The sequence below is a fragment of the Cyphomyrmex costatus genome, unplaced genomic scaffold, assembly GCF_001594065.2.
Source record: "Cyphomyrmex costatus isolate MS0001 unplaced genomic scaffold, Ccosl1.0 scaffold175, whole genome shotgun sequence".
In the NCBI taxonomy this organism is placed as follows: domain Eukaryota; kingdom Metazoa; phylum Arthropoda; class Insecta; order Hymenoptera; family Formicidae; genus Cyphomyrmex; species Cyphomyrmex costatus.
In genome coordinates this window covers 221,394-293,482 of record NW_017275769.1, presented here as the reverse complement: position 1 = coordinate 293,482, position 72,089 = coordinate 221,394, and the positions used below count along the sequence as shown (strand labels likewise).

At 32.7% G+C, this 72,089-nt stretch overlaps 5 protein-coding genes and 1 non-coding gene across 7 annotated transcripts; 1 reads left to right on the top strand and 5 right to left on the bottom strand.

The window, feature by feature from the left end:
- Positions 1 to 8,489: 8,489 nt before the first annotated feature.
- TRNAT-UGU (transfer RNA threonine (anticodon UGU)) lies at positions 8,490 to 8,562 on the bottom strand. Its single transcript has one exon. It is a non-coding gene; the product is annotated as a tRNA-Thr (tRNA).
- A 5,323-nt stretch (positions 8,563 to 13,885) lies between these two features.
- Dnaaf6 (Dynein axonemal assembly factor 6) lies at positions 13,886 to 16,954 on the bottom strand. Its single transcript, XM_018537497.1, has 4 exons — positions 16,840 to 16,954; positions 15,196 to 15,410; positions 14,203 to 14,330; positions 13,886 to 14,015 (listed from the first exon to the last, which is right to left on the bottom strand). The coding sequence occupies exons 1-4, from the start codon at positions 16,952 to 16,954 to the stop codon at positions 13,886 to 13,888; spliced, it is 588 nt and encodes a 195-aa protein (XP_018392999.1).
- A 2,567-nt stretch (positions 16,955 to 19,521) lies between these two features.
- On the top strand, positions 19,522 to 22,810 carry LysRS (Lysyl-tRNA synthetase). The gene is made up of 8 exons (XM_018537490.1): positions 19,522 to 19,701; positions 19,773 to 19,908; positions 20,397 to 20,846; positions 21,016 to 21,261; positions 21,354 to 21,776; positions 22,098 to 22,291; positions 22,395 to 22,557; positions 22,712 to 22,810. The coding sequence occupies exons 1-8, from the start codon at positions 19,580 to 19,582 to the stop codon at positions 22,808 to 22,810; spliced, it is 1,833 nt and encodes a 610-aa protein (XP_018392992.1). The 5' UTR covers positions 19,522 to 19,579.
- Positions 22,811 to 25,004: 2,194 nt separating this feature from the next.
- LOC108772036 (OTU domain-containing protein 6B) lies at positions 25,005 to 26,470 on the bottom strand. Its single transcript, XM_018537482.1, has 4 exons — positions 26,340 to 26,470; positions 25,801 to 26,209; positions 25,334 to 25,553; positions 25,005 to 25,190 (listed from the first exon to the last, which is right to left on the bottom strand). Exons 1-4 carry the CDS (start codon positions 26,410 to 26,412, stop codon positions 25,005 to 25,007), a joined length of 888 nt encoding a protein of 295 aa, XP_018392984.1. The 5' UTR covers positions 26,413 to 26,470.
- Positions 26,471 to 37,787: 11,317 nt separating this feature from the next.
- Positions 37,788 to 48,967, bottom strand: rdgB (retinal degeneration B). The gene is made up of 19 exons (XM_018537515.1): positions 48,771 to 48,967; positions 47,445 to 47,781; positions 46,637 to 46,776; positions 46,414 to 46,531; positions 44,928 to 45,360; positions 43,854 to 44,017; positions 43,620 to 43,628; positions 42,411 to 42,503; positions 42,030 to 42,215; positions 41,610 to 41,772; positions 41,138 to 41,536; positions 40,672 to 40,946; positions 40,403 to 40,555; positions 40,012 to 40,274; positions 39,815 to 39,923; positions 39,468 to 39,624; positions 39,055 to 39,204; positions 38,516 to 38,696; positions 37,788 to 38,066 (listed from the first exon to the last, which is right to left on the bottom strand). Exons 1-19 carry the CDS (start codon positions 48,846 to 48,848, stop codon positions 37,788 to 37,790), a joined length of 3,687 nt encoding a protein of 1,228 aa, XP_018393017.1. The 5' UTR covers positions 48,849 to 48,967.
- A 5,110-nt stretch (positions 48,968 to 54,077) lies between these two features.
- On the bottom strand, positions 54,078 to 60,231 carry LOC108772059 (cytochrome c oxidase subunit 6A1, mitochondrial). 2 transcript variants are annotated; one of them, XM_018537513.1, is made up of 4 exons: positions 60,209 to 60,231; positions 57,520 to 57,883; positions 56,485 to 56,648; positions 54,078 to 54,342 (listed from the first exon to the last, which is right to left on the bottom strand). In XM_018537513.1, the coding sequence occupies exons 2-4, from the start codon at positions 57,767 to 57,769 to the stop codon at positions 54,223 to 54,225; spliced, it is 534 nt and encodes a 177-aa protein (XP_018393015.1). In that variant the 5' UTR covers positions 57,770 to 57,883; positions 60,209 to 60,231; the 3' UTR covers positions 54,078 to 54,222. The 2 variants fall into 2 exon arrangements, with proteins under 2 accessions (XP_018393015.1, XP_018393016.1); XM_018537514.1 differs by having other exon boundaries at positions 56,491 to 56,648.
- Positions 60,232 to 72,089: the final 11,858 nt, after the last annotated feature.

The following is a 72,089-nucleotide window of genomic DNA, read 5'->3' as shown; positions in this document are numbered from 1 at the left end:
ATGACAAATTTATTTTATCAACCCGAATGACATAATTAAATGATGCAAAATGCATCAATCTTTTAAGTAAATGTACAGCATGCTCGCGTTTCTCCAAGCTCCTAGAAGAAACTCGTTTGTGTCGTTATTTACATTTTCGAAACGATTATCGGCCCAACCTCCCTTTTTCAGGATACCACAATTATCCTTTTCCTTCTTTACCGCCGCGAGACAGAGTCCGGCGGACATTAGGACTTCACCCAACTCCCATCATTTCTGCTGAAACTGCACAAGTTCTACTTCCTCTCCGACCTCGGCAAGGAAAATTTCACATCCAGAACATCTGCCGCTGCTTTGCCTGACCGCCGCCGCCGTTGCAATTAACTTTTAAGACTGGCACCGCCTGCCCAACATGGAACCACAAGGCGATTCGTTCGCTACTCCTCCTCGCATTCTTTATTAACAATTCAATAAACAACATAAAAAGATTCAGATATATTAGTAGTTAGTTTCTAAAGGGTTGAATAAATTTCGGGAGTAAATCTCTCAAGCCAAAATAAGAGGAAAAACGTTATTGAAACGAGAATTCAGAAAGGAAAGAAGCTCAAAAAATTATCGTGCGTTAGAATAATGCGGATCGATACTACGAAGCAATCAATACCGTGGCTATTACGAAGCTTCTGTGCTTCCGAACAAAAGTTTTGAAAAGACGGTAGCGTCAACGTGCGAGTATTGGATTACAAAGAGCGGATGCAAAAAGACTGAAAAAAGGACCGCAAAAAAAAAGCTAAGGAGAAAACTCACTGTGTAACTCCACGTTGGAAGATAAAAGTTAACCGGTATCCACCGCGCGTAGTTGTTATTCTATCCCTAGAAATAAAAAAAAAAAAAGAATATCTCGCCGTCCCGGTGTGCTTGTTTCTAAAAGCGAGGGATACTTCACAATGGCCCATTGAGACCGGTAGTTCTTCAAGGATTCTCCTTCGTGAGTTTTACGCGCCATTTAATCGAGAGGGTTAGAAATAAATTGGATACAGGGTAAGGGCACGTTTTCATCATTGAGAAAATCTGAACCACAATGATCGCGCAGTGATCAATTATATTATATGAACAACGTCTTCCCTGTCATTATTGATACTATGACTTTTTTTTATCAATTAACAGTAATGATAAATATTTTTTAATAGACGTACTTGCAATTACAATAATTAAAATTATTATAGATCCTATAATTTTCTAATTAAAATACATTTGGCACATCAAAGAAAAAATCAAAAATAAATTATAAGGAACGAGAAAAGAAGTAACTAAAGGAAAAAATAAATTATTTTACTATTAATATTTTTATACTTTCGAAAAATAACATATGAGAGAGATTTCTAAATCTCAACGAAAAATTTTTACTCTACAATTTCTTCGATAAACACTTGGTCCGTGGGGCATTCTATGGAAGCGCAATCTCATAAAAGAAAAAAATATCACAAATGAATCCATAGCTCAAGGGTTAAAGCGTTGGTCTCGTAAACCGGGGGTCGCAGACCGCAAATCTCTCTGGGGGGCAAAACTTTTTCAACTCCCTCCTCTTTCTCGTGCTTTTTTCGCGCCCTTCGCAATGCCGTCGACGTTAATTCCACGAGTTACTTAACCCTTGAAGGAACGTTTGCCTTATTGACAAAAATTTCAAGAAAGTCGTGAGTTGAGTACTATTTCGCGAGTTTCACGAACTTCCTGTTCGAACTGCTCGAGTCCATTTCGTCGCTCAACTGATGACAATTTTTTTTTTTCGAAACCGCAAATGTACGAAGTAAAGCAAAATAGATCAGCTTCATGTTATTACAACATTTAAAATAACATATAAAAAGAATAATAAATATTATGTTGTATGAGAGAAAAATTTTTATTTGTTAAATTTTTATAAAAATATATGTGGACGTAAAATTATGTAGGGCATGCATAAACCACCAATTATAGAAATGCTAGTCCATACAAGTTACATGAGAAAAACAATGGTCTAAATCATCTGAATATTTGGAGATTACAGCGAGAGGAAAATTTACATTTAGCATAGATGATAAATATAATAAATCATTCTTCCAAACTAATATATACAATAATCCTTTTAAAGTACTATCGAATCATATTTAATCAGAGATGACAAAGCTATTATTTCTGCAATCTTTATTGTATAAATATTGGAAAACTGAAAATCTGGTAATAGATGGTATGTACATATAATAAAAGTTTTCTCTCTCTCTCTCTCTCTCTCTCTCTCTCTCTCTCTCTCTCTCTCTCTTTCTGTAGGACTGCCGAAATAAAAATAAATATAAGTAAATAATATTCTTCCTTTTTATTTTGTACATTTTGAATGCGACACATCACAGATCTCTTTCAATAATTAAAATTATTATTTTATAAACATAAAAAAGTATTAATCTAAAGTGTTTTTATACGTTAATATCCTTTTTCAATCGTTTCACGAGAGAGAGAGAGAGAGAGAGAGAGATCCTGTTTTTCGAATTAATGAAGGCAGATTTGCTCTACCTTCGAGTTCAGCAATGTAATTAGAATGTAATTTAGCCTAACGTCTCGTTTTCGCACGTTACATTTCCAAATCCGACAAATTGAAGCGCGGAAATTAAGTACGCCCAGCCTCGGTCGTTAAACTGTGTCGCGACGAGTTAACTGTTGGTTGAACAAGATGCCGTTCTACGCTTATTCCTCGTTTATAAACGATATCGCATATATCGAAACTGGCTGCAATTTCCTGTCGCGTATCAGTAACAACGCGCAAGAGCCTTTATATTCCCCAGCAAACTAGGTCAAGAAGGCAAACGCATCTTCGCACTACCACATTACGTTTCGTGTCAAAGTAACCTATAGAATAGAACTTTGTCCCCCCTAGTCGGTATTCGCATCCTTCAGTACAGAGTGTCTCGAGGGATGTAAACTAGAAATAAGTAAAATTTATTGTGAAGAAAAACTGAAAGTTAAATTTTCTACAGAGAAAAATGTAATTATCTCCTTTTTTTTTAACCGAACATTATTAATTGTATTAATTGCTTGAAATGATTAAAAATATTACTATAATATACATATTTGGACAATAGCATTTTTGCTTCGTGTATTTGTTTTTTAAAACGAAAAGTAAAATTATTATTTTCTTTTTTATTATCGTTTCAAATTTTTATAAAATACGTTACATAAATGATATATTATATTACATATAATATAATTTTAACAATATGTTAAAATATTATCAAAAATATAAAAAAGATCTATTTAAAATAAAATTCTCGTCATAAAATTGTTAAAAAATGGACAGCCAAAAAAATTAAATTTCCATTTCTATTTTTTGCTGTTTAATCATTATTATTGTACATATATCTGCCAAAATATTTTATATATATAAATTTTTCCTATTAACCCAACATTTGTTAAACAGTTTAAATTGCAATTTCCGTAATAAAATAGAGAGTTAAACATGATAAATTACTATTATATTTCATATATTTCGTCTGAAGAAGAGTAGAAAAAAATTGTTTAGTGTGAAAATCCAACTTTTACATTCATTTTTCGTATATTTATTGCACGCACGCGCATACATCCTAAATATATTGTTAGTAGAATTATTTAACGACCGTTTTTGAGGAACGTAGTAGCGAGAGTAGGACGATGTCGATGGAAGAGGAAAAATGTGGTCGGATATGTAGGGCCGTGCCTCAGGAAACCAAATGTTTGCGGACAAATCGTCGTCGTTTTCGACGAAGAAAATCAACAAACGTCACTCGTTCAGCCCTAATGCATCGTCCGGAATAAAAATCGTTTCGCACGCGCGGACTCTCGACCCTGATCCATATAGGATTTTGGATTCTCTGTTCCTCGTTATTGAATGGCAAGTCGGGAAAACTGTATGCTGTACAGAAAAACTTGGTCGTTTTCATCGAATCGTGGAATTTTGCCAAGTTTTATGTTTCGAGATTCAAACCGCGAGATTTAGTAACACGAATCTGTCTTGCAAAATACAAAGCTATCGAGAGAACATCTTTTCCATTACGAACTCTCGTGTGAATTTAGGATCGATTCTTCAAATAATATAGATAGAAAAAGAAAAGAGTTGGCTAAACTTGATATAGAAAAAGTTAAATCTTTTTTTCTCTTTTGCTTACATCAGATCTTTATATGTCACCTTCAGATCTGTTATATAAAGATTAAACATTAATTACGAAAGAAATAAAGAAGAATAAAAGTGAAGTGTGAGTTAAACGGCGAAGTCTAAATTTTCCACGCGACATTAAATAAAACACTTAATTTTGATCTAAAATGTGATAAGAAAATTGAAGAACAAGGCCAATACGAAGATTATAAGAACGAAAATTAGCGAACTAATTGCCAGTAGTTAGCAAAGTTTTGTAAGATTACACGAAGTGTTGTAAAACGCAATATGCGTACAAAATTGTAAAAACATATTTTAAAATAAGTTGTGTGAACACATAAATTTTGAAAGACACATTTCAACATGAATTCTGAAGTTTTACTTTAAAAGATTTTTGTTTGTAAAAAAGAGATATATACAGATCTAATTTGAGAAAAAAAATGAAAATATTTTATCAAATAAACTAAAAATGTTTTAACATTTTATAATTTTTTATATAAAAAAAATTGTATATTAACCTTTTCTCTCTTTTTCTATTTCCTCTTTTTTCTATTTTTTTGTTCTCATTTATTTGATGTTTTGTTTTAAAATTATATTATTTCGTACTTTTTTTTCTCATTTAAAAAGTGTAATTGGATAATTATGATTGTAAATATAATTGTATAACAAAAATGTAATATAATTTCAAATATTTCGTTGGAAGAGAGTTAAAATATTAATATTTTTATGCGCGACAAATCTGACAGCACTCAGAGATATCATGCGGTTTATTCAGATTATTCAATCTACTCCGGAACAGAGAAAAGGATCGAGAACTGTTACTGCAGTTACCTTTGTCTAGGATTTCTTCTCTTTATCCTTGATTTGCATTCTGCGACTGCTTATTTACATTTTACGTTAAGATATTCTGTAACTTCGTATTTAAAATTAAAGTGGAACACCAACGATCTGTTTGCTCCACGCTAATTAAATGTTAACAAAACACTAACATATCTTAAATGCTACAAACTTTTTTTATAAATCAAGCAAAATATCGTCGAGTTTAAGTTCGTACTACTTTTATACTGTTACATTAGCAATAACAAGTTTTCATTATTTTATTATTAGATCAAACGCGTCCTTCCCTTCTCTTTAGATCAATAAAACGTAATTTTCTGAAAAATTTTAACTACATTCGGTACTTAAAATATTAATTTATCACTGCAGCACATCAACTCAGAAATATAACGTGATTTCTTTTCTTGCAGTATATCGAAATAAATAACTTTTTCACATGCCACGCTCGTATTCGACTTGTGCACTTTCTCTTTTCGGTCCATGTGAATATTAGATAGCTATAAATCTTAATCATCTGTCATGAGATCCGTTTTCGTATGGAACACGTGTAGATTAAATTATACGGTTATTTTTATTACTGAAAGAGAATCATAGACGGAGACTTCGGTACATTTTATTCGATCGAGCACGAATAGCTGCAGCGCGTGCGAAATAAGATAATTTATTTCAACATGTGATGTAATATAGGAAAAAGACTCATGTAATTTCCCGATTCTGACGTTCAATATGCATATATAGCTGTAGTAAAGAGAGCCGGGAAATACATTTCGATGTATGTTTAAAAATGAATGTTCATGTACTCATTTCGAGCTTATGCTCAAAGCATAAAATCTTTAAAAAAATTATAAGGTAACCACAGATTCTATATATGGCTTAATATCCAACAAGTATACTCTATTCGCTGTTTGTAGATAATTACCTGTGTTAGTAAGCAGGCTGTCTATCTGACTCGGCAAAAAAATTAGAAAAAATCGTAAAGCTTTAGGCTATATAGAATTCGATTGTACCTTACATAATATTATTAAATCTAACGAATTTGAAAGATATTGGAAAAAGGACGGTTTTGCTAAAGTAGTTAAAAATTTAATTAGACACATGCCTAAAAATAATTTGATTCCATTAAAATAATTATGTAAGACGCTCAAACTATAAAGGTTGCTAGAACGTCGAAACTTTCTGCAGCGTTGTTCGTCATGATTATTTCGATTCAATCAAATTATTATTTTTCGATCTGTATCCTAATTGTTTAAATACTTTATCAAAAAAAATCATTTTTTCCGTGCATATTTTTCAGAATTTATACATATCTCTCTCTCTCTCTCTTTTTAAGATAAAAATATACGGTTAGAATAAAAGAATTCCAAATCCTTATGCCGCATATTTTCTCATAAAAAAAAGCAGGACATAGTCTATCACGGAACGTTTCCATTTCGTCTTACTGCGAATAAAGTCTGTCGTCGATACCGGCGCGGATATCCGTATTGCATCGGTATCACCCGGTACACACTTGGCAGGCTTATGGGCTTTTCAATTTCGTTCCTCGCCGAGTGGGTTCCATACGGCGACGCGCGATAGCTATTGCGGGAGCTCTACGTGCACGCCCGTTGAAATTTTTCCGAGACGGCGTTTCGGAGGCCATTATGGCATTCCCATCTCTTGAATGATATCCCGGACGAAAGCGCAATGGCGCGAGAGGATGGCTAACGCTATCCGTGAGAAATGGAAAAATAATTGGCCGGATGCATACGCGAGTCCGGTCGCATTTCGTGAATATATCACGAGCGAGAGAGAACCATACCGTACACCTCGCGCAGTTTATTCGGCCTTTAGTTTATTCGCGGTCAGCTCTCTTCGCTGTAGGTATACAAAAATGCCTGAGTTACTCGAAAAACAAAATCTTTTAATCAAGTTACTATTATTTTACCCTCAGATTGTTATTATAATTTAACAATTACTATAAAAATAGCTTAGCTTCATTTTACAGTATTTTATTCTATGGCATAAAAACTGATTAATAAAGAAGATTGATTCTCTGTCAGATCTCTCGAATGGGAAAAGAATTTCATTTACGAATGAAAAAAATTTTCGTGCAAACCTGCCACAAACGATCTCACGTAAATTTCAGATCCAAAACAATATCATGTTGTACTACCGTTTATTGAGTCTTGACCGGAAGGCACTCAAGGCACTCGGTAGCCACAATGGCTCAATGCTAAATTGAGAAAGTTCCGGAAAGTTTAATATCCCATGTACTCCGCAGAGCCAGTCAACAATAATTCTCGTTACATCTACAGGATGTATCAAAACTCGCGTATTTTCTCTAAATCATAAATGTATCGGTGAACTCGTAGTCGCGGTTTTTCTCAGCAGTTTTAATTAATTGTAACTTTCTGACGTGAAATATCGTGATGTTTATGGCTCTCTCGATTCAAAATAATTTTAATTTTAAATAATAACGTTCCCTGATTTATTATATGTATCTAAAATTTAACTAGCTTATTAATTTTTATTGTTAACTAATTGCAAAAATAAAAATTCTTTAATATTTTCATCAAAGAATAATAAACTGTCCAAATTGATCAAAGGACACACACTTGCATAAAAGAATTTATAGTTGAATATTGGATACAACAATCTCTGGTACACTCTGTATATTATGTATACTAAAACAGTAGGATAGAAATGATGTAACCAGGAGAAGGGTACGGGGGCAAAGTTTCTTAATAAACGTTGACGTCGACACCGCGTGGCAATTCCTTAAGTCGATACGGAAACCCGCTTTTATGAACTGACTAACGGATTAGAAACGAATCCCCGCTTTAATTAAGCCCTGCAGAAATACGTTAATCGTATTAAAAATAGATTCTATTTATGTTGAAAAAAAAAACTTTGAATTTTACATTATTAGTAATTTAATATTAAAAGAAGGAACGTCATTCACTCTTTTTTATGAAAGCCGTTTTTATAAAAATAGAAAGCTTTATTAAAATTACATTTCTGACGTCAATCAATGTATTGACGAATGCGATATAAAAAGAAATACATTATTAATATAAAGTAATTAAAGGAAAGATTTTTATTAATTTATTATTACTTCTATATATATATATTCTAACTTTCAATTATTATTTTGAAGTTCTAATATAACTATAAAACAAAATTTTTCCTTTGACGCACACAAAAGCGAATAATCGAATGAGTCATTCTATCGTGATATCAACTTAGTGCATTGTCATTAACGGTTTAATTTAACGTCATATTATTACTTTTTTAAGTAAACATTTCACACATGCTTGTACAATCTTTTCTTACGTTTCTTTTAAATGGAATAATATTGCACATACTGTAGAATTATATTTATACATAATATTATACATATGTGTGAATGTATGCATATGTACATATAATAAAATAAATATATATTTCCATGTATTTAACTTATACGTCATATAAAAATACATACTATTGCAAATAGCTTATCAACTAATATATTATGTATAAATATTATGAAAAAAAAAATTGCCCCCAGAGAGATTTGAACTCTCGACCCCTGGTTTACAAGACCAGTGCTCTAACCCCTGAGCTATGGAGGCTTTAGATTGACACGTCTTTCAACACGCTTAAAAGTAAAATAACGTAAGTCATATTTAATACATTAAATAAAAATATTATTTTAATTATAGCAGAACTCTCCCTTTTTTATTTAACAAAATAATATTGTTAATTTTAAAAAATATGACAGATTCTTGTGCAGAACAAAGAAAAATATTAAAAAAGTATCCTCAAATACGTTAATTATTTATTACGTTTATTAATATATATAAAAATATAAAAATACTTCCATATATAATATTATTAAACTTATTTTTTTTCGTTTTTTTAATTCTTTGTTAATAAACAAAGACGTCCAAGATATTGTATTAAAATAACATTATTTCATTTTTTTCACGTTATTTATGATAGAAAATATTAAAAGCTTGTTCCAAAAGGATTCCAAGAATTTGAATAAAAGAGAATTTGTTCAAGTAAAACACCAGATTGCTGCGTTGCAAGTTGCAACGAATAAAATTGTTCATTTAGGGAAATTATGTCACAGGATTTCTACTTTATAATGCAGTAGCGCTACTCCAGCTTTTCTTAGTTAAAAAAGAATTCACTTATATATTTCTCAGTACCTTTGACTTTTTTCTTTCAGGTTACGATTAAATATTAAATATTTATTTGCATATTTATGAGAAAATGTTCGCATATGCCGCCACCATGAGTTTGCGTGTTGACGCTCCGCATTTATTTTTATTTCACGTCTGCCATCAGAAACTTGGAAATTTCGGCGAAATCTCGAATCTGTTGAGCCGTCACGTTTCGTTAAAACCACACATTTACTTACGCTCTCTCTGAATTTTTCAATTTAATAAATATTTAATCTTTTATTTGATTTATAATTAAATTTCTCAACATACACACACAAACAATATAATAAAGTTCAAAAATTCTAAGCAGAGAATGATGTTTAGATGTCATAATATATATACGTATAATCGAAATAAATATATTAAATATAAAAACACTATTCTGTTTATAAACCTAATATAGAATAAAGTAGTTTTACTGAAGTGTATAAAAATTTAATGAGATACAGATCTGAAAATAACTTTATTAGACTATCAAAATAATTATGTGGAACACTCAAACTAGTTGCTGGAATATCAAAACTTTTCATAGCATTGCTCATCGTGCTTAAGTTTCTTACGTAATTATTTTGATCATACAACAAAATTATTTTCAGATCTGTATCTCATTAAATTTTTAAAGACTTAAACAAAATCGTTCTATCTATACATAGACTGTGTACTTCAGTGAAGTTGTCACTATTGATTTAGTAAAAAGGTAATTTTATGCGTAGTTTCTTATCTCTTCATTTATTCTTAACGCATTTACACAACAATAATGCTACTAAAAAAAAAAAACCAAAATTTTCAGAAAATGAGTTTAAATGTTTTAAATTATTACAATTTTATAATATTAATTTTGAAAATGTAAATTGGTGCAATAACTGATTGTAGAAAAATAAAGTTATGTCTCTTAAAATATATTCTCTTTTTTGTTTTCGTTTATTTTTTATAAGCAATTCCAAAATGACTATTTTTTAGTTATGTTGCAGCGAATGAGCAACATGTATATTTCTTCTAAGTCTTTATTGCGCCCCTCATCTGAGTAAGTTAAAAAGAGATATTAATATACTTCAACGCATTGTATTTCTTTTCTAACGAAGCATAGATGTGTGCGTGAGTGCCAAGATTTAATCAATTAAAATAGCAAAACGCGCATTAATACCTAGTACGTTTTTGATTCTGTTAATAAAGAAGGAATAAGCGTTTTACTTATACAAATTATATAAATCGTATATGATGACAAATAACGATGAAAAAGGCTCATGAAAAATGCCTTCCATCACTCGTTTTCCGCCAAATAAGCTACGAAATGCGGCGAAGGAAGTCGATGAAGGACAGCCCGTCGTAATGCAGCCGGTTCTATGTGCACAGTCACTGTACCTTTCGCATACCTTAGAGAGTGCATCCTTGAGTGCGTTCGTCGGGCGACAAAGTCCGCTTGCGCATCGTAAAATCACTACACCGCGCCGCTCGCCTATCTTAAGCTACCGACTTTGCAGTGTCCGTGTAAACTTTAAGGGTGAAAGGAGAATAGAATAAAATTTTATGCCAGCATCGTTTGGCTAAAGTTCAGCTCGCACAAAAGCAGTCCTTACAGTTGCTGCTGTTATTACTGAATGTATTATCACGCATTAAACATGATTTCCGCAAATTAAAATTTAATTTTTACAAATCTTTATAAAAATCTACGGTACATCCTTATGTCAATCGTCCTTCAGTTTCTTCTGTGAAAAGGAGTCTTTAAAAAAGAAAAAAAGGAAGAAATCGCGCACAGTTTCGCAACGTAATTTTTTACGACGCTGTAACTTTTTATACGCTTGAACGATCGTCCAGGGCATCTTCACTGTAAAAATACGAAATAGAAAATTATTCGATAATAACGGGTAAGTTCGGAATTAAAAACTTTAGCAGCCGGAAATTAAGGTAGAGGCAAGAAACTAACGAACTATGTTCAAGGACTGATTAAGTTCTGACAGGGCTAATTAGGTTCGTGCCATTCGTCGACTCGTGAAAATGTGCTGATTTGATTAAACGGCGTATATATACGATGTTAAAACGGAGAGCACGTATAAAAAAGCGCGATCATTTTGAGTTTATGCATCTACGTTCCACGAAGGAAAATAAATAAAGGCGAAACGAATGCTTTTAGCCGAAGGTGGAAGCGGAAGCATTTGTTTGTTTCGCGTTATAAAGCACGTCGTACATTTCCGTTTGAGTAATCCTCTGTTTTTACTACAAAAGCAATTGCTTTGCTTTTCCATGCTCAAGTCTGCAAGCGTCTTTTGTCATTGCTATCACGTCGGCTAACGTAATTTGATTATCGTTACGTAAGACGAGTTTTTAAATTCATCGATTGATCAATCGCATTATGGCAAATGCAATTTTACTCTGTAAAAGTTGCATTTGCACATAATGCGATTGATCAGTCGATGAATTAAAAAAACTTGCCTATATTTATCTCAACGATTGATCTTTCGAACTCGTAATATATAATTATGACATCCAGACGCGTGCATATATTAGTGGAAGATAATTAGAAAGGGAGGTATATATTTCAAGTATATACTTAAGAAATCAACTACTTAATATAATGTCGCGGTATTTACTTTCACATATATCGAATATGCTATTTGAATGTTACTTATCTCTAACATTATTACAACTTCTTACCGACAGAGACATATATAATCTTGAATATAAGCACGTTTTTGTTATTGATATAATATTTTATAATTTTTGTTATTAATATTTATTAGATAAACGTTAAAGAAATATACGAATATTTTATATATTCTAATTTTTATTTGTTTGAATAGTACCAACTAAAATTTACTAAATACGAAGATATATATATCTTATATATAGTATAAGAACCATTAATTTGAGATAATTTTTTATTCATTAAATATTTATTTACTGTAAATAAACGTTTAGTTGGCACTAGTCAAATATTTATTAAAATTTAGTACATTTTTCCTAATATACAAATATTTTGCATTTGTTTTTAATTGTTCAATTAATTAATTGTAATCTACACTGAGCGTGTCACATTCCATGCTAACTTGAATAACATTCTTTATTTACAAGTGTAGTTTAGAATCAAATGAAAATGAAGAGTCAACTTGAGATTCAAGTTCTACTCTCTTGAACGAGGATGCAAGTGCATTTCCTAGCACGACCTCTTGGAGTGCCTGCTATCAAAATTCAGGAAGTCCTCGTCAAGTACGAACGATTGTCTCACAGCACGATCGCGCTTATTCCGCTCTGATAATAGCCTATTATCATCGATATTACTTTAATCGTCTCTATATGTGGATGAATGTTCGATTATAAACATTGGCATAATTGATGCGTTACAATCACGAGACGAACGATCCGCGTCGTTACAAGACGCAATTTTCTACTTATAGGGAAATTAGCATCGCGTAACGGGCGCAATCAAGGACGTGGCATTACACAAAATGCAAATACGATTTTGTTGTCGATATGTTATACACTCGCCACCGAGCGACACGCGAGGTCGACGAAAGAAAAATCTATCAGGATGTAACGGGGTATATAATGATGAACGTCTTTGATAATGAACGGAGGTCTCGTCCTCGTACATCCGTTATGAAACGTGTTTGTGCGAGGGGGATTGTATATGTATCTCGAAAATCATTTGGTTCATTCAAGCAGATGTATCGCTCGTTTGCAATATAACAATAATATAACTAAAAAATTGTGATTTTCTTAATTGCTTGCAAAAAGAGCGAATTAACATAAACGAAGAAAAAAAAATATACTTTAAAAGTATATACTTTTATTTCTCTCTATAATCTCGTTTGTTATGTCAGTTATATTACATAAAAGTTGCATTTCAAAATTAAAATTACAGAGAATTTCAATAATTTATAATATTTAAACTTATTTTCTGAAGAACTTCGTTTTTACTTGTGACGTCATCATGGTGACAAATAAATGATATGCTGGCGCTTTAAATAGTGTATTCATCATAAATCGGAGCAATTGCGATCAATGCGCGCGGTTTCATATATACATATATGTATATAGATGTCGTGATGAATACAAGACTGCATACAAGGTGTTTCATTTTATTAATGCATTTTAATAATAGATCCTCTTTTGTATAAATATTCTTTCTCCTCGGATAGATATGCCGAGACATGAATAACTTCTTAAATAAAAAAAATAAAAAAATAAAAATCTTTTCATGAAATTAAGAGCTGCAGCAAATAGAAATGAATAGTAGAAGTGATTCTTCCTCAAAAATTCATCGTCAGTTTAATTGAAATATTTAATAAATTTATATTAAGATAGATTATATATAAAACTCTGAAAGACTATAAATAAAAAATTACCTATCAATGCACATTGAGAGAAAGATATTTAAAAATTTATTTGTGAGAAGTATATTCATTTCACTAAAATACATCTTCATTCAAATACAGTGAAATACAATTTTATTCTTAACAAATGAACCATATATTTTATTCTCTCACAATCAATGAGATATATTTCACAGAAATCAATAAGTAACATTTGCTTCGCAACATTTCGATTCATTTGTCTCTCAGTGCACATAATTAAGAAGATATCTGTATCGAGCTCGTTAAACAAAACTCATCATTAGGATCGTACAGAAGTGGAATAGTTAACCACTCGGACAGTATCGAGAACAATAAAACACTTACCACGAGTTGCTTCGATAGGCGATCCAGAATAACGAAGTATCGATCCGAAATCAAAAGTTTACGTTGTCCAGTTCACGTGTAAGTTTCAGAGTGACTTCCAGGGTGGAAGTGTCGCTGTGCCACTTGGCGGAGGACGCGTTGGGATCCACCGAATGTGGTGTCGGTAGGTGCAGCCGATATCTAGCGGAATCACGACTGGTTTTATGCGTCGGGCAAATTTACAGCCTCGTAAAATTGTCAAAGAAGGGTGGACGCTCGCCTCCATCGGAATCAAACGCGACTCCGATGGCGCGCGCGCGGGGGCGAGCTTCGCTCTCCTTCTGTCACGCGGGTCACACTAATAAATTCCTGGTCGTGGTCATCTCACCTTGGACTGCGCACGTCGATCGCCTCGGATTCCACGGAGAGCTCCACTTTTTCCCGCGTTTCCTGGGGCAATTTCACCAGCACCGACAGCCACTCGCAGGACGCCGTGCTCGGCGTTTTAAAGCCCATCTAAATAACAATTCGTCCGTCTTCAAGACCGCGATTCACACGTAACGTGTCGAGTGAAATGAATTCTCTTTCGACGTTCCGCAAAGTCACCGGTTTTGAGAGAAAATAATCGAAAGATTCTCTTCTCTTTCCCTCTCTTTTTAGACACGTGTTGTCTTGGCTCTGTTACTTTATTTTATTGCGCCACATTTCTTTAGTTATTTCTTTTACTATTAGTAATTCTATTTTTCCAGGAAAATTGCATATATTTTAATTTTTAAAACGCAATCCGAAAATGGTATATATTTTCATTTTATAAATTAAATTAACATCTTATTATTTTGTTTCATTACGTTCTTCTTCATTAGTTTTTATATTGACTTTGAAGCATGGAAATTTTATTGACTTGCAGCATGGAATGGTTATATAGGTTTCAATTTTTGAAGAAAATATAGATTTATTATTTATTCCATTTCATTTATTCTTATACATAAAATATTCTCGAATTTAAAAAAAAATGCAGATATAGATAACTTAAAATCGGATGATCCATCATTTATCATTAGATCTACGATAAGAATAAACTGCGATATATATAAACGTAAAAATATATAAACTATTTACAATATATCATATTTTATTCTTATCGTGGATCTTATGATAAATAATGGATCATCATTTTAAATTCTATACCTGTATTATATTTTTTTGAAAATTTGAAAATATTTTATGTATAATATAAACGTAAATTAAATAAAATAGAGAGATGAGATAAATCTGTACTTTTTTCCAAGATGAAAATTTTTGTATTTACAATTCTGAGCATTTCATGGCTCAATATTATATCAAAGCTCTAATACTTAATTGTTAACAAAAAGAAACTTACTCCCAAATAAACATCTTCAGCTGTCACTGCCTGTTTAAACTTTATCTCGTATTCGGGCGTCTTCCTGGGGTCGTAATCCTGCAATCTTTGAGTGTCGACCGCCTCCGAGGGATGCCAAATATCGTCACCCTTGCCTTGCAGGAGTGCATGAGGTCCCGAACGATTTTGGGAAAGACCCTGGGAAGGGTTACTCGGCGCGCCGATATCACTAGGTCCTTATAAGCAAATATTTCATTAGTCATCTTGTCAATCGTCTTGTTTTTGTCTCGCACAACTAATGACTAATACTAATAACATTACATTGTCCCGAGAATAACACATGATAACATCACCCGGAGATGGCGCGTAAGCTGCTTAACGGTAATTTAAAAACGGATGTGTAACGATGATTTATAATTAAACGTAACTGCGAATTGAGAATCGCACGAGTCCTATTAGAATTCATGATTGACAGCGCAAATATAACTTGCGCTGCATTGGCTGCTGCGTCGGATCATTTATAAAGCGTTACGTCGATAACATTATACCGGTTTACGAAGAAGAAATCGAAATATGCATATAAAACTCGCGGTACAAGTTTAATTCTCGGTACAATTACGCATTACCTATACGATCCTAATAAAAGGGAGAACGCAATTCTGCTATGGACGTATTCAGAAGCTCCTCGCTAAATTGTGTTATTTTTCGTTTTTAATTTAAAGAAAATATATACAATATTTACTTTTAATTTTAAATAAATGTTTGATTTTGTCACACAAGATATTTTTTTCTCCCCGTTACGACCATGTATAAATAATTTCTGAAACTTTTACTAATTAGAACTTTAACAACGTGTCATAATTCTAATAATATTTTTTTAAATAACTATTAAAGTTTCTTACTAGGAGGCCATTCTTTTCTAAATTTTTTAGATTTCTTTTTTCAGGATTTTTTATGAATATTTTGTATGTAATAATAATAAGTGTAATGTTAAAGAACACATTTCGTTTTTTATATAAATGTATTTTACTTACATTGTTGTTCGAAAAGAATATATAAAAGTTATGATTTACGATCCTTAATATTTTTCCTATTCAAAAGCAACGAAAGAATAAAAATACTTTGAGTTATAAAATATTTAAAAAAGCAATTCATTAATCATGTAGAAAAAATACTATTTATATAATAATAGAAATCATAACTGAAATTCTCGATCTCCTTCGAAAAAAATCCTAGATACATTTATAAACTTTATACATATATCATCTACACAAAATACGACACTTAAAACAAAAACATTTACAAAAGCTTCTCTTATCATCTCGCGAGCTTCAAGTTCGCGAATGCGAATTAAAAAAATGCAAATTGTTATTATTAAATTCAAAATACGTGAATGAATAAACGCGCGCGCATGCGAGTGCATTATATGAAACTGTTGTGCTTGCCAATTAATTACGTTTTTCGCCCGGCTAAATAATATCCCGAACAATACATCGAATTAAACGTAACGATACAACGAGATTTTCAGTTTGGGAGCATATCGGGCTTCATCCGGCTTGAAATTGCACAGGGGAAATTAGCCGTCGCGCGGCGCCGATTGTTTTAACAGCAACAATTTTGCCGGGTGTATCTCCATAATTAATCAGTCGTAAAACGTAAACTCACTCAACTTCGTCGCACCCGCCTGCGGTAGATCGTCCTCGATGTCGGAATCGTCCTTCGATGGACAAATTAAATTTTGGAGAGCCTGTAAATCCGCCGAACTGAAACAGCCGTCCATAGCGAATATTATTATAGGAAAATACCTGAAGCTCACACTTTCTTCGCTGTAACGTACGGCCCACAACAACAAATTGACGTCGCTATGGCAACGAACTCGCGGTTACCCGATAAGGTGGCCTGATTCGAAATTGACTCGGCCGAAAAATTCCACGCTTGACATCGCGCAGCGTCGAAACTATTTATCTATTAAATTGAATATGCAACAGCCGTTCTCTCGATCGGAGAACAATTTCAATCGCGTGTTATGGAGACGAAAATAAAAATGGTCGAACGTGCCATATGGCTATGGTACATTTAATGATTTCTTTTTATTTAATTTAACTTCAACAATTTTTACTGCGTAATCAAAAAATATACCCATGTATACGTTACTTACAATGTAAAAATAAATAAGATATAAGTAAAACGTGATAAATAGATAGATATGTAAAAGATTAAAGGCAACATTTATATTCTGAGTTTAAGATTGTTTCAAGTTTGATCTCAAGATTTTATCTAATGAAATGATCATACAGCATTTCGAAATTTTAAGTAATGTGAAGATTATTTATATAATTTTCTTTTATGGCGTTACAAACAATGTTTCAAAAATCATATGAGATTCATGTGTTTACTTATAAAAATGTTTATAATGGAATAGCTGTGGTCAAATTTTGTTTTAAATTTTCAAACCTGGAATTGACCAACCTCAGATTCGTATTTTAAAACAAATTTTGTTTTAAAATATATTTATACCTAGTGTTAATTTTTAAGAGAAGCAAAATTGATCAAAGTAAAAGCGACACACAAAATCCAAAAATCAAGATGTCGGTCGCTTTCTTTGATGCAGATGGCTTTGATCCCCGAAATGAAAAATTCAAATAAAGAGACCGCGTTTTGATGATATTTTGGACATCTAGGCGAATTGACTTCGAAATAGCCTTCAATGTGACGAGCGCATTGAAAACTATTTCGTAAGGTGACTACTGTACAAAAGCTTTCAACGCGCAACGGTTGAAAGACATTCTGAGCATTGAAATCAGGAGGAACTATATAATGTTAATATAGTTTTCATTAATATAAAATTTATACATATATTAAAATATTTTAATTTCTTGATTTTTTCTCAATCCATTGGAACTTATTAGACAAACTGTATTAATACGGAAATTAATAACTTTATTGTTTCACTTGTGGAAAGGAAAATTAGATTACGGTAAAATATATACATATATACTATATATACGAGTACAGATATACAAATTTTATCGTATTATAGTTTTGCCGATTGAATTAATCGCGAATTAATCCTCCGAAATTGAAGTCAAAATCTGTAACAATTACTGATGCTGACTTTGTATGACCTATTTAATTTTATATTAATTAAAAGGCACGAATTAATTTCAAGGAACCAAAATGACATATGTAATTCATACAAAAGTGAATATAAATACTTATCGTAACAAGAATAATCTAAATCTATAAATCATTAATATGTAAAGAAAATTAAATTAACATATTTTAACATTAAAAATTTAACATTAAAAAATTAAAAACGTTTTTATAAGATTTATAATTGAGTGGGTCTAATAGATCCACTGTCAGTTTCGGAGGATTAAATTGATTCTGAATTTAAGTGAAGTCACCCTCGAAGTTAGCTTCTCCCGATTAAATTTTATAGTGAGCCTAAAAAAGAAAGCTTTTTAAAAATCTTCAATGTAAGAAAACGTGTGAAATAAAAAAATAATAAAATTTAAGAAATTTTTAATTTGAATTATACGATGTAAAAATGGAGAACGCTTGTGATCTTTAAATAAATTTTAAGAGACCGAATGAGAATAATCCATCTAAAAAAGAAATCTGTTTTCCATGTAAAAATTATGAATACATATTCGATCTTATTTATTCAAGACTGCCTACATAAATAAGCATCTGAGATGTTATACGATTATTTTATAGGAATAGTCTCAGAATAGTTTAATTCTTTAATTCGTTAAAACAATTTTACATACCAAAAATCAGTCTATAAATATATAAATATCAATCGGTTTTTAATCACATTTAAAGATTTATCGTACATGTGACAATTCAAAACGCTCGCCGCTTTTTATGAAAATTCCATTCCGATCCATCGCTGGCAGCGAGAACGGGACGCACCTCACGCACCTTAAATTGCGAAAGAAGAACCTGAAATCTCTCTTCCTCTCTCTTCTTTCTCCGAAAACCGTGCAAAACGTCATATATCCCGCATGTGCAGTCACGTGCAGTCCGACCAACGCAACGGTGTCAGAGCCGGTGAGGAGGAGACGGTCCTTTCTGCGACAGCTTGCCAACATGGTGGACGTAATGAGCGAGAAGCTGTCGAAAAAGTAAGTAGAGTGCACGAAATTGGACGAGATTATCGTATCTGTAGAATAACCGTTGGGTGCCGTGACGCTTTTCGCTCGATCGCCCTGGCCGCTCGCAACACGCGACTTTTCCCCTCACGGGCGACATAACCTAAAAAGGAGAAAAGTCCGGAACATGTGGCTCGTTGCCACGCGGTCATAACACGTTGCTCATTACATGGTTCGCATCTTGTCGCAGATAGCGATATCTTGTAGAAAAATCTAAACGTCAGACGGGTAAAGTCTAATCCCAACACATGATCATGCTTGGTACGTTAACCAATACTTGTGTTATGATTACGCGGCCAATAGCGCGAACCTGGTTAACGAGCCACGCGACGAAGTTGCGTCAGACTCCTCCGCGTCGATATGCTACGAAGTGCGTAATAAATCATTCGATACATCATTCGATCCTGAGAGAAGTGACTTGAGACGATATTCTAATTGCAGCGAACTGAAAAGGCGTCTCAAGGCCGAACAAAAGGCCAAGGAGAAGGCCGAGAAGGAAGAGGCCAGGACGCTTGCAACGGCAGCTCAACCAAAGTCTGAGAAAAAGGAAATCAATGAAGAAGAAATTAGTCCAAATGTAAATTTCAGAATCTTGTAGACATTCTTTTATAAAGGATAAAAAAGATCTTTTATGTCAAGAGACAGCAATTAATTACATTTTCTTGGATTTAATAAAATTCAGCAGCATAATTTTCAATATTAAGTACACTTTAATATTTTTAACCAAAGTCTGTTGTACAGTGCATTAATCTTTTTAGTAATCCTAGCTGTTTACATTTATTTTTTATCTACATGATTGCTACACAGATCAGAAAGATCCTACCAGTTGAGAAAATTGTGTATTATGATTTATTTTTTAGTCAATCTTAAATAAATCAAAAAAATAGTCTAAAATCATAATAAATATTCAAAACTTTGTCCTAACATTTATTAATTTTATTAATAAATGTTAATAAATAATAGAAATTTTACACTGGTGTCTCAGAGATCTCGAAATGTATAGCTAAGGTTAAATCTTAAGAGCTGATTCTAAAAAGATTTATTATAAAATTGATATGTTTGCAGGAATATTTTAAGCTCCGGTCGAACTTGGTCAGTCAATTCAAAGCTATTAATGATAATCCTTACCCGCATAAATTTCACGTATCTATCTCCCTGGAGGAGTTCATTGAGAAATTCAAGGATATCGTGAAAGATGGTGAAGTACTCGATGAGGAGGTACATAGCGTTGCTGGACGTATCCACTCCATTCGGGGATCCGGTGCCAAATTAATCTTTTACGATCTTCGAGGAGAAGGTGTTAAGGTGCAAGTGATGGCTAATGCGAGATTATATGAAAGCGAGGAAAAATTTGTAGCAGACACTGCAAAGATTAAGAGAGGCGACATCATAGGCGTCATCGGCAAACCTGCGAAAAGCAAAAAAGGCGAATTCTCAATTATACCACGGTCTATTACCCTTCTAAGTCCATGTTTACATATGTTGCCACATCTTTATTTTGGCCTGAAAGACAAAGTAAGCAGTAAATTTGCAAATATACATAATTCTTAACACATATATTTTAAATTTGTGTTAAAATCGTTATAATAATTCTTTAACTCATGCACAACATACACTGATCTAATATATATTACGTGAATATATATAATTCGTAATTAGATTAAACGTTTTTGTATACAACCAGGAAACAAGATTTCGGCAGCGATACCTGGATCTCATATTAAATGATAAGGTTCGACAAATCTTTCACATACGTGCGAAGATAATCGCTTATATACGCAAGTTTCTTGATAATATGGGCTTCTTGGAAGTCGAGACTCCCATGATGAATATGATTGCTGGAGGTGCGACTGCCAAACCCTTCGTTACACATCATAACGAACTCAATATGGATTTGTTCATGAGAATCGCTCCAGAGTTGTATCACAAGGTATGCACTTTTTTTCTCCATATAGTTTAAAATAAGCGTTATTCTATATAGAATAAAAGAAAAAATAAGGCGCAACAGTAAACATTTAATAGATGTTAGTCGTCGGTGGGATCGACAGAGTATATGAGATCGGTAGGCAATTCAGGAACGAGGGTATCGACATGACTCATAATCCAGAATTTACCACCTGTGAGTTCTACATGGCATATGCTGATTACAATGACCTAATGGAGATCACGGAGAATATGGTGTCTGGCATGGTAAAGTCTATACATGGAACTTACAAGATAGAATACCATCCGGACGGACCAGAGGGTAAAGCACACGAGATCGACTTCACGCCACCTTTCAAGCGCATCTCAATGATGACGCAATTGGAAGAGATTCTGCAGGTCAAACTGCCCAAAGCCGATCAGCTTAACACACCAACGGCAATCAAGTTCCTTAGTGATCTTTGTGAAAAGCACGAAATCGAATGTCCCCCTCCTAAGACATCGGCAAGATTACTAGACAAGGTAAGACATAAGTAAAACTTAATAAAATATCTAACTTCTTTAAAGATACTTCAAAGATCTTTAAAAACAAAGAAAAAAAAGTTTGACATTAGCAATGAATAAAGACACGGCGATAACCCGCAAAACTCCTGGTATCTTTGAAAAAAGAAAACCCGTGAAAGCCTAGAAAGCGTTATCTAACTTCTTTTTGAACAATTTAGTGATTTAATAATCTCCGAAAATAAGAAGGAAGATTACAGAAATATGTATATTAAGACATTTGTACCTTTTAATTACACACAATATCAGCCACTCTAGATCGGAATGTCTTTTGCGGAATAGCTCGTTGGAGAATTCATCGAGGATACATGTATCAATCCCACATACATCATTGATCATCCGCAAGCAATGTCGCCATTGGCAAAATGGCATCGATCCAAGAAAGGTCTTACTGAACGATTCGAATTATTTGTTATGAAAAAGGAAATCTGTAATGCGTACACCGAACTGAACGATCCGGTCGTTCAGAGAGAAAGGTACATTATTATTGATAGAAATTTGTGTTATACACAATATGTTTTGATAAGGCCATTGATTGAGTTATTCAATTTTACAAATTTCAACATATCAAATCTGCAGATTTGAGCAGCAAGCAAAGGATAAAGCAGCTGGTGACGAAGAAGCACAATTGGTTGATGAGAATTTCTGCACAGCTTTGGAATATGGTTTACCTCCAACGGCTGGCTGGGGAATGGGTATTGACCGATTGACAATGTTCCTTACCGACTCGAATAATATTAAAGTGAGTATATAAACTATATATTTGTATATTTTCTAAAATGTTTGAAAAAGAATATCGTGATCTTATAAAATTATATATAATTTATTTTTCTACATAGATAAATTATTTTATGTATGAGGAAGAACGGATATATATTTTTTTTTTATCTTTATAGGAAGTATTGTTCTTCCCTCAAATGAAGCCTGATGATCCAAACAAAAATAAGGAAGTGACTGAAGATGATGAAACATCAAACGATAGTGCAGAAAAATAAAGTTTAAATTATATTTTTTTAAATATAAAACTGATAATTTTTGGAAAAAGTATTTCAAAATTTTTTATTTAAGTTAAAAATTATTTTTGTTTCAATCAATAATTGATTTATAAATAATTATTTTTTATTTTTAAATTATATTAAAATTAAAATAATTAAATTATATAAATAATGTTTCTTGTATTTATCATATTTATTTGATATCCGACTACACATCCATTACATACAATCAAGTAGATATATATTTATAAAATCGCAAAAACATGAGACTAATAGTATTGTAAATATTAGAATATTCCTTGTCTATTAACATCACAATTCCAAATCATTTATATATTTTACCTTTTCTTTTGTCGCTTTATGCCTCTATTCTACAATATGCTTATTTCATTTTTCGTTTTCTACCACCTGAGATAAAAGTTAATGAACTTCGAAAGAAATAAGAAATACATAGCAAAAAATATAATTGTCAATAAAATGGTTGCAAAGAGGAAAGCAAGAAGTAAACAGCAACAGGAAATAAGAAATACATTGTAGACTAGGCTTTTTACAGATAAACCGAAATCCGTCACTTTATATAGATAAAATTACAAAATTACTATTCAAACTATTATTAACATTATATAAAAAGTAATAGAAATAATTAGGAAATGGAAAAAAATTCACAAGAAACACTTATAAATATTGAGTTGCGTTTCAAGACTCTAAAATATTTTATTCATCGTTGCACGATATTTGTTTGTTCGAAAAGTTAGGCTAATTCTACAATGTGCTTTTTGTTTCCTGTTTCTTGCTGTTTGTCTCTATTTGTCTCTTGCCTTTTTGATCAAGAAGACAAGAGAAAACAGTAAGAAATAGAAAACAAAAAGCACATTGTAGAATTAGCCTTAAGGATCAAAGTTAATTCTTGCAAGTTAAAATGAATTTAAAAAGTATACTTATACTTTTTTATTCTAAATAAAAAATAACGCTAATTTTTATTCTACTCTGAGTTTTGAAACGCAATCACAAACATTTTTTATAGATTTGATAGCCACTTAATATTTTAAAGCGTAACAGCTACCACAATGAACACAAATAATGTGCACAATAAGAGTAATATGTTTTGTACATACTTCTTGAAATAAGCCAAAGAACACTGAATCTTAATAAGTATTTGCATATTTGCTGGCAGCATGTTTATATTGTCTGATATCCATTTGGGAAATAAATAATTATATGTAAATTTAATCACTCTCTCTAATAACATAAGAGCTCTAAATCAGCTCACATATCTCGCCAAGATATTTATAATATCTATACTGCTATATTTAAGTAAATATGTCTAAACGCCCCTACAGTCCACATTCCCATCGCACGTTTAGCGCTAAATATGACTACATGAAGCCCGTTTAATGTAGGAAGATCACACACAATAGTGTATGACATACTAAGAACTATTAACTCGATCTATTTTAAAAATCCCTACTTACGATATGATAATACATACAATTGCAATATATAAAACTTTAGGATGTGATTATATTTAGTAAATATACGATAAAAATGTACTTTACGAATCTACAGGAAATATATTATTACAGTAAATTTCATGTAGAACTTTCAGTCATTTTTAGCTCTAAATGTGTACATTAAAATATAAGTCAGTAAACTAGTCGAAATGACCAAAAATATATACTTCGCTGATACGTCATTGATATGTATCTCGTATTTTTAACTAATGACTGTAAAAAGAATTCTTAAAATGTTGTGACTATTAAGATTATATCTGACCAATTATATATATTTTCATTACGCATTTAGTTGTAATATTTCGTTTTTAATTTATAGAAAAGTTAATTACATGCATTTTGCATTTAGTCGTTTAGTCAACTGTACACATTTGAAGAATTTCTCTTATAAATATTTTAACAAACATCACAATGTAAAGTTTAGAAATGTAATTCTTGTCGGAAGATGGAATATTCTGCTGGCAGCTTTTTTAATATCTTTGTATATTCTTAGAGAAAGTTTTTATACTATTTGAAAATTCATATTGAATTTTTCACATAAAATAAATTAGTTTGATTGACTGGTAAAAACATGTTCATAAATTGCAACATGTTTCATTCATTACGATTAATTCAGCAATTAATAATAAAATTTTAAAATTGGTATAACACAAAATAGAAATTAAGTCTAAAGCAAACCTTTATCAGCTCTCCTCATCCTGAACGTATTTCGTAACAGAATTGTAATGAGCGCCTAATTCATACATATAACGATGATAGGTTAATATTATCTTTTTGCCGTTACTGTATTCATCTCCAATGACATAGGGAGCCCCTGTAGCTTGTATGATCTCGATTGGACATTTCAATATACGTGATAATACCTGTAGCTGTAATAATAAAAAAAAAACAATTGTGTTTCTAGGAAAAAAATTATATTACATTAATAATTCATGCAGAGGAAATACTTAAAAAATTTAATGGTTTATAGTCTATTGTATACATACAAGTTTACGACATGTTATTTAATTACCTCAACAGCACCACCCCAAGCACTTGTTTCAGCTACATCGTTGCAGTACTTTTCATACTCCTCAGATGTTAATAGTTCATTAGAATCAGAATTCGAAAGAAATGGTAAAAAGTCATTCATATTTTCTTTTAAATAGTCAGCAGTCTTTATTCTGAGATCGTGCAGGCTAAAAGGCGTCTCTCCATTTATCTTAAGTTGATGTGCTACAGCATTGTATAAACTGAAAACAAATTTAGACTTTCATATATAGTTAAGAAACTAATTGTCTAGACGGTGTGTATCATTATATTGATAATTTCTTCAAATTGCTGTTAATTATGAAATTGAAAAATGATAAGTGTATTGTCCAGATAATTAGTTTTGTGACTGTATGTGTCTTATAAAACAATATAAATTATAAAATATCCTTTTGTTTTTCCTTTCTTGGCAATATTTTAATATGGTATTATACATTTAAAAATCTTTACCAGTGACCATCGCTAGGAATTTCATAGATCATTAACTCGCGCTCAGAAAGTATCTTCTTTATGGCCTCTATCTCGACATTTCTTTTGCCAAAAATGTTAAGAGCTTCTTGTTCAATGATTCTCTGATTGCGTTCCTTCTCTGCAATTGCTTTCTTCTCTCGTCTTTTTTGCGCTTTGGAAACCCTGTGTGCCAATTGCTCCAAGCAATTGTCTTTACTAATTTCTTTGCTCGCTTCTTCGGATTCTGTCTGTTCGTCGTTCAGTGTAACGTGAGCCAGTCTCCATGCGTTCAGCTCCTCCATTTGACGTTTCTCCAAACGCTCCTCTAAACGCCCTATCTCTTCAGTAATTTCTTTTTTCTTCTTTTTGTCACCTTTACAAATGGATTTCTTCAAGATCTGTATTTGCGCTACGATTAAGAAAGAACGTTAGACATTGTGTAAAGACCTGTTTTAACCTCAAATCGAAGAACGACTAAAGTTACAAAGATCTATTTAAAAAATGAAGATAAAGGAAGTTGTGATTTTCGGTTTCAATACCTTGCAATTCCTTGCGTTCCTTCTTGTGCTTCTGCGTTAACTCTTCCTCTGTTAACGTCACCTCTGCCATCATACTTTAAATATAACCTCTACCGTAAGCAAAGCTCTCACAGAAGTACACTCCGTGATTATTACGGAGAACAGAAGTGACTGAAGTACGGAACAGGAAGCTGAGTTGGCGCAAGAAACGCAGGTGTATTTGCGCATTTTGAACATCAGAAGAGCGCGGTACTAGGATGCTGCCAAGTTGCCGCGATTATTTAAAATTGGCGTTATGTTGAAGCTTATATTCCACGTTATGATAGGTAAAAATGATTTTTCTAAAAATACCCCTTTTATTTGATGTCTTAAATCTTATTATAATTGTGTGTTTACCTAAGAGATTGCAAATAACACGCATATCAAAGAGTTTTCCAACAAAAGATAATTTAACATAACAGACCGTTGATGTATTCAATACGTAAAAATTGCAAATTAACTCAATAATTAATTCTCAATTTCAACAGTTAGAATCCTCCTTAGGCATCCATATTGAGGGGAACATTGCTGCGACTAGAAAAGCGGCACGTTGAATTACAATTTAATCATATTTATGAAAACACATCGAAAAATCTTTTAGAGCCTTTAAAATTATTCTCCATTGAAACATGCATTAAAAAAATTATTTAATGTACTTGAAAATCTTCCAAATGCATTGTGATATATTACGCGACGATCTGCGTGGAGAGGATACAAAAGTACATTTAAGATTCACGTATCTACGACGCGTTAATAGTATAATAAAAAGAGAGAACGAAATATAGAGATTTATCATTTATTAATACCCAATAAAGGAAATGGAATACAGTTTTGTCCGCTAAGCGTCATCTCCATTATCACCCTCAACTATCGAGAAAAGAAACGGGTGTCTCGCTGCGGCAGATTCGATCTCGGGGGGAGAGGAGGGTGGCGGAAGGAGGGAAAGGAGAGGGAGAGGAGGATAAACCGAGCCGAACCGTGATCGTCAACATTATATACATATATGTATATATAAAACAATTGTTACACACTAGAGCGAGAGCGCGTAATACAAAACAATGATTCTTCGGTTAGTTTATTATACGCCACTTTTATGTTTCGTTTACTAATAAAAATATAACTCTCATTACCGCTCAGTACAATGTGACCGTCTCCAATTGGTATAGTATATAAGTAAAATATTTCTTGCAGTCGCTTATACGTATCTACGGAATGTTCGCCAAATTATGCGTCTTAACAGAGACTATTAGATTTCAGCTTTACATAAAGTGATTGATTTTGTATCTTTGTCTTTCCTCGACCAGCAAACTCTAAAAACGTTCGCTTTGTCGATAGGACCAGCAACAATATTGTAAGAAAAAGACATTAATTAACTACACGTTGCTAAATCGTCCGGATGACTAGTTTCTATTACACTCATAATTTTAATAATTATTAAAAATCTTATTGTTAACTTTACAGCACATCTATCTGTAACCGATTAGTCTTAACTGTAAGCGATTGATTCGATTACAAGCTAATTATTTAGGATCACTTAGCAGCTCTTAGCTCTAGTTAATAAAATAATTAATCTTGATTATCGCTAAGCAATCTTAGTCGCAATCGTTGTAACATTAGAAAAAAAAAAGCCCCTAAAGTGTCGACATGAACGATCTTAAATTGATCTCGCTTCGATGTCTTTCCTTTTTTCGTTTCCGGGCCATTCTCGTCGACTGCGAGAACATAGGTTTCGTGATTTGGGATCAGAACTTTGGAAAAGATTTCTTCGTCTCAATGATATAAGATTTCCCGAGAAAGCTGAACCGAAATGCAGATTCTCTTTCCGACGCACGACTTGGCGGACACCTCGAAGGAATACATATATACACCGTTATGTCTCTACACACGCACATAACTGTATATATGCATTCGTGTATATATCTCCAAGTTTGCAACTTGTATATGTGTATACATATTTTTTTCTCATTTAATATTTATATACGTAGACATCTGTATAATATAGAACTATATATTCTCATGCCATATTACAACAATACAAACAGTCAATATTAATGATAATTATATTAACTTGCGTAATGCAAGCACCACAGCTAGTATAGCAGTTTGAGCAATACGTAATGCTTCCTTGTATCAGGATCGGGAGATTAACACGACGGATCATCGAAAAACATACGATGGTAATAAAATTAATCTCCTTCACCCTCGTCGCGCTTGATTCCGTTCTACAGGGTGTCCCGAGAGAGCGACGAAGTCAGTATCGCGATATTATCCCATATCTTTAATTTTTACCTATCACTTATATGTAATATAAATTACAACTTGAACGAAACATATTTCCGAGTTCGCTATCTATAATAATAATCTCTTTCGATTTGTTATTTATATACATATAGGTATAACTTAAAACTTGAACGAAATATAATTATTTATCGATATTAATCCCTCTCTCGAATAATAACAACTTAACTCTTATAAAAATACACGTTCGAAATATAGGAATTAAATATACGAATTAAATCGATAACTTCAGTTAAGCCTTAATGAACGAGATTAAAAGATATTATATATACATTATTGCTCAAAGTTTCAGCACGCTTTTTCACAATTCTTTTTTATACATAAAACTTAGAATTTTCTATTGCACACAAATCTTTAATAAAGACTTGTAAAATTTATTGAAAAAATATCAAGAGTTTAACTTTTTTATTATCAAAACCCAAAGAGATTAAACTTCAAGAAGCAAAAAGGTCTAAAAAGAAACAAGTTCTTTTGTAGTAAAAATATGTAATGATAAATCAAAAAACTGTATTCATATTTTATTCTTTAGGTACGGTTTGCACTTACAGTGCGTGTAAGTACAGTGCTTTGTTTAATATTTAATAGACAACAAGGAGGATGCTTACAGCATGTTTACAGTATGAAAACGGAACACACGCTTTATGTTATGAAATTTCCATAAACAAAGAATGTGTTGAGATTTTTTTGAGCGATTGTATATTTCGCAGTCTTAAAAATAAAAAGAATCACAGAAAACAAAATCGTAAGATTTTTACTACGAAAAAGATCAATCCAAAATAGCGTAGTATACGCTTCCGGAATTCCGACACAAGACTCAGAACACCGTGTATAGCGAATCGCGCCTATAGGAAAGATTTTACCACTTTCTAACATTGATTGTGATAGATTTAAGCGTAATGAAATACGGTTGATTATGTCATTCCCATCACATCGCTGTAATTCGGAGCTAAAATGCATTTTTTTTTCTTTCCGTAAATTGTCACTTTGAAGGCTCGAAGAGATTCTGCCTAAGAATAAGAGATCTGCAGAAAAATCGAATTCCACTCCACAAAGAATTAGCATCAATTTATTTTAGCTCCAATTCGTTTTCCTTGGCACGCCTTTATTGACGAAGCATCTAGTATCCAGTAATGTAAATATGATCGCGATCTTTTTCTAACATTTATCCACAGGTAATATAATTATTTACACAACATCTCTATTTACATCGCCAGCTACAGTTTTACGCGACTATGTGATAAGAGAGAAGTAGCTTTTTGTACCGCTTTTGTTGCCGCGCGCGCGCGTTTATTAGATATCGATGCTTCGTCTTATAAATACGATACGCTTTCGATTTTTTTTTCAACTAAATGCACGAATAGTTCTCTCGGTTATTTTCAAGAACGTTCCTAAAGTGTCGTAAAAAAAGATTTAGAGAGGACAAATCTATTAGCGTTGAGTTAACGATTTAAAAAGATTTTATTCTCATTTCTCAAATTAATATTTTTACTTCACACTCATCATGTCCTTTACTATAAATAATCACATTGTTATTTTTTAAATTACCCCATTAATATTGTCTTATACATCATTTTCTTCAGTATAAATTATATTATATTATATTTGCCCCTTGTTAGCTAATTTAATAAATATATATAAATAATATAAAATATATATCTTCGTACGTTTTTAAATATTCATGGATAAATAATATTTATAGGATATTAAATGTTCTTAGAACAAATAACTTTAAAGTCAAGTGGATAAAATTACGCAAGACAAGTAACACCTGTAAATCAGTGTTACTATAACAATAAGCATGTCCCTTCATTTTACGACTGTATTTCTGCGATATGAATATCTCACACGAGGAAATAGCCCTGAAAGAACTTGTCGCGGACTTTGCAGAGCATTACGTATTACATCTCTATATAACATTTGGCAATGAGTAGAGTAGCTAACAGTTCTTACGCTAATTACTTCTAAGCGTCACAGATAACATTATGTTACTTCTCCTTAATAACAACAGGGAGACTCAGGTAACAGTTTCAACAAGTTTTTCTTCTCGACGTATTATTCCGCTAAATAAAATTCCATTGATATTTATATCTTTGCGTCACTCACATATCAAGAAAAAAAAAAGTGCTTAGAATAGATAAGTATTTGTGAGTGTAAAATGAGAATTATTGATATATATTGCGGTATAAAAATTACACAAAGTATATAAAAGATAAATCTTGGATATTTTTTTTTATATAAGCAAAATTTTATTTATTGGAATAATACGAGGGAGACATGCTAGTTCGTATAGAAGTCATGTAGTAAGAACTGTACAAGGATTTGTAAAACTAAGGATCTAGAAAATACAAGATTGTGGAATCAAAAATTTGTATATATACAATATATATATATATAACGAAAGATTTATAAAATTAAATTGAGAAATATATAAATTATTATATATATGAGTCAGCAGATGAATAAAAATGTAGATTATCAATCTAATAGCATGATTTCCTGGGATGTTTATATCATTTATTTTGATCATCTTTATGTTTTGGTTGAATACAATTTTAATAAATACTTTTACAGAAATCTAATACTAATTAACTTATTACTGAAAAATAGTAATCAATTACTAATTTAGAATATTAAAATTTTTTAACAATAATGCTTTTAATACTTAAAATAAGTAATTAATTACTATCTTTCAGTATTTTTAATTGGCCAATATTTAATTTCTGTATGATTTCTGTACTATCTAATGTTATTTATTCCTTGTAATTAATTTGTCACTATTTTTACTAGAATTTTATCTAATGTTTGTATTACGTTATAATGTGTTTATCAAAATAAAAATAATAAATACAAATAAACAATCAAAATACTCTAAGGAATCAAGTAAACAATTTTAAAACTATAATTTATGTTCATCTGCGCAAGACTCGTCTATATTAATGCTTCATTTAATTTTTGAGATTTTCAAATTGAGACTCAAATTTTGAAGCTAACATAAATAGTACAATATAAAACGAAAAAAAATAGATTTCAAAAAAAATATTGATTTCAAATATTATGAAAATAACTAGCATTGCACGTACGAAAATAAAATATGTAAGATCAAGAAAGTTAAAATAGATAATATACCATACAATATATACCATATAAATTTGCGAAAATAGATTAAAGAGATTTATGATATGAGATACGACGAAATGAGACAACAACACCTATGTACGTCATATAGAGGACAGTAAAAGATCTATAATACGAGATATTTGCAAGACTATTTTTTGTGTATCTCAAATACATGATGTAAAAATCTATAAGATCATTACAAAATATAATGATCTACGGAATAAAGGAACTACCAGATACGGAACCAAAAATTATGTTCTTTTTTTCACGAGCTACCGCCGCGATTCGAAGAACGAGCGGCAGCGTGCAAATCGTCAGAGTTTCTCGGTTGTTGCTGATTGATGAACGCTGGCTGATGATGCAGGCGTGACGGATGGGTCCACGCTAGTTGATCGTTCCAATGGGAAGGATGTCTTGCCTAAGGGTGGCTGTGAGATCGCACGCTTTGCCGTCCTAAAAGAGCTGCCGATCGGCAATAGTCAATAAACAGTTAGCACAATTGTATACATAAGCTTTTCTTCTCGAGATAACCAAAGAACATAGTAAGCTCAATTCTTTCCATGCCAAGGAGAGAATTTTATATCAACTCTTTCGTCTTATTAATTTTCAAATTAAAGCTAATAAGATATAAATATATATCTTTATTAGAATTATTTTATTATATAGATATTGATATTTAATATCTTATATATATATATATATATTTATATATATTTATATATGTACATGTAACATTTAATTATATAAAAGATTCAATTATCTTCTATTAAAAACTGTAAATTTCATACTTATATATAATTTTGGCATTGTACTGGAAAGAAAGGATCTAAACGTCCCAAAGTTATCTTGATGAATGATTTATTGTGGTATATTCAGCGTATTGTCATTCAACACGATTGACAACACGCGAAATAGAATAATTACTGCGAGATAGACATCGTATATGGCATTCTCGAAACTATTCGCACATCTAATTAAAATGTATCAATTGTGTGACAAATGAATTATAAATTAATCCTGGAAATAGAAGCTTCCTTGATAATAAATTTTAAAGAGCAATTTCATCTATATTACATGAATGCGATAAAAATAGCATATGTACAATAATAAATCAAAAAGTTTCGACTGATGCTAATCGAAAAGCGACTGAAAATTAGTGGATTTAAAAGTGGATTAAAAATGTGATGATAATCTGGTTGTAAATTTATTAACTGGACTAATTATTATTTTCCAGACAATATATTGTACAATCCGCTTCTGTGCTGTGTAACGAACGCAAGAAGCAGCAGTAAATACGTCTTTTTTATTCGCTTATCGCTCGGATGAAAAGCATAATAATGTATATAATAATTTATCCCTTCTCTATAACATTTATGCTGAAAACGATTAATGATTTAATTTGCATCAGCACATTATTCATTCTTGCTGTAACATAGTATATACATATCACTTCTCGATATCCTATACATAGATAACATCAAAACATTTTTACAGGATGCACAAAAAATATATAATACAAAACAGTGAATTTTTGACGAGTTTGAAATAAAATATTCCTCAGCAAAAGTTTATCGAAAGTTACAGCTAATTTACAGCTTTAACTTTTTCAATATGAAATATTTCAATAATTAAATCTTCAATCATTAAAACAGTAAGTAAAAGAGTATATATAAAATGGAAATTAATTAAAAAATATATCTATTTTATATCCATGTCTTTTAGGAACTCATTAAAACCTTGTAGCTCTTAAGATTTACGTTGACTCATTAAAGTTTCAATTTAAATTTAAATATAGAGAGAAAGAGTATCTGCAAAACTCTAAAAATATCATCTTATATTCTTTTTATATATTTTATTCTGCATCCTATACAGAATAGTGTGCTTCGTAATTTAACTCGCTTGCGAGTGAAATAGATCGCCATTGAAAGCGGATGAATGAAAACAGCGCAGTGGAAAAGCGGCGTGTTTTACATTGGTATTGTACTGCTGGAAAAGCGTGATATAACATATCTGTGAAGCGTTAATGAATAATGAACCAGATGTGTAGACGGAAGACACCTGTCCGCCCTGCGGATGACAGCGAAACAATTATTTAAATCTTGTCGTCCTTGAATGACGTGGGGGATCGTAGCACTAAGCATTCAACTAAGCGAGATGATTCTGTACTTGTCCAAGCTTCTGTTATTCGATCCTAAAATAACATAGCTCTGGCAGACAATTGCAACTATAAAAAAAAATATAATTTTACAATCCCTTAATTATATTCTTAATTACAAATTAGCCCTATATAATAGATTCTCTGATTCTTCTGTTTCCATCATAAATTCAGATTTTTTTCTATTTGTAATCACACATGCAGGATATATCAGCATCTGTGGAATAATTTAGTAAGTTAAACGGAAGTTAGTAAACTATATATTAGATAGTTGATATATCATAAACTCATCGAGTCTTCATACTCTTTCGCACTTGCTGCCAGTACTATAGAAAGAATCGTAAGTAGATAAGCGAAAAGGGCAAAACGATTTCTCTCTTTACGAAGATAGCAAACAAATAGCTGCATAGTAAAATACATAATTCGCGGGGCATATAGAATTCTCTAATTAATTGATCGATTTATTTCTACAAGCACGCCAAGAAAAAAAGAGATTTTTATTAGGAGCTGCCTGGAATCTGATCTTACATTTCGGTTAGTCTTTTTTTTTTTCGATAATTCTTGATACCGCTTTCTCGTTAGTGTATGCTATCGTTTGTCCCATGATTCCGCCACCTATGAAATGCAATATTATGAACGAACCAGAACCGCTCAGAGCGACGAGATCGTTAGCACACATGTATCATGATTGGCACAGCGGAATATGCATGATCGGGTGAGAAGGGCGGCGTTTATCTCTAATTAAACAGAGATCACACGGTATATCCGTGAGTTCTCGGAACTTGCACATTCACATATATGAAAATCGTGCACTGATGTGTCTTCTGTAAATCTATCGCATCTCCATTCGTGCTGTCTGTGGTCTTTTCGCACAAGCAACGATTCAGCCTGATCTACCACCAAGGAAATGATCGTTCATCTGACAAGATCGTTTAATTGATTCTTTCTTTTAAAATCTAATCAAAATTTATTAGTTTTATTTGATTGCTATGTAAATTCTACAGTATGATAAATATTTTTTGTAAATTCTGTCTTTTTTCCAAATTATATATAAGCAATCTCTTGATTAATTCGAATTATTTTCGAGATTCACAACTTATAGCTTTTTATTATAAAATAAGACTTTTCATTTTTTCAACTTCTAAATTATATTTTTTAAAGGAAGATGATAAATTTTAATGTTTACTAAAAAATTTACTTACATTTTAATAAATACTTTAAAATTTCATTAATTATATATCGTAAATATATAATATTATATATGCATACATATCATTAATTAAATCTCTATTTATATATATATTATATTGACTTATATTAATAAACCTAAATAAAAAATTAATGTACATTGTATTACAGTAAAAGTAAATCATTACAGAATAACAGTTTAAAACTTATTCCATATTCAAATAATTATTTACATCAAATAGACATTTTAATTGAAAAGGATATATTAATTATTCATTGAAAATATGTGTTTTCCAATCATATAAGTTCTGAACTCGCAATGCAATTTAAATTAGGATTAAGATTTAAGATATTCAGTCAGAACAGTCTCGACAGTTGAGAGACATATAAAACACGGAGTGTCTAGGTGGTGGATCTAGCATTTTGTGACATAAAACACTCATCTAACAAGTTTCAAGCGGAACGTGAGACAGCGGTTTACCTTCGTCGCTAAAGTGAGACCGGTTCGTTTCGAGGAGGATTACGAAAACGACTCTATTTCCCGGGCGTATCTAGCGAGCGGTCATAGAGCGGATTAACCACAGATCCTGGACATTGTGTACTAGCCGATAGGCAAACAATGAGTTCGAGCGTAGGTATGGCGACAACAGCTTTTCGCCGAGTGAGAGATAGAGACAGAGAAGTGATATTTAACTACGTTGAGACAACGCGACATATCCTCATAGCAGGTACCTGCAATCAAGAGATTGGTCAGCGAAATTCGGTCGGTGGGTTTCCGCTTTACTGACTAGACAGCGTAGGGACGTGGGACCAGTGCAGCGCGCTTTAATGGTAAAAAAATCCGATCGTAAGGGGAGAACTCGGAGAACGAAGCAATGTGGACCATTGATTACGAAACGTCGATCTGACATGGTAGTCGCTATAATCACGTCAGTTTTCACAATCGAACGTTCTATAATTCAATTATCCCTTTTCCTCGTTCAACGTCCTTCCTTATATATACATGACAGCTACGATCGTGTCGTTTAAATGTGTCTATATAACAGATATCATCTTAATAGATCTTAATGTAAGCCAATTGTTGACAATTTCTGCGATTGTTATATGCACACTATTTCTGTGTGAAAAGATAATACGATTCTACATATAATCTTTCTACCAATAAGAGATCGCGCTGCGGAATCTACGATAAAGATTTTGGAAAAAGCGGAGGGCATAGGCGCCGAGGCATTCCCGATTTGAATCAAATATTTAGTTAACTATTAAATCATTCAAGTTAATTGAGTTAAATTCAATAACAACAAGTCTTAAAACATCCGCGATTCTCCAGGGTAAAAGAAAGGATTGGGTAAAGGTTTATACTACAATTTTCCTTTCTACAAAAACTGCATTGAGATCAGAATAGCTCTTCAGGGGTACTAGCACCGTGGAGCAAGCAAGTTAAACTAACAAGTAAAAATGCAATATACTTCAATTGGTTGATGTAAACTGGAGAATGATTATCGCGCGCCGTCGGCGCCTATGGCAATGAGTAAGCAGTAGACGGTTATTAGATAGTTACCAATGTGAGTAAGTAAATTGTACGTAGATTATAGGCGTGTGTTAGATGTGAGTAAGGTAGGTTTTCCGCTTTAAGTAGACGCTGTTGCGCGCCGGGGAGTTCACCGCTGTGTCGTTACTGGAACATAGCCGGTGCTCGTTTTCACACACGCAAAGGACACACACACACTTTGCCGCTAGCTGAAAAGCTATGGCAATCCCACGCGCGAACGTCGCATAGGGTGTCCTTTCTCAACCCTTTCTTGCCTGACCGCAACAAAGGTATATAGAAAGTAATCTGTGCCAAGTTGGCGGTGCAAATGTCAAGATTTGTTCTTTTTTCGTTTTGACAGCATCTGTTATCATATTGAATCAACTTTAATTTGAATATAATTGCAGCAATGATGTGCATATTTGTGTATCGACCTTTCAAAATGCATATCTTCTGCAAGATTGGAGAGTTCATCAGATAGCTTCTCGAATTTTCATTATCGATTACTGAACCAATTCAATTGAGCAATTAATTTAACGATTGTTTCTACCTGTAGCGAAAGAATTGAACAAAATAATCGCGTTTAAAAGCAATTTTTCAAGCAATTGGGCAACAGAGGGTTGAGAGGATAAACTCGCTCTCGCAAAGATGCTGAAACTACATCTTTCCCTTGTAGCTTCGAAAGTCAGTTGCACCAATGTTAACAAATTGAATAGTTCTTTTGAAGAAGATCGATAGAATTTTTCCTCCTTCTTCTAATTACAGTAAACTGTTATACATAGAAAAAACGAATTATTAATGATTAATTATAAATTAGTATTATTTTTAACACAATAACCGGTTGTAGAGAATAGTACAGAAAAGCTTTCTGATATCTGTATTACTGTGAAAAAAAAAATTATAATAAAAAAAACTAAGTGTCGTCAGAATAAGCAGAAGTGGTTGGTAATATTAATCGGTGGTTGAACATCCACAATCACAGGTGCAATTGATTCCGGAACAATTATTGCAGTAAATGCATAACTACAACGTTTTCAGCGTAACGAACGACAACAGAATCTGACAAAAAAGATATTTGATCCTTGCGAAGCGTGGGAAGATTATTTATTACAATATTGCCGGAATGTATCATTAGAAAAACTTACCTTCGTCGTCGCAGAGATGCATTCTGTCCTGGTAAGACGAATTGACCTCTGGGGATCACCATACGTGCATTACCCTGAGCAGGCCGCGAACCCCCGTGTGCTTGCAGTATGCTCAAATGAGCGGCATACCCATCGTATAGTATTGTCGCCATAGTTTGATGCTTCTTGGATACTTTGCCGATGATGAAGATCTGGCTCGGTTTGAGACTTACCGCCGTGTATACATTAATATCTTTCTCGCTGCCATACGCCTGATGGATTATCATACCATGTTCCTACATCCAATTGATCATTATTAATTCAATTGTCAAAATTGTATCGTGTAGATTAAAGAAATATGGAGTTAATTGATCATAATTTAATCTGTATTCGTTCTAATTGTAAGACGTAAAAAAAATTATTATATTTTCTCAATTTTGGATTGAAAAAAATATTTTAAAATGAGTATATTTGTAACGTTATATAGAATGCATATTTTTATCGGTTGTCAGTGTCCAACTGCAATCTCACAATAAACCGGTTCTCTATCATCGTTACAGATTTATTTATTTAAAAGCATTTAATTTAATAATAATTTATTTGTAGATTTATTTGTTTATTAAAAAATTAATAATATTCACCGTCTAAGAATTGATCCTCTATGAGTTTAATCGATTTATAGTTCTATTATTAGTTATATATGCTAACTACATATGTATATAATCACAGCAAGCTTCGCACAAACCTTCACAAGCTTATTCAAATAGGCGGCTTTGTGGGCGAGTGGATCCCTGGACAGGCCGTCGGCAAATGAGACGAGACCGTGAGGAAAATTATGTTGCGACAGCCAGGAAACTACTGTCTGCTGTTGCATATCGGGTCTCGCGGTAATATAAATGATGAGGTAACCCAGTTCCTGCCAATGCCTACAAGAAATAATAGAAGAGCTTTATTCAATAATGTTCTTGCTATCTTTTTATAAAAAAAATAATTTTTGTTAAGATATATATTTTGATGTCATATAGATATAATGATATGACATCTTTTTGTTTAATAAGTCAATTTTGCATTATCACAAAAAATACTTGTAAAATTATTTCCTAATGTTGTATAGAAATCATGTTGAATAATAATAAATAAAGAATCATCAACTATAAGCATATATATATTCTGCAAAAAAAACTTTATAATAAAAATTTTTTGATATATTTTTGCATTTCACAGAAATAAAGAGATACATGCAATTCGCAAAATTCGTTCTAATTTGTCTTTATAATGAATTACCTCACAACATCGACGGCACCAGCCCAGACTTTCGGATCTTTACCACTCACAGACTTACTGGCGGCAAAAGAACCATCTATGCTAAAAACCACGCATTCAGTTTTCGGCGGTATCACAGCCATGAAAAAATCTACAGATGTATGATCTCCCCTAGAACGTAAACGCGCATGCATTCCAATTAAAAAGTTCAATTTCTCTCGCTAAATAAAAAGTTAATTTATATTAATTAAACCTTTAATTGTTTTCATTGATTTTCATCTGTATTCTAATTTTCATTCATGTAATATGAAATATTAATTTCAATCTTTTTCAACTAATGTATTGATTATAATTAATTATAATTATTGATTACAACTTTAATCCATATGAATTACCATTTATTAATATCTATTTTAAAGAGAACAATACATTACCTTACAATCATCTTTATTGGATAAAGTCCGTAACTTAACGTTTTGTCGTCTGGTATTTTATAAGTTATTCTACCATTCTTATCAGTTATCTCAGTAGAGAGGTATGTCCACTCGCCCGCCGGTGCATTTTTCATAATATGGATATCAACTTTTTCACCTGCGACATAACGATAAATATTTTCTATTTACATTTAATATCACATTTTTAACAATTGAACATTTCAACATAAAATTATTTATTATAATAATAATAAATGTATAAGTTATAGATTATATGCTAGATTTTGTTATTGATTAAATGGATTTATAAAGATTAGTTTAAAAAGTTTTTTTAATATTATTTATACCTGTTAAAGTTATCATATCAATAGGACTGTACATAAACCTAGCGACTAATATTTGTGGTACACCTTCCCTCACGATGACATCATTCGCTCTATGATTGGCAGCAACATTCTAAAATATATCAATGTAAGCAATGCAGCTAAAGAATTTTAAAATAGCTAAGATTAAAAATTCAATTCAAGTTAATAAAGGAATAAACCTTAATTTTAACGGAGGTACGCTTTTTATTCCATTTTTCTCTGGGTTGACCTGGACGGAAGCAAGTGAGATCTTTTTCCTCGTTGCCGAGCAATGGTGCATCGACTCTGCCCAATTGCCTCAAAATAAACGCGATCACATCCGGAGACTCCCAATAACTAGCGTGGAAGATATGCGGCAAGGCGTTCGTAGGAAAATTAGTGAGACCTTCTGGACAATAGAGCGCATAATCTAGTCTTTTAGTACCCCACCATTTTTGCATCACTGGAATAAGATAATAAACGTTTCAGCCTATTTCAATATATTATATACAATAAGCTTTCCAAATAAAAAAAAACTGAATTTGAAACTCGAACTTTTAAATAAATCTTCGAACCATAATTTCTACTTACGGGCAGATACTGCCTGTAAAGGAACATTATCGATAATGCCTGACATTGTACTTTGAAGTGATATATCGGATAATCTTCTTAAATGCGACATTTGAAAATTGGGAACATTTAATCCATCAGCGTATAGTTGCGGATTGGTCTGGATAGTCTCCACTGAAATTAAGTTTAAAATCTGTGTTAAAATTTTTTCCTAATTTTGCTACAAATCTTAAAAGGTAAAAAATGCAACTTCCGTTTCTAATCTTTATTTATAATCTTAATATACTTACGCAAGTGATAAGGTTGGCCATTGCCAAGCGGATATTTTCCATATTCAGCAATGTTAACCGGCGCAATCAAGGAAAATCTCGCTGAGATCAAAGGTTCTAATCTCGCGGCCACAGGTTCCGTAGGATGAAATAGATTATATACTTGGTTGACTAACGGCCTGGGTATAAAACTATTCCTATCGTTCGATGCGGTGATCTTTCTATAAGCGAGAACTAGTGCAAGCGGACTGCCGAACATAAAAAAGTCACCTACTTCGAAGTCCAGCTTGTTGTCACTGCAAATGACATATTAATAAAAATTAATTAAGATTTTCATAATTATGAGTCAATTCTACTGGTGTATAATGCATTATGAATAAATTCACACACAACAGATCGTACTAAATTATTAGTTTCCCTTTTATCTTATTTTCTTAGCTTTATTTATCGAGGTATTTGTCATTGATACAATCCTAGTTGTGCTCACCTCGTGCCAGAAGACCTTCTTCGAGGAGATGGAGCAGACAGATGCTTGCCGTCTTCATTTCCACTATTGTCGTTGCCTGGCTGACCGGTACCCTCCAGAATGCTGTTTTCGCTGCTGTGTCTTGAGTGCTGTGTCGCTCTGCACAGGGCGTCATAGGTCAAGATTGACCCCACTGAGTCGCCTACAAAGCAGATCTGTCCGCTGAAACCTTTACCCTCATCACTCTTAATGAAGTCATGGTACACTTGGTTAGCACTCATCACCACACGCGACACTGTGTCTTGATATTCAGAGCTCGAGCTCGCTAAAAGTGGAATCGCGCCGATCGGAATGGTATCGTGCGTCACTTGCGGAGCGTCCATGCACGAAGGCGACATATCGAAGCTGTATGGACTGAGGCTACACAATGAAATTATAAAATTATATTAACATCCATGAATAATTCGAATATAAAAAAAATAGATGATATTACCTTGACAAAATGCCCAAGCCTTCAGTGCATATGGAAGGACAGGCGACGAATTTAATGGATACATGGCCGACCATGCTAGGATAATGCTGCCTCATAATGGATTCAAAAGCTCCGCGGAATGTCGTTATATCTGACTTTTTTGCCGTTAAATCGACATTCGCGTCTGAAACACAAAAATGTGATTTTGGCTCAATACATGCTATATGCATATACCATAATCTTCTTGATTTTTTTCCATATGAATAAAATAAAAAATATAGAGAAAATAAAAATTCCGTGTCACTGAACAATTATATATAATAAAGAAAATATATAAATATACATATACAAAATAAAAATCTATAATTTTCATAAATAAAACAAACTTAGAGCTTGTGAATCATATAAATTGAACAAAAGAGCTTTTATTACTCTAGTTACCTAAAACACTGCCACCGTGTATTACAATAATTAAAACAGTAATTTTGCACGGTTGATGCGTAGGAGAATGTTGTGGAGATGCTGGACACGACACGTCGATGCTGGCCGACGTGCTGATCTGCAGTCTCTTACTGTTTCGTTCATTGGTGATACGTTGCAGATAAGAAGGCGAAAATATTGTATCCTCTGAAAATAAAAAAAGGATCCTCATTGTTATCCTTTTAATAATTTAAATTTGTTTTACGTTTTACCATATTTCAAAAATGGAAATAATTTAGTTATTTAGTACCTACAATACATGGTAAATAATGCGACGCAAGCAAGCTTAGTAATATTTATTACATTTATGCTACAAGGATAGTTTTTAAAATAAATATTAACCTTGCTCGTTTACCGCAGATGGTGTCCGCACGGTCGTATCCTCCCCTTCTGCTAGAAGATCCAAAGAACTCCATTTAGCTAATGAAGAGCTATCTTCAAAGTCCTCTGCGTAATCAGAAACGTTAACACTGCTTATGCAATGTGCTTTTTTCCAGATTAATCAAATATATTTTGAAACAGGACTCGCAATAATACATGAATCAAAATTATAAAATATAGTATTTCAAAGAACATGATCTCACAACAACAATAATAATTTTAACAATATTTATCTAATAATTTATAACGCAAATAAAAATTTAATTGCAATGATATAAATTATTCAAATTCTAGATTATATAATGTATATATATATATATATTTTGATCGTTTCGCATATATTACTCCATCTAATGCAATACCTATGTGAAACTCTACCTAATGTAAGCAAAACGAATTAATTTTCGTTAACACTAATCTGTTAAGTCTCTTTACTACGTAGCCATGCTGCCGCATGCCGCATGTGAGCTTTCGCGGATTCTCATGCTCGAGTCTAATCTTAGTCGCATGTCACGCTGAAAGATGCAAATATTGTATGTGCCAAACAGCTCGATTTATTGCATCGTCTACGCGTATTTTAAGGCCATTCTTTAGTTCTGTAGAAATGACGTGTGTGTGAGACGGCTCTCTTTTTTTTCTTTCTTTTCCCTTTTTTTCTTCTTTTTTCTCTCTTCGTAACTTATCTCGCTTATTACTTAATCACTCTACGTGTCCTACCTTTGCGTATAACAGGTATAATGAACCCAGCTGCAGTATGGGGGTGCGACATAAAAAACAAAGAGGATACACATAAAAACGCAGCACATGCTGTTGTTTCTACTTGAGTTATCAATGCATTGTTGCAAGACACACTTCTTTCGCATGATTCATAAGAATGAACAAAGAACATCCTTATAAGACTTATCAGTATTAATATCGTCAGATTACAGAAAATATTTTATATTTCAAAAGAAATTACACCTATATAATACAGAAACATCTTGAATGAAGAATATCAGATATCTTCAAATAATACAATATCTAAAGAATTCAATAAATATTTTCTCGAAAATTTTCTCAACATTATTACTTATTCTATATTAATTAATTTTGGAATTAATGGCTTTTGATATTAATTTTGATAATAATAATAAATATTCGATAGTGCTTTAGACTTTTTAAAATATTCACTATTTGTCTCTTAAATAATAATATCCTTTTCTTAAATTAATCAGATTCGACATTTATAAGGTCATTATTGTTAAATTTTTTTGTTGATTTATTAAGACTCATTTATGTGTACAATGGAAAGCAGCGTGTCATAGAATTATCATCTTGCTATCATTTATTACGAGTTGTGTTAATGCGTTTTTTCTAGATTATCACAGGCATGCAATACATATGCATGCGTCGCAATAATCTTACCCTGACAATCGAAGAACTCGTCGTCGCTGCCGGATTCGGATTCCCTGACGATGCTTTCCAGCCTCCAATTTGCAAGCTGGATGTCGAAGTTTTTGTTCGAATTTGGCGAATGTACGGGTATGTTCTTTGTCCACTTCTTCCTGGTCTTTTCACTGGCCGTATTTCTACAACGTAATTTACTTTTGGTTCAATTAATTTGTTAATACATTATTGACCGGAGACTATTAGCTCATCTTTTGTAACTAAACGTTACTGACTGATGATAAGTTTTCTCGTCTACATGTTCAGATTTAATCGTGCGAAATTGTTAGAACTTAAAATCGATAAAGTTGTCATTATAGTATTCATGATTGTATTTATCCTTCACTTTTTATTGTAGTTTATTTTTTCAAACTTTTGATACATTACAAACGAAATTTTATATGTTTGTATGAAAAATAATAGGTCGACAGGCTATTAATCTCTGCAAAACGTTCGGTCAATAATGTACAATTAATTCAATTGCGTGTCAAATCGAATCTAATAAATCGTATCTGCATTAATAATATCATTATTAATTATTATTCTATTATTATCTAGAATTTTACCTAGTTTTTTATTATTTATTTAGTTCTTTACGATAGTCTCAGTCAAAGCTACAAACTACTAATATCACAATTATCGTCACAATTATTCGCTATTATCTTAGAATTTTAAGAAAATATAATAACTGGTATTCTCTCTCTCATAGTCATTCTTATTTCCAGACCGTCTTAAGTATTTCTTAAGATGCTACCACGATTTTGTGATTGGTTGACATCTTACGATTTACAGTTAAGTCCTAAATATAAGATCTGACAATGAATACTAGTCAATAAAAGTAATATTATCTGGTATATACATAATGACGACATAAGCAAATTTTATCATAAATTACATGCCTTATAGGTAATAGATAAAATATTAAATAAGTACGACGAATAATTTTTCATAAATCTTTTTAAGAATAAAATCTTGATTGCGGAAGATTTAAGTTGATTCACCAGCGCAACTGTCGGCATTTTGCGCAAAACAAATAGGGCAGAATAATCTTACTTGATCTCATCCAAATCGATCGGCGAGTCCTCGGGACTAATCTCGCCCTCGGAACTGGCCGCTGTATTAATGATGGGAATATCGGACGGCTTCCTGACGGACGGCGAACTCTGCACTTCTTCGTTCTTCTCGATACTGCCCAGGGTGGCCGCTAGCGTCTTGGCTACCGCTGACTCCTCCGACGTCATCGTCGCGTTCGCTGGTGTCGCTATTGCCGTCGTGATCGACGTCGTTGTCGTTGTCGCCGTCGCGCTCACTTTCCGAGTCTCGCCGTCCTCGAGCTCGTCCTCCGAGTCACCGAGACCCATCTTCCGCTGCAGCGCCAATTGTGTCTGCCGCTCGATCTCCCTGATATCCTCCATCGTCAGACCGTTCCACTCGTCCTGCCAAGCCCAGGCCTGCCTGTGCGCCCGCACCATAGTCTTCCGCAGAGCTGGAATCGACCTTAATACGTCTCACGCACGGCCGACCGGGTGCACCGGTTAAAATTAACCCTTTCGATCACGACCTCTTGTACATTACGGGAAGAAAGAAGCTATTCCAGTATCAGCAAATGGCAACGTCCGATATCGCGAATATAAAAATAATAGCACGAATTGATAATAAAATAACTTATAATTCTGTTAATTATTCAAGACGAGATAATTTTCTACGTTAAAAAATTTATTTTTATTTTTCGGATGCTTCAACTTTGATTAGCGAGTAAAGATCAGCTAAGTATCTAAATTAAAGTATAAAAAAAATATTGGAGATAATAATAGATTTGGAATTCTAATATAACATAGCAATTTAATATTCGCATGATTAGTTTTTAATTTAAAATAATCTAAATTAAAAGATTTTTAATGAAACAGTGATATTCATGATCGAAAGAGTTAACCCTTTAGTTGCCGGGCTCTTTGCATAAAAATTGATATCATGTTAAATTTTTGGCAAACTCTAACTAAAGCGTCGTTATTAAAAAAAAAAAAAAAAAAAAAACAATGTACCGCCGAATACTTTAGAGTGCAAATTCTTCCTTTCAGTTGCTTTTTTAGTAAATATAAATTTTGTACTCTATCTTTTAATACTGTTTGCTTCCTAATATTTAACTTTAAATATCATTCTGTACAAATTCAAAATGTTTCTACACTCGCACAATGTTGTAAAAATTCTTTTTGACTCGTTAATTCCGACAAAATGAACAACTGACAGACACTCTGTGTATACCGAACGTGTGAATTCTTAGTTCACGTTACGAAGGAGAACGCGTATTCAACTGGTGAGGTTTTCAATTTTATTTCAGTTCTATGACACAAAAAAAAGAGCATGCGATATCTTTACTCAGAATTTTCAAAAAGATTGATTCCATTTCTAGAAAATAATCTTTCCAAAATTGATCCGCAATAAGAAGAAGAAACGATTCCGTTCGAGATAAAAATGTCAAAATACCCGGCATCCAAAGGGCAAGATAGGGGCAAAGAGGTGAACACGTAACGGTACTAACCTACGTCGTGTATGAACTTTTCTAATTTCGTTTGCATGCCCCAATAATGGAACTCTACTCGGCATAGCTTGTACGCGCACATTAGTGACTTTCCCGACGACGTTGGCTGTTGCTTTCCCTAGCGAGAGAATCGCTAATGTATCAACGGTGAAACTACTTAAGCGGATAGGTGTAAAATATTTCAAAAGAAATAGAGAAAGAGTGAAAAATAGGGGATGTATACTTCCACATCGGCCCAATAATCCTCCAGCCATGTATCCTCCAACGGACCTCTTCCGGTCTTCTCCGACACGTATAGCTTGGGGTCCTCCTCCTTCACATAGTCGGCCCCATATGGCTGATCCTTGACAATGTCGATTATGTCTTGGGAACAGATTATCGCGGAGTCAATCGGAGTAAATATGACACCGTATTAGATATTTCTTAATTATTAAAGTCAATAAATCGCTTATTGCCTTATTAAAGTAAAAGATCCCTTTAATACACGAAGAATCATTAACACATTTCGTGCCGCGTCAGTTTTATTTTTGTATATGTTTATTATAGTTATTAATAAATAATATGTATTTTATAGTATTGTAGTTAAAAAAAGTATAAAAATTATTATTAAAAAGCTCAAAATATCAATATTACGTCATACGTTATAATTATTACCCACGCACGACACAAAAGTTCATTTATAATTTCGTTTCTTTTTATATAGTCAAAATGTCAAACGGCTTGAATGGGATATCCGGTGACCTACACGGCACGGAACGTGTTAACTGATCCGAATTCAAACAGACAGAAACAAACGATGAATATTCGTCTATACACAAAATCGTACACAATTTGCAGCAAATAGTTTTATAGAGAAATCTATTTGAAAAATATTGCGAGATTCGTCCTATTGTTACAACGGACATTTAGTTAATAAAGTTTCCAGTATTTTTGTTTTCAGATTCAATCAGGATTCTACACTTTTGACTTTTTGAAGCTGTTAAATGGCACGTCATTCCATCTAATCTAATCTACTCTAATCTCCTCTTTACCCACGATCCTGTTCCTGTAATCACTGCCGGTGAGATTGAAAACGTTTTCCTGGTGGCCATCGTCCGGAAAGTAGTAAGTTTCAATCTCGACGGAGAACTTTCCCACAAATGGGCATGTGTAGCGGGTCTTGGTGTACGGATAGGCGTTCCATGCTTCCTCCTTGGCGATCAACGCCGACTTGGGCAAGAGACTTTTGAACCAGCCCGGCAGGTGACTGCCCACGTGATAGATTTTGTGTGTGTACTGCCCGTTACCGCCTGGTCCGTTGCTGTACGGTTCGTTCTCGATTATTTCCACGCCGCTACCGGCACCCTTGCTCTCTTCCCGAGATTTTTTCTGCACGAGTAACACAGAGTGAACGGTTATTGATCACTAAGGAGTATTCATCGTCGACTATAAAATCTTTATCGATGAAAAAACAGTCGCTGTTGCACAGGCATCCTCGCAGTAAGGACGCAAATAGAAAAAAAAAACAAAAAATAAGAAGAAAGGATAAGATAGAGATGCGCATGCAAAATAACTACAAGAGACAATAAACGTAATGTAACGTCGACGATATCGGACGGCGAAGGTTTCAATGTATGACGCGTTTTATGAGAGAAATTAATTTACATTAGAATTAGTATTGTGATTAGTAATAATATACAATTTATTACGGCTAATATACATCAAGAAGAATTGACAACTAGTATTCAATATAAATCTATATCATGAAATCAAACGTACACAAATAAACTCAGCAGAAAATAGACAAATCAAAATAAATCAACTTCTAAAAAAAGAAATCAGAGGTTCCGTCTAAAATAAAGTCTCTGTAATTCACGCCTAGTTTTTGTAGATCGTAGAAACTAAATGTTTATAAATTCATTTAAAATGTGTAAAATATAAATAAATATCAATTAATAATAGATAAATCAATTTATCTTCTTTTGATTTGTGTGTTATCTTTAACAAAGAATATTTTCTTGATAATAATCTTAAATGTATAGTTTCTACAAATTTAAAAAAACTTATTATTATATATACTCAAAAATTTATTTCTTTTTAAAGAATATCATTAATCGAAGAAGTGTATTTACGTATATAATAAGCTAATTAAATTTGTTTTAATTTAATAATCTTGATGATTGAAGTATTAAACCCCACTAGAAGATTAAGAATATATTTTGAATAAATTTGCTGTGATGCTTTGTGATGAACTTTTGATAGGTTATGGATATACGAAGTTTTTTGAAATACTTGAAATAAATAATTATTATACTTGCACGCAGTATGTATTTTTCTGCGTGTGTTGGTGCGACTGGCAATATAATTGGAATAATTACCGCTATCATGTACAGCTGAGCGATTCGATATTCCTCTACCGTGAGAGGCAACGGTATGCGATACTCCTTGATCAACATTTTGTCGGAGCCTGTCCTCCTGTATCACCCATTCATCTTCGCAAAGTGCATCTCCCCTTCAGAGATACTGGACGTCGCCGCGTTCGACGTCTTCGCGACATCTCGAGAGGTTTTTCTCGCCGAGGATCACGAGTGATGTCTCCATTTTGCGTCGTCAAGTATAATCTTCTGCAAGGAAGGAAGAAGATATCTCCATATCCCGTTACATCGAACGATCTGAATTTAAAGTACTCGAGCGCTACGATTACTTCACGGATAGTATTCGAGAACGTTTCGATTTCACCCGCTCATATCGCATAATAACGATCTTGATGCAATGCAATCTCGAGGATAGTAGAACTCGCTTGAAAAAAGGCACCGACGGAAAGTAAATAGGTAAAAGGAAAAATAAAAGGCAAACACGAAAGAAAATAATTTCTTCTTCAAGAAAGTTACGCGGTTTACAAGTTTCCTTGATGCATCATTAAATGCCAACGTTTCATAAACATTGCGGTTTACTTCATCAGGGTGAGAAGCAGTTCTCCGATGAAGTGAACTGTAGTGTTCACGTTGGCATTTAATGATATATATAATATTAAGATACGGAAATAAACTTTCTTGAAGAAAACATCCGTGGAAGCCTCAAAAGTATTAACAATAATTTCTTCTATTATCTACATCGAGGAAAATGATTTATTATATTAATTAGAACTCTGGTTGAGAAAATGGATGTGAATCAAAATTTCCTAGTTACATCTTACAATTAATATAATAGAATTCTGATTATGATATAATCAGAATTCTGAATGTAATACAATCAAAATTTTCCGGTTTGTCTATTTTCAAACACTTTTCTCAGTGTATTATAACAAACATCGTACTGGATGACAATTCGACAATAATATTGACATATTGATAAATACTGCCGATGAAACAATCGTGTAACAAAAGTGTGTTCTTTCAACTGTGAGAAACTGGGTTGCATAATTAAAGCATAGTTTAGAAATGAGAATGAGGCATGCGACTTTAATTACGAAATAAACTCGTCTATCAAATTTAATTACCAAATAAACTTGTTTGTTTAAAAAAATATATATAAAATGCAGAAAATTAATAGGCGTCAAGAATTTCTATTATTATACTCGAGCTGTACACTGCTAAAATTTTTTTGATTAATTATTCTTTGATAGCTCGTCTTGATTGCATGATACGTTGTGGCGAACGCTATAACCACGTCGATTGTATCGCAAGCTGCTGCTCGAGCTCAGCGATACGTAAATATCGCATCCTTTTTGACGCGAATGTTTACTGTGGCGGAAATATTCGTAGTTCCGGTGCTTAATCATAGCTAAAAGTAGCCATTAATAATCAACGCGTACACTGTAAAGCCGTGTCTAAAATATAAAAGATTTAAGTTTGCGTAACTAGGTTATTTTATCAATGCATTTAGTAAATAGTGCCTATTTATGCAAATAATATACTATATGCAACAATATATCACTATTATATAAATGAATATTGCCTTAGTTCATAAATGATTTGCTAAGCAACATAATAATTGATTGCGTGCAGCATTGAATAATAAAAAAGTAATGTTTATACATATTATATTTCCAATGCTAAATCGAGAACTGTTAATTACATTGTCAACAGTCACATAAATTATCATATAATTCCAATGTTATTTTCTTTATTTAAAATAATATGTATACCACATCCTGAGATAAACGTATCTAAAAAATATCACTGCATTTCAAGTACTATTTGTACAAATTTGAAACAGAAAGACAATTCGCTAATAATTTAACACTCCAAAGCTGATATCACATTTTAATTCGTTCTCCATCGTCCATCGTTATTCCTAATTTTGCTGAAAAAATATTGCTTTATGAAAATTGCCAATACCATCGATTTCCAGCGAATAATTCACGACAGGAAGCAACCGCGTTCTCGCATCCAGACAGAAGCAATAAACAAAACGATACGCAAAATGTTTATTTATACGCGAGCCAGCCCCTGCGTGCGAAATTAGCAGCCGGCAATTACGCGGTACAGATCGACTCGCTGTAAAATTCGTATTCTGTATTCATGAAACGAGCGCTTCTGCAAACACATACCCACGCACGCACACACATACATACATCCACCCACGAACGAAATTGCAAACTTTAATCGCCATGCTGTGAGTTCCGTACAAATGCACGTTTACTCTGTGCGAGCAAAAGAGCGGCAGATGTCAATGATAACGCCGGACGTACCATTCACGACACACCAACGCGCGGCGCAGTTTCCGGAGTAGATACTTTCGGATTTTTACATCTTGCCCGTGTCCCGATTACAGTTTGCTGCGTGGAAGTAAAATGCACGGAGTCTGGACGCGAGAATACGCGTGTCACTCCGTTACTCCAATTTGAAGAAATTTCCAATTACGTCCGCTGAACGATAATTGATCCTTTAATCTTTAAATTCGTCGCTTCACTCAAACGTGAAAAATTGTAAAGGGAATTTAATTTGTGTAGCTTCCGCACGCGAATTTCAATGAACAGATTTTTATTTCTACTTTAAAAACAATTTTTTATTAAATCATTTTAATCATACATGAAAAAATAATTTAATAAAAAATAACTTATAATGCAAACGTATAACTATACTTTTATATAATATTTATAACATTTTCAGAAATAAAGCGTTAAAATTATTATTAATCAAAACAAAATTGGTAATTTGATTAAAAATAAATAGTTAGATTATTGTAGTTAATAAATAAATAGTAAGGAAAAAGACTAAAAAGTCTTAGTATATATAATTCCTTTAAATATAAATTATTTTTCAAATCGCGATGACACAGTATACTAAATTTTTCATAAATGTATTCACAAAGAAAACTTAATATTCTTAATTTATATTAACAATAAATTAATGTACATTATCGTGTCATGTTTATTACGATCCTTTTCGAAAGTGAGAAGAATATACTGTCACTTTTCGCAAACGTAACGTAACGATGTAAACTCACGAATGTTTTTAAATCTCAATATCAAAGAAAATAAAGAGAGATACATAAAAATCATACGCGTTGCAATCAATTAAGAAGCATATTCATGCACTAATGCACTTCTCTTTGTGCTGTGTGAGCTCACGTTAATTCGATTAAGAGGAAGGAGCGTACGAAAGCATTTGACAAAAAAGGCGGGCGGTCTAAATTACCGATAAAAGGGTTAAACAATGACGTCAAATAATGCAAATGATGTCACAGCGGCGACGGCGGGGACGCGATTGAAGGGGGGTAAGCGAGACAGCTCGACGACGGGATCAAATGACAGCGAAAGATACACACACACAAACACACACACACCACACGTACACATGACACGCGATCACGACGACGCGTCGCTACCGACTGACGGCGGAAGCGGAGGAAAGGCTGCTCGATTGGCGACGCGATCGCACGCGCGACTCGTCGAACCCGCGAAATCGCTGCCGGCCAATCGGAGCTCGTACCTGGCGACCCGACGAGCCCGCGGGCAGGGCCGTAAATTAAACGGCGCCAATGAACAAACATGTATTTTATAACAAAGAGCTCGCACGCGTACACTATCGTAGTTTACGCACGTCACATAGTTAAAAGGATTTACATATTGATGATCCAGTTGGCAATTACCTCTTTTCTCTCTCAATTATGAAAAATTTAAAAGGTTCGTTTATGTACTATACTATGAGAATAACAGGATCTTTGTTTAGGGGTAAGATACGTAGATCCTTTGAATTCTGCATTTGCATGCTTTTACATCTCGCACGATATATTACCAGTGCACTTTTATACCGTAATGTATGATATAAAAGTGTATACTGGTATACTACATAATATCTAGCTCGTATAAGAACGAATGAAATATTGCAAAAGCAATTTGTTGAAGAATTCTCCATGAGGGATCGCCTCTCTCGCGATCGCGTATAATGACATTGAAAAGATTAATCCGAAAGATTATCAAGATTCATCTCCACGTGAAAGACAATCGACACATTTACAGATCTCGTATGCGCGTCTCCGAAATGAAGTGCCGTGACGATTCAAGCTGAAAGATAACTACGCCCGTTATCTACGTGGCGGATATAGGTATGTGAGATCTCACCGGAGATCGTTTCCAGATAATGGAGACGTGATACCGGAGATTGTTGTTAGATAATAGAAATGTGACGCCGGGGTGGTTAACTCGCCACTGCCCGGACAACCACCGTCCTCCGCCGCCACCCCGGTCTATTGATCGCTCACGAACGACCAAGAAGGCGCGAGACCAGCTGCGCCACTCGCGCGCCGGCGAACTCCCGCGAGAAGGCGAGACCGAAAGCGGCGTCGCGACGCCGCGACACCGGCGTGCGAGTCTCGTCTCCGTCGGAGTCATCTTAACCCTTTTGGGACATCTGTCATGTAATTCGGCGTGAGATATCTTTTGAAAATATCTCGCACTTTTCGACACCTGTTTCGAGCATAAGTTTCCCCGAAGGATTCCACAAGTGTATATTACAGAAAGATATTCTATTGCTAAGAAAAAGTGATCACTCAATTTACTTTTGAGTAACGATTATCTTTAACGAAGAATATTTTCGATAATATTAAAATATACTTATTACAAATTTTAAAAAAACATTCATTATTATATATGTTTAAAACAAGAACTTATTTTCTTTTAAAGAATATTATAAAACCGATCGAAGAAAGACGGACTTCGTATAATAAGCAGTTTGTTTTAATTTAATAATCTATTTTGAATACATTTGATGCTTGTGATGGACTTTCATAATAAATTTGCGGAATATGAATTTTTGAAATACTTAAAATAAATAATTACTTTGCGTATGCAGTATGTAATTTTCTGTGTACATCTTTTGTGAAATCTCAAAATTGTGTAAAGAATCGTTATTTCTCAATTCTTTTACAAGCTTAAATTCAATAGACTAAAACGATCTGTAAAACATAACTTGATGCTGGAAGACAAAATATAACATAAGAGAAACAATTTTAACAAAGCGTCACTCTTTAGGAATTTTTTTTATTTAAACTTTTATACAGCAATTTCAAACTTACTTCCGTAATAATTTCAAATAAATAAATATCAAATCGTAAGTAATGAATGAACTGCAATCACTTTACACAACCAAGGATCTTACTTCAATTAAAATTTAATATTTCACATGTAATACTTCTCTCTCTCTCTCTCTCTCTCTCTCTCTCTCTCTCTCTCTCTCTCTCTCTCTCTCTCTCTTTTTCGCTGTAGCGACAAGAAACGATTAAAAATTAAAACGACCGCCGCGTGTCGAGCAGACCAGCCGTCATATTCGTCTCACCGCTATTTTCAGCTGCCACTAGCAGGACCAAGTTATTCCCACGCTTCTACTAATTGCCCGCCTTCTTGGGTATTGCATTCGGATCTTCGACTTCATAACCATGCGGCGGTATTGGGTTTTTCACGGGATTATGGAAGAACGAGTGATTGCCATCGCCCCAAGGAAATGGCTGTTGAAAGAGAAAAGGAAGCTATAAATGCAGATCTCTCAGCATTTTACACATCCAATATTTAGAAAATTTTTTAAGTAGATTCGATTAAGATTAATCTACTATCTATTGCGTGAAGAGATGCTTCTGCGAGAGATGAGCAATCATCAATTTTACAGTTTCTTGATTTCTAGGTAAATAAACAAATAATTTTGTCTCGAGTCTTTAAAAAAGATGCACGCCATTAAAAGAGATGTAATAAAACTGAAATATGATTCTGTTTGAATCCAAAAATTCAGGAAAAAATGAAATTTTCCTTAATTGTTCTTTCTTTTGCGAATTTTACGAGATACCACTGAAAACAGAATCAGATTGCTTTTAATTTGTTGTCTGTCAATTGGAATTCTGGTTGAAAATGGACAAATTAAAATTTTGTAATTAAATCTATGATATAATTCCAGTTCAGGTAATCAGAATTCCAATTGACATAGTCAATATTTTATGATTCGTTTATTTTCAACCAGAAATTTTTTTTAACGGAGGAAAAATTATAGTGAAATTTATTGTATAGGCAAACTAGAATAAGGTCAGTAGAATCGTGGGTCTTCGTTAGTCGATAACACTGTCCCCCAACACAATTTTTTGTAACACGAATGCAAGTCATTTTCGACGAATCTTTGCCTTCTGGATATAAATTTATTGATAAAACTTAACTAGCGCTTCAAAATGTTGAGAAAAGTGGCGTCAAAAAGGTAAAAAATAATAGTTTTGAGAATTTTCATGACGTTGTAGCATTGGTATCAAATTTTTTTCTAAATTTTATTAATACCAAGCAAAAGAATTAATTTTTAACTTTAACCCTTGTGTACACAACCAACTTTTTACCATTAAAGTTAACGTTATTAATCCCTTCCTTACAAAAAAAATTCTTAAAAATTTTTAACTGCACCATTTGCTAAAAATTGAGTTAAATAACGACGATCCGGACGTCCCAAGCGAAATTTTAATTTTCAATCCACTATATGCAAACCGTGTACTTACATGTACCGTGGTGAGTACCCGGGTACTCGGTTGTGTACACAAGGGTTAAAATGCATTTTAATTTATTTCGATGTGATTTTTCATTTCCAAAATAAAACAATTTAAAAAATAGTTCTTTTCTTGTATAATACATGTATCTACTGCATATATACATATATGTCTCGAAAACGAAAAATCATATCGAGACGAATTTAATATTAAAAGTTGATATTTTTTCGTGACATTAATAAAATTTAGAAAAAAGTAGTACCAATGTGTGCGTGCGTGTGTGTTACAACGCGCGTCATGAAACTCTTAAATTGATATTTTTTATTTTTGTTTTTTAACCCCATTTTTCTCAAAACTGTGACTAGTCAAATTTTGTTAATGAATTCGTATTCGACAAGTTAGAAATGACTATTGACATTTATGTTGCAAAAAAAAGGTAAAATTTTGTCGGACAGTATAACTGAAACCACAAAAAAAATAAGTTTATATAGCTGTTAAAGATATATAATACTACCTACGGCGATAAGTTATGATTAAAAAAGGACTTAAATTCCAAAATACAATTATCATCTTACAAAATTGAAAAAAATATGGATACAAATTTTTTAGACAGTTGTATTGAATATTTGAAGAATAATATTTTCAAAGTAGAGGTTGATCAAATTTGCTTTCATTGTGAATCAAAAGTAAAAAAGCAAATTATATATATATTTTATGTTCATCTTTATGTTTAATTAATTTAATTGGTAATATAAATTCTATGAAAACAGTGCCATCTTGTGATATCATGTAATTTAATGACACATTAATTATACGTCACATTCATCTTCATTTAATCAACTTAATTGAATGCAATAATAAATTTTGTGAGCAATCTGCAATACAATCACTCTGCAATTAATCTACAATGATTTTATAAATTTATATACAAAATACAACTGCTTGGATTTTTATCAATGATTAAACTTTCGTTGATGAAGAAAAAGAGAGAGAGAGAATCAACCTTAAAATTTGTCATAATCATAAAACTGTACGAAATCCACACGAGAATATAAGTTTGCGCAACCGGATAGTAACAGTAGAAAGATTTCTTAAGTCTTATTTCTCTTGACACTTTTAACAAATGGGGCCAACCAGAACCTTAGTCCGACGATACATGTACGGGAGATCCTCGAACGGTTCCCTCGGCTGCTTCGCTTTTTCTTGCTGCCGTGCATAAGTAAACGCTGACATAATCACGACGAGTGGTAATGCAACGCATAGGGTTAGCATACGCCAAAACAAGAGCTTACGTGGATCTGCGCACACAATCGATCATATTGTTATTTACATGCGATTGTTAATAATGCATATCGCTAGGAATTCCACGCCGAAATTAAATTGCATTGCACTCGACATCTCTCTTAATGATAAATTCAATTTGTACCAAATTCTCAATCCATAAAATATTTCTCCTGATGAACGTGTAATATCGAAATAAAGAACGGAATATTAAAATAAAGCAAATTTAATTTGATTTCAAATTATTACTGATAATATTAATTAAGTATATTCAAATTTTGTTTTAATCTGCAGGAAAAATCGAGAAAAATACAAATTTGATTAAAGTATAATATTCAATAACTGTTTCCTTCTACATCATATATTATATTTAATTTATGTATTAAAAAAAAAACAATTAAATTATCTTTCATATATTTATACACGTAATAAAACGAAATGTGTACCAAATAGTTTAAACTCAAAGATTTATTTTCTAGAGCAACACATTTTGTCCTTTTGCATTTTTCTGTACATGAAAAAAATGGTTTTACTGAAGTATCTAAAAAAATTTAGCTAGATACAGATCTGAAAGGAATTTTATCTGAAGCATCAAAATAATTATGAGACACTCAAACTCTAATCGCTGGAATATTAAAACTTCTTGCAGCATTAACGCACAATTATTTCGATGGCAACAAAATTATTTTCAGACATAGCTTAAATATTTAAACACTTCAGCGAAATCATTTTTTTTCCATATATATAGCTTCCCATTTGTTGCGATCATCGTTCGCATTTCTAATTTCAAGTCATCTAAATCTCGGCGCCGCAGAATTCCTAGTGCGCCAAGTTGTAAATTTATCGGGAAAGTTCGAGAGATACGCGTGGAGGAATTTCCAACGTTACCGGCGTGCGTGTAAAAAGGTGATGCCCGGGAGCGAGGAGGACGACACGATGGTCTCCACGGCGGAGGGCACGGTGGGCAGGGAGGCTCGCAGTAAGGATCATCATCCATCGGCGAGGAGCACGGATCCGTTTCTGGCATGGTTCGCGAATCGCAGCCTTTCGATCTCTCGAACATGTCGAGCTTTCGTCGGAAATATCGGGAAGTTAGGCACCGTAAATCGGACGGTCTCCAAATACGAACGAACGACATCGTTCAACGGATGTTACGCGTCTCGTGTGTATCGCCTTACGTATCCTCTTGGCTGCGTATTCGGATTCTCTCAAGGGAAATTCGAGATGAAAGGCGCAATCGAGACCTAAGGATCTTTAACCATAGGAAGATTTTTTCGTTTGAAGTTACCGTCATGATTATTTTGCGATAGTCGATTGACTTGCATAGTTTAGGAGCATAAAAGTGGCTGCATTCAGCTGTTCAGTAGAACGTTTATTTGCAACTGTCGAAAATTTTCTTCGCGCTGATTGGATTATACTTTTAGATCTACTAAGAGAAACGGCCCTATCTCAGCAAACAATCATAAAACGGTTGCAAAACTGTTATGTCTTGCTGAACGCAGCCATTGAGTAGTGAATTTACTGAAAATCCAATATGAACCATGTACGAATCATAAACGTAATCAAAAATAAGATAGGTATAGGTAATACAATATTTCCGTGAATTGATTGTTCTAATATGATATTAAGTCTGTCGCGTTACTTATATATATTATATATAAAGTACCCAAAAATGTTTGCACTTAAAATGAGATAAATATATATTCCGACGTCGAAAAGAGAGAAAGCGAAGAGATTACAGAAGTACAAAAAGTTCTTCTAAAATACAAAAAGTACAATTAACAGACCTATTATTTTCTTCTATCACGAAGTCTGTTCGCGTTGTTTGTACTTTTTGTACTCAGCATTTTCGCTTTCTCTTTCTTCAATGTCCGAATCATTTATCTTCTTTAAGAAGAAAAATTTTTGAAGATTTCCAACAACACAAACAGACTTATGGACGTAATAAGAATAAACTGCGCATTCCTATATGAAATTGTCGCTATCAGTTTAGAAAGAGTGAGGTAGATTGAATTCTTTTTCTTTCTCTCTAAAGTATCGAGTTGAAAGGAGATGTTGTTATGTTCAATTACTTCTAACGGAGCAGAAAGATGCTAAAAGATCAGGGAATGCGCAGTTTATCCTTATTAGGTACGAATGAATAACTAATGCCCGCTCCACACACCAAGATAGATTAATTTTTAATCTCAGTTTAACTTATTCCTTATTTTTTGCTATAGTTCGTGGAAAGAATAGATTGAAGATAAAAGTTAATCTACTTACATTGGTGGAAACGAGTATAACTAAAAAATCCTGAATATTTTTTTATACGTAAGAACGAAAATTTTAAATATAAAGTCTATGAAAAATAGGAAATAAACTTGGATTTGTGGTATTCTCGGATTGGGTAATATAACACCCGACATTGCTTGCGAAACCCTAAAAGCAACGGCTCGATACTCTTTGTTGCGGCAACGCCTAACGAGACGTCGAAGAAAATGTGTTCGTTTAATCCCTCCGGAAGATGAGATTAATGGAGTGCACTTAAACATGAAGACGTCGCGAACGGATGCGTCACGTGATAAACGGGAACATCGTTTAATCCGCATTTTATCGATACGCCACTGTGTCTGGACCAGATGGAAGCTGGTAAACAGTCCGCATCTGCCTATTCCCTTACAATTCCCGCGGAAAATATATATTTTCATATTTGCCTCTCGCAACTGCACATATTCCTCTTCGATCAAATGTTTCTTGGAAGCTCGGTCGCGATCATTTTTCAAAACAACTTTATCTGAACATAATAATAACACTTGTTATTATGCATCAGAGTTGATCTGATGAAGATAAAATACAAAATTATATACAATTATTATATTTTATGATAATACATTATAGTTGTAATCAAATTTAATTGTATAATATAATTATAAAATGATCGATGTTGTTTTATGATAATTCAATAACAAATATATATAATAATATACAATTATTATATAATGCAAAATATTACGGCAAAAAAAAGTTCTGTTCAAATTATAAATCTAATATAAACATGTAAAATAAAGTTTGTATATACAATATTTATACAGGGTTCTCTAAAGAAACGAGAGAGATAATTTAGGCCTGTGCATATAGATACCTAAATTTAGTTCTAGTCGCAATATCCGGCACCACCCACCAAGAAATTCTATTTGGCCTTCCATTCCCATAAAGACTGAATATCGAGCGAACGAAGGAAAATAAAATTGTTTGCGAGCCGACGACAAAGAGCTCGGGGCTTCAATTTCTGCCTCGGATCTTTCGCGTGGCATTTAATTACGCTTCTCGGATGTCGCGAGTATTTGTCTTTTCACTTCGCGGCCGACGAATGGGAAATTTTCAGAATTCGATGGAATTGTAATGTCACCGGTTTGACCTTTAGAGCAGCTTGTCGGGTATTCCGGTACGATATTAATACAATAATTGTGCGAAAATATCAAAGGCTCCGAGCATCGATCACGGTGAATCGTTAAGATTATTATTAACCCCGACAGACATGGGAGTTTTTTTGCTGATAAAATAAGAACGCCCACTCTGAACTTATTTGCACGTTTACCAGAAATGTGTTGGCCATCGATTATGCGCCTTTTTTATAAGACTTTCCGTTCCCTGGGCGCATTTGTTATAATGTTGACCTATATACGCAGAGAGATTTACGATACTTATTCGATTAAACTTCGTAAACTTGATTTTCGACGAAATGGAAATCCATCATGAATTATGCATGGTTTCCTCCCCGTTGACGCCTTGTCGACGTTTATTTGTTTTATTGATAAATATGTATGAATGTGTGTCCCAAATTGGAACGTATTATTATTGATCTTGAAATTATTTCATTGATCCATGTTAATATTTTTTAAACAGACATTCGAAATATTATTCTACTTGTTTGCTTTCTCGCAGATGATAGCGTACCCAAGGAGCGCCAACGCGCGTATATGCGATTTTAATTCGCGTTGAGATTCAAAACCGTTATTAATAAATCTGTTTTATCAATTTTTTCAAACAAGTATATTTCTAACTTTACAGATTTAAAAGTCCTTCTCCATAATTAAAGAATAAATGATAATATAGTTCAATTAACCGATCTTTATGCCAAAAACGGAAAAAAGTTAGAAAATTACGATTTAGTTACCGACTTTTAACGTCGACTCGTAACAATGTTTGCTTTATACATATACGAGTTTTATACTTTGTACATATAAAACAATCTTAATTGGACTAGAGATTATGTGAACAAACATAACGTTGAGAATAATGGAAAACATCATTTTGACAAATAACGTCAGCTTTTTTAATTAAGTTGTTCTATTTGATTAACCAACCAAAAAGAAGAATGTTACTATAATAGACCGACTGAAGAATTTATACGCTTCAAACATTTAAATTTTGTAGCATCAAGTAGACCGTGGTTAATCCATAAGCACTCGTACGATTTCTTTTATGTAAGTGTTCGCGTGGGGATCAAATTAATCCACATGAATGATTTGAATTTATTTACATTTTTTCTATATAAGCAGAATTTTCTATTTTTCTTTATTTTTAAAATAATTATAAAACTGCGAGATACATATGTGTTGGTTTTTCAATATAAAATAATATCTTTTAAGCATTACAAATTAAAAGTACGTATTTCAAAAATATTTTAAGAAATATTTCTACGTAACATACTTTAGTAAGTAAATGTAAAGCACTTTGATGCAGTGCTTATTACGAGCGTGATGCTATATTAATATACTTTAAACTAAAAATAGCTGTGATTAAAATTATTAAGAGCAAGCCCTCACTTTTTTATTGGTAGCAAGTTAGAGTGATATTTTAAAAAAGTAATATTTTTTTCCTAAGATAAGTACCTATTTACTATAAACTTACGTAATATTCATGTAATTTTTCAAACTGATCAACATAATAAACAGTCTTACTAATTAATTATCTTTATTCGTATTTTTGCATCAACGTGTAGGCGCACCTTATTGTTAGTCTTCTATTAAAGTTTACATAGGCTCAAGCATAAACTTTCGCACAATGCATACAATACACAAGAGAATCTATCAATTAAATACTTGGATCTTTTCCTATTGTTTCATATAGAAAGAAAGGATTTGGTTGATTCTCTTGTATGTTATGTGTTATGCATTATGCAAAAAAAATCTGTGCTTGCCGCTTAAATAAGTTGATGTAATTTAATTCGGCTTCTCAATAAGCGTAGATGCACTTTTTCAAATACGTTGCCATAAAGTACATACATGAAATGCGCATATAATATAGAACAAATGTGCGCTTTAAATGTGCATTTACAATCCGCTTTTAATGCGGATTTAAAAGTACTTTTAAAGCGCATTATACGCGCATTGGCGATCCTTGGGTATTACTCCTGTGAACGAGCAGAGACAATGCTACCACATTCGCACGGGGCTGCTTTCCCGGGAAACGGGGATACGTCGATGTGACTTGCGCGGCAACCTTTGACATTTCAGAAGGGCGGGTCGAAGTTTCCTTTTCACCCTCCGAGAGTAGACACGGTATGACCCAACATCCGGCCGAAATATGTACGACGCATAAAAGATCTACGTATTAATTTGCTGCATTACAAATGAGTTTTTGCCACATAAAAGCTTATGACCTTGATGTTTGTCAATCTCCATTTTTTTTTTTTTTTCATATCCCTGATCTTTTCCAGTAGTTAAACGTAATGCATCCTCCTATCCCCCTTAATTGTGTTTTCGTCACAGTGACGATTTATTTTGCAAATAAAAATACACGCAAATCGCGCAAAGTGCTTAAGTACCACGATATAAAAAGTATATAAATGTCTCCTTTGCCATTAGAATTCTCTATAAACGACTTGTATTGCTTCATTGTAATATGAAGATGTTTACATCTAATTGCAGCGTAAAAGAGATTTCTGTTTTGCTTTATTCTTCCTTGAAATCAAATATATAGAAAGCTTCATAGTGTTTGACAAAATAACGATTCCTTTTTAACGAAAAGTAAGAAACAAATTAAAATTTGTATCATATTTTTCATACTTTTTAAAATGTTACTATTAAATAATTAAGAATTATGGTAATTACCCTAAAATTTAATAACAACAAACGCACCTATCAAGATACTTGAAGTAAGATCTGCTCAAAATTAATTCCAAAATATGATTTTGTTATTTATGTATTTATAAATCTTGATTTATTGTTTTACATTTATCATCACTAAAATATTATCTATACTTTTAAGGCAAATGTTAGCTATATTCAATATACTTGTTAAAATAAGGTTTTAATTTTTAGAGAGATGTATTATTCGTGCGTCAAATGTACGGCGTATTATGTATCTATCAAATATTGTATCTTATACATATAGCTATAAAATATAAGAGAACTCATTACAACATGTGCATATGATATAAATTCATTATATACCGAGGATATATTTTATTAAATCATATATATCGTGTGATGTATTCAACAGTTTGCAGAATCAAGAGATCGTTAAAAAAAAATATGCAAAACAATAGATTCAGAGAGCTGGAAAGTTTCATGAGAACAAAGTTCTGGAAATAGGAAGAAAAATTCTGAATACGCGTATACATCCAAGGAATTAAAGATTTAAGTAAAAAAACTGGAAAGTATAAAATCAAGTTAACAACTTATTAGAAAAGTTCTTAAAATAAAAAAAAGTTCATAGAGGCGAAGCTCTACGAAGCAATATTAAGCAAATTTATATTAATCTATAAATTTATAGAGACTTTTGGTCAATGAGAGATAAACGATGAATAATTTTTCGAGATTTTTTTCTTTTCAATTCTAATGCATGGTTAATCTTAAATGCATCTTGTGATTTTACGATTGATTTATTCTCGTCACGTATTTATATTAACCCGTAAGAGAGAGTTCTCGTTTCCAAGCACGGACGCTGTCGGAAAACAAATCGAGCACGTTTCTTGAGTCTCAATTTCTAATTATTGTAGATCATAATATAGTAGTGGACATATGCGGTTTATCATAGTCCATCATGACCATCATTCAGCTGCGCAAACCTAATTGCGTCGCTCGGCACGCGAGATTCTCCGAGGCCACATTATATATATGGCACATCTCCATTAACCGCAATATAACAACAGGCTTCCCAGATCGCATAATTAAACAGACGGAATGAATAATTGAACTACTAAAGTAGTGCTTTTTCTTCAATTAGCTTTCGCTGTAAGCATTTCCATCATTAAAAGTTCATGAGCGATTTTTTCTTGACAAGCAGATATAAAATTATTTCTTTCTTTTATATATTTATTTGTTTTAATAAATAGAACATTTTTTTAATAGAACTTTTTTAAGATAATAGAAAAAAATACAATAGGATATTTGATATAGAAGATAGAAAAAAAAAAAGTGATTAACTCGAACGCAAAGATATATATAGACACACTAAGAAAAATTTCTGGTCGAAATTGGACGAACCAGAAGATTCTGATCACATCACAATTAGAATTCAGGTTATATCAATTGAAATTATAATAGATTCAACTAGAAAATTTTGATTTGTCTATTTTCAATCAGAATTTCAATTAATACAATAAGACTCTTTTTCAGTACACAAGTAGATGGATAAAGAAATAGTTAAGGAAATATTACAAATCCTATTACTCATCTCGTAATCTCGTTATCATCTCTCCATATTAGACTATTATTGAGCTTTCCTGTTGAAAATTGGGACGAGCCTATACTTAATCGATTTTCCAAATGTCTGACGTCATTTATGACGTCTCTTAAAGAGAGAGGGAGATACTAAAAGTTCGCTCTCGTTCAATTGAAGTGACGTCAACATTGTGATGTCCTCCGTTATCGTCAACTGGAGTAAAATAATAACGAGACACGAGCATGGTTATTTATACTGGGCACCACGGGCGCGACATTTTCCACTAAGTGGAGTATTAATCGCAAATGTCAAAACGAGTCCCGAGTGTGAAAAGCAAAAAGCGTGATTCCGCGAATGGAAAACATTTGTTTTCAAAATAATAACAGGGGCGGATTAAAAACGCACGTTAAAAGTAGTAAACTATTTTCTTCAGATAAATCGCTCTAAGTCCGTATTAGCGAAAACAAAATTAAAACTACGACTAATTATAACTAAGAATTGAAGATTTATAAATTCAAAATTACTATTAGTTACAGATTAAAAAAATTCTACAACGAATTTAACTGATAATAAATTAACTTTAAATTATATTTAATAAATTTTTATGAGATAATCTTATTTTACTATAAATACAATTAGTAATAAAAAATGCACAAGATTATTTAACAGAAATTTATACAAATGAAAAATAAGATAAATAAGAATTGAAAATATAATATTAAAATATTCAAAAAAAGCTATCCATAAAAGAATGTGCAATAAAATAAAACACCACATAATTATACATAATGAAAACCAAACTAGTAAAAACTTCCTAAAAATACAATTTGCTAATCACATAAGAATATATTTTCTGAATAATGATGCAAAGGTAGTTTATTCATGCAGCGTTTCTAAATTTAAACAGATGGTTTATCAATTTTATGGAGTTACAGAACCATTAAACAAATAATTTTTGGATCTAAAATCTAAATCCACAATTGGTTGAAAATGCAACCATTATAAAACAATCTAGTAGATCTAAAGATCAAAGATTTAATTCAAGGATATGCAAATATAAAGGTCAATGGATTTTGAATTCATGAAGTCAAGTATCTGTGAATCCATGAATATGAACAATTCTAATGATGACTAATCGTCTGAGATGTACGCAACAGCATCCGTGAAATAAATTATAATTTCTAGACATACTTATCCTAAGCAATACTATTATAAATTACATTATGTCATACATTATTTCTATTACAAGTTAATTAATGACGCTCTGTTTCACAAATATTACGTTTTCTGAGTGGTAAATAGATTCAATTTCATCAATCCGAAATTCTATCTCATATGCTGTACAAAATAACTTAAAATATTGAAATAATTGAGAGAAAGTAAAGGAATCTTATCCAGTTATTTGGAAAATGTCATATTCAGTTAGCACTGTCTTATGCGCATTAACAACTATGATTTGTAACATCACAAAATCTTCTAATCGATGGAACAGGTAATTTTTATCGGTAAATGCAATAAAATTATTTTATCGATTTTATCATATTTATTTCCTCGGTTTTCTTTCGAAAAATTTACTGTGTAATTTATTAAATTGATTAGCAATTAATTACTTTTTTTTAATATTAAAAGTATTAACAGTATTTTTAATAATTCTCAAAATAAGTAATTAATCATTAATTAATTTAAAACTTGGAATTTTTATTGAATTTTTCTAAGAGTTATCCATAATGTTTATTAACATTTTCGTTTTATCATATTACTAGACATCATGGAAATTGATACAAAGAAAAATGTATAAAACAACTATGGCTAAACTCTCACGTGGAAGAATATTTTCAAGAAAGAAAGAGAGAGTGAGAAAGCGAGAAGGCGCATTATCTGCATATTATAAAAGTCCTCTCTAAATATTTCTCACACGTGCCTTCGTGTTCTTCCTCTCGGTACTTTTTTTCTTCATCCCTTCTTTAATTCTTTCGTACGTTACTATCCATCATCATTGATCACCGGAATACAGGCTATAAAATCGCTCGACGATTTACCACGACAATTACGCGCGCTGTTTCGCAATTCGCCGACAATTTCCTGCCGTTCGCCAGACGTGCAGTAGACTTGTCGCTCGGTTGTACGCACCCGTCAAAACACACCAATCGATCGCCAACTTACCGATTCCCCAATAAGCTTCCCGATCGCCGATAGGTGCTCCAATTATAGGTGTATTCGCGAGGGTTCACATACGAACGATCACACGCGACGATCGTACGGCCGCAAGGTGTTCCCCGGCATTTTCACGCGACGACTCCTCGAACGCAGTCAAGGCGAGACCCTGCATTGGGATGACATCTCGGTTGATAAGGCAGCTTCTTCGACGCCTGCGCTGTCGTGATTAGAATGCAATGCCGTATCTAGTAGCTTAACAAGTCAAATAAAAAAATGTATGCTTCCGAGTATTTTGTACAATGACGCTAAAGGCATCATGGAATATTTGGATCTTTTACTCTCCTTATATTTGTAATTTCTCAATCTCTCTCTCTCTCTCTCTTTGAATCTTCGCGAACTTCAAGTGCTCGACTCTAGATAAAATTTTCAAGTCCTCCGATTTGATAATACAATATTATATTTTTCTATATTTTCTTTGTTTTATATTATAAGTTCAATAGCAATTACTTTCTTAACAAATTTATAGATCTTAATTTAGTGGCATTTTTGAGTTTTCAATCCACGCGAATATAGATTTTAAAAATTTCCGCATCCTTGAATTTATCAAACGTTTGTATAATTTAACTCTAAAATTTTCAAATTTTTCAATTGCGAAATATTATATTTTTTAATCATATATTCAATTTTATATGCTTTTTATTAATAATTATAAGTTTCTTAGAACCATTTGTTATACATAGACTTTAACTACGATATTTTTATCTCGATATTAAAATGTTTACTTCAGTCTCCTTTCATTTTTCAAATCAATTCTTCAATTCTCCAAAATCATATTTTGCTATTCAATTTTATACATAGGTACATTACGTATTCGATAATAATTATAAAATTTCTTTAACTGATGTATACATCTCAGTTGTACTATATGTAATTTCTTAAATTTTAAATCTTTACGACTTTAGTCTTTGAATTCATCAAAACTTTTGCATCACTTAACTCTAAAATTCTCTCAAAATATATAATACCTAAATTTTTTACTTCGTGAAAAATAAATCAAATATCTTTTTTCATATATTTTACCGTATTTATCTATCGTCGAAATCAATAATTATTTAACAAAAGTCATGCAACAAGATTAGATAATACGGTATTAGGTGATATTGATGATACAACACCATATTTTCATAACACTGATGTTCGTGGACAACTTCGACGGCCGTGCAAGAACAGCCAATGATTATTCGCTGCGTACGCAGATTGCGCCGGCGTATCAGCTGCTTCATTCAAAACCCACCATGACGACTACGTTCAATTCACAAACAAACAAAAATGGACAAGACAAAATGAATATAAATACAAATATAAATACATTAAAATTACTTATAAGTCCACTTAATGTTACGTCCTAATTACGGAATCATAAAAGATTTCGCACGTCAGATTCTTTTTCTCTAAATATCCTGAATTCTCGTTACATTTTTACACTTATGAGTCAATTATTATAGATCGCAGCAATAGTGACGTGAAATACTAATATACACATTATGTCTAAAATGTTCCCGGACTGAAGTTATAAAAAATTAGAGGTTTAAGGTTTCATCTTTTCTTTTATTTAGGCTTCTACATAATCTCCTCCTCTTATTTCAATACACGTTTTAGATCGAAGATATAACGATTGGAAACTATTGTAATAGTCCTCTTTCGGAACCGTCTTCAGCTCACGTGTTATGTTCGCTTGAATGGTTGGTATATCCTCAAAAAAACAGTCCTTTTAAAGACATTTTTATTTTAGGAGACAAAACGAAATCTACCGGTGCGAGATCGGGAGAATACGGAGGGTGATTTATCACTGTTCGGTCAAAAACTGTTAGCAATTAAGCAGAATGGCGCGTTGTCGTGAAGGAGTCCAATTCCCAGAGGCAATAAAATCTCGTTTGATACATCTCATTCGATTCAGAAGACGTTTCAAAACCTTTAAATAAAATATCGAATTAACGGTTTGGCACAAATTCATGATAAATCAATCCTGCAGAATCAAAAAATGCGATGAGCATTGTCTTCATTTTTGTTTGCGGATCGTACATGAAACATCATGTCTCGTCGATAACGATAGTTTTTATGAAATCTGGATCCTTGTCTGCCGTTTCAATAAAGTCACAGCAATAATTCACGCGCATTTCTTTCTGTTCTTGAGTTAAAAAATATGGAACAAAGCGCGCACAAATTTTTCTACGGTTCAAATCCCCATGAATGGATGGTAGAAACAGTGTCTTTATCAAAACTTGATACACGCTCGTTGTTCTACCATAAAACTTGGCACGCTTAAACACATAATCAAAACACGTCCTCACTTGCCAAGTATTCAATCGATATTAATATAACTCGCACATATTCTGCATGAAGCTTCTTAGAAACTATTTCTAACGTTTCGGCCGTTAGATGGGGCGATTTGTCTCATAAGAAAAAAATCAGTCCGGAAACTTTTCAGACATACCGTGTATAACAACTATAACAATCTTATAAAATTTCTGTAAAAATTATGAAAGAAAAATTTTTTTTAATGTTACTTTTCAGGATATGACTATTTTGATCATTAGTGCCTTAGACGTCATCGAAATTTCATGAAAAAAAAAAAAACGACTTGAAATTAACTAAAAGAGATCCCAAAACTCGAAACGTATCTATAATATTTGTCATATTTTGAACAACACAAACTTGCAAGTATCTTCCGTGTGTAAAGGAGGCAAAGAATTAAAGGTAAGAGCGAATGAAGAAGGGTGCACTCGAATGGACGCTCCTGCACCTTTATCACTCTAGTTACGTCACTGGTCGTCTAGTCGTCAGGCACGCGTCGTCATAGTGAAAATCCGCCAGTTACAGCGGGGTTGCAGGAAAGCTCACGTCACGTTCTCGGTGTCGCCGGTACGAGCGGCTTTTTCCTCGGAAGCAACGAGCGTTCAACAGAAAAAATAGAATAGGTATCTCGAGAAAATATTCCACTAATAATTGGCCGTTTTTCCGGTGCGAAAACCGGTCTACGGAGCGGAGCTGAACTGAGCGCGGCGCAGCGCGTGGAGGCGGAACGGAGCACGCTCCTCATCGATCTTCTCGACGACGCAGGTAAATCCCGGGTGTGCCCTTATTCTCACAATAGGGCGAGCCGTGACGTGTCGAAATCACGAAGGACCGGCGAGGTTCGGAAAAAAAGAAAAGCGAGATCTCAGATACGAGAAGCGTGAATTTCGGGAGAGTTCATGACTTAATTTTTGCAAATGTTAAATAGGGGTTTGCGAATTCCATCACGTTCTTATTCTCGCGATAGAATATGTTTTATGATTTCTTTTCGGTGTATCCCGGGGATGAATATCAGAAATCCGTTGAAGATCAGTAGGATATACGCAGAATTCGAAATGAGGGAGGCATTGTAGAAGTGTCGGGAACATAAGAAACTCGAGGGATACTTCAATTTACTGATATGAGAAAAAGATTAAAACATAATAATTAATGAGTTTCTTCGTTATGATAAAAAAAAAACAATTTCTTTTTATCCAGCATACACAATTTCGGTACTCGTGACCCCATAAATAGAGCCTGACATTTACGTTCGTTGTACAAATGACCTCCCACACTTCGATATACCACCGTTAAAAAATCGATACTGCCGATGAGGATAAGGAAAATCTATAGCAGGAGAATTCTACGTTGGTGTGAAATATCACCATAGTATCTATATTGGCAGCAGGAAATTGCAATAGCTTTGTAGAACTAATAGTTTCATACAATTGATTCCCAACTTAATTGAAAGAGTTTTCCTTGTATGCAAATCATTGCCGCATGAAGGATGAATCGTGACTGCAAAAGATTATAAATTCAAATAATTTTCTCTGATTTATAAATTGCTTTGAGTCACGAATTGCATTCCGATATTTTTACATGTCACAGAATATTCGTCGTGCAATTCGTCTTTGTCATTAACTGCAAATACATTTATATTAAAACCTTCAATTATTGTTTATTAAATTCTTATTAAAGAGTTCCCTAAAAATTCTTGGATTTTTCCAGGTATCTTTGTTCAAAATTCCAAAGAAAATTAGGGAATTTTTTAAAACAATGCAAATAAAATATACCTACATTGAAAATTAGTACAGACAGGCATTTTTCATAACAAAAATTAGTTTAATTTAACTATTATTATTTTTTTATTTAGCAAATATTTCTTTTCTGTAAAATATTATATCAATACTAATCATATAATAATTTATTAAAATTTAGTATATTTTTCTTGTTAGTATATTATTTTTTACAATTGAAGCCGAGAATCTTTATAGTGCAGGGAAAGTACTAAAATGTAATATCAATGAACTACTCTATTCTGTTGAATCTTCTGTCATCTTAATTTTTTTATATAAAAATTCGCGATATGTACAAAAATGTACGTGAATGTAAACGAAGCATATGTCATATTTTAATTCTTCCTTTTTCTGAAAGCATTATTTCTTTCAAAAAATCAAAGAAATAATGCTTTCAGAAAAAGGAAGAATTAAAATTTAAAAGTAAAATTATCTGAATTCCAACAAAATTCTATGAGAATCTCTTTCAAGAAGATAATAATATATATATATATTTATTTGAATACTATCAATTAAACATTTACTTACAGTAAATAAATATTTACTTAATAAAAAAAAAATTATTGTTAAATTAAATTAATGTTTTTTATTAAATTTTTATTATATCTAATAAATATTTAGCTGGCACTATTCAAATAAATATTTATTTAAATTTACGATATTTTTTTCTCGGTATAGGTATAATTAATCTACCTTCCAGCAAAGCCGCGCGTGTACAGGCGGCGGGGGGAGGTGCAAGGGGTACATCGCACCAGGGGGTCCTAATGCTAAAAATTAATTATTACTTGGTCGCCACTATTCCTACTCAATATATTGTTAATCTGACTGAAATAGAGTTAAACAATTTAATTAAAGAAAATTAAATTAAATTTAACTCAAATTTATAACAGTTTATTGTTTATTAAATACATACGTTAATATATGAACGTTATGTTTACTTTGAAACTAACCACAGAAATGGATTAATTTACATTTTAACACATGGAAGTTAAAAATAACAAAATATTATTTAACTTAACAGATTGAGTTACCATTGTTCTTTTGATATTTAACAATGTGCACAACGAGGAATAATTTATTTTTGTCCTTTAAAAAATCTAAGTGAACGGGGCGGTGTTCAATAATCGTATGAGCCGTCTACTTTCACGTGAAGATTATCTCGTTCGAAGAACGAAACTATGATCAAGTCTAAATTCTACTAACCTCAGCAATAAGTGTAACGCGCGATAAGTTACACTTATCGCTTATCTCTCTAAAGGAGGGTAAGAGAAACATCAAAGCGTCAAAAGTGAATTGCCCTTGCTATTTGTCGAAGTTTTTGCAATTGAATAATGATTAAGGATACAGTCAAATGCTTTGAAGCACTTTTTGATTGATCAATTAGTCAAATTCTTTCTTCCGGGTAAATCAAAAGCTTTGAAGCATTTATGTTACATTTGAGACTTTGACCTTAATTTACACTTGTGTCTCATTTTTTTACTTTGTACACACAGATCATTACGGACAGTTAAACTTCTAGCT

Coding starts and splice junctions, on each gene's coding strand:
- Dnaaf6 (XM_018537497.1), bottom strand. CDS start 16,954: ATGGACGGCTGTTTCAGTTCGGCGGATTTACAGGCTCTCCAAAATTTA. Junction 15,411..16,839: donor GGCGGGTGCGACGAAGTTGA/GTGAGTTTACGT, acceptor TTTGCTTATAAG/GACCTAGTGATATCGGCGCG. Junction 14,016..14,202: donor ATCGACGTGCGCAGTCCAAG/GTGAGATGACCA, acceptor TGATTCCGCTAG/ATATCGGCTGCACCTACCGA.
- LysRS (XM_018537490.1), top strand. CDS start 19,580: ATGATCATGCTTGGTACGTTAACCAATACTTGTGTTATGATTACGCGG. Junction 19,909..20,396: donor AAGAAGAAATTAGTCCAAAT/GTAAATTTCAGA, acceptor ATATGTTTGCAG/GAATATTTTAAGCTCCGGTC. Junction 21,777..22,097: donor CGGCAAGATTACTAGACAAG/GTAAGACATAAG, acceptor TTTGCGGAATAG/CTCGTTGGAGAATTCATCGA.
- LOC108772036 (XM_018537482.1), bottom strand. CDS start 26,412: ATGATGGCAGAGGTGACGTTAACAGAGGAAGAGTTAACGCAGAAGCAC. Junction 26,210..26,339: donor GGAACGCAAGGAATTGCAAG/GTATTGAAACCG, acceptor TCTTAATCGTAG/CGCAAATACAGATCTTGAAG. Junction 25,191..25,333: donor CTTGGGGTGGTGCTGTTGAG/GTAATTAAATAA, acceptor TTATTATTACAG/CTACAGGTATTATCACGTAT.
- rdgB (XM_018537515.1), bottom strand. CDS start 48,848: ATGTTGATCAAGGAGTATCGCATACCGTTGCCTCTCACGGTAGAGGAA. Junction 46,777..47,444: donor TTACAGGAACAGGATCGTGG/GTAAAGAGGAGA, acceptor TCTGTTCCCAAG/ACATAATCGACATTGTCAAG. Junction 38,697..39,054: donor GGTGCCGTCGATGTTGTGAG/GTAATTCATTAT, acceptor TATTTCTTGTAG/GCATTGGCAGGAACTGGGTT.
- LOC108772059 (XM_018537513.1), bottom strand. CDS start 57,769: ATGTCGTTCGTTCGTATTTGGAGACCGTCCGATTTACGGTGCCTAACT. Junction 56,649..57,519: donor ACCTTTTTACACGCACGCCG/GTAACGTTGGAA, acceptor TTGTGTGCGCAG/ATCCACGTAAGCTCTTGTTT. Junction 54,343..56,484: donor ATCGTCGGACTAAGGTTCTG/GTTGGCCCCATT, acceptor CTCTTTCAACAG/CCATTTCCTTGGGGCGATGG.